The following is a 60,948-nucleotide window of genomic DNA, read 5'->3' as shown; positions in this document are numbered from 1 at the left end:
TGTATACATATGATGCTTTAGATTGATCTCACATGTATGTGATGTCCCCTTATTCATATATTCCAACATTTTAAAGTCATTGATACATTACTCAGTGATCCAAAATCCAGTCTTTTCTTGCTTAAAAACAAGGTGCTGACTGTGCCGTTTCTTTTCTTGTAGTTGTTTTCTTTGTTCGTAGTATGCTGGTTTAGTGTATATGTAACTCTGGTTTTGTAGGTCTTCATTAATCTGCAAATATAGTTTGCCTCAAGTCATTATGAATTGTGAATGGTTGAGCCTCACCAGGCTATTATTGTGTAGACATTGCTTTGTACCTAAGGAGGGCATTTGATCTTTGATTGTTTATAGGAGCAAATTTTCTTCCATTTTGCTTTTTTACTGAATTGTTTACTCATTTTTACCAAAATGCTTTTGTTTTACTGATATCTATCCCTTTTGTGGTTGAAGCACATACTTGTATATTAGAATTAGCATCTTGATAATTAATTGTATTAGAATTAGCATCTCGATAATTAATTGTATTGGTGCTTCTTCTCCATTGAACTTTGGTTATTTCTTTATTTTTCTTGAACTATGTGTTTTTTTTTCTTTTATTCCTTTCAAACTTACCGACTAGCCAAGGCAACACTAGCTATCAACCTACAAGAAGTTTAAGTAGTTATTGATGGATTATATGACTATCAAAATATACTTGTATTACTTAAGTTAGAAGTTATGAGTCCTTTAGTTCCTTATTTTTTGCTTTAAAAGTGATAATGCATTAATTTACTTCACTGGTTAAACTTTAATGTTAACATCATTTGAAATATGTGTAATTTGAGGCATGTGGGTATTTAGAATTGCATATCAATTGATGTATATGAAGGCTATTAGCTTAATTGGTAAAGCACTATGCTATCGTGCATAAGATGTGGGTTCAACTCCTACATAGCCTAGATAAAAATGGTTTGTTAATGATTGATGTTTTTCAGTCATTACTTGTTTTGGTACAATTGAATCTTGTGATGTCTTCACATATCGATAACTTCATTTTTTTATCAAGAAATTGAACGGTATAAACATGTTTCGATTAGGATTGGTTGTGATTGGACTATAACATTTGCTTTTAGAATTCTTACTCCTATCAAATCAAAAAATTAATGTTAGCTTGTTGGAATTTCGTAGCTTTATTAACTTTGTGTAATAATGGAATTGGTGACATGGTCAAATTACATATACTTCTTCTATAAGTGACATTGTTAGAATGGAGATAAACATTTAAAAGACGAAAAAGTATCAATTAAGAAAATATTTGTTGTATTCACATAATCATAAAATTAAAGACCGATGTGGCGAGAAAAGGATTGAAATAGGGGTGCTAATTAATTTGGATAAGGTTGGTTAATTTTTATTTTTATTATTTTTTTTTTTAGAAAAAAAATAATTATAGTTGTAATCCTGTAAAGAAGATGAAAATAGGAATAAGGGGAAGGGTGTAAGAAAGGAAGCTTGATGATCAAGGAGGGAAGGGTAGAGAATGTGCGAAAAAAGTGAGATAGTATGGAATAAAGCTAGAGGAAGAATAATTGGGGAGTACTTTAAGGAACTGCTTTTAAAGTGTTAGAAAATAAGATTAGCAAATTTATAAAAAAGAGAGAACGAGAAGGGGAGGGAGGGGTGAAAACATTTTAAAAGCCATGTCAATAGTGAAATAAGGAAAGAATTATAGAACACTTTAGAAAATCTTATTAAAGAGGGTAATAGATGAAGGGGCTTACTAAAATATTCAAACTATAAAAATTAATAGTAAGGGGAAGGTAAGAAAAAGTACAAGGTGGGAGAAAGGAAGCTAAGGGAAAGATATTAAGGGAAAATAAGATAAAAGAAGGAAAAATATAATAGAGAGGATACACACCATTAAGGAGGGAAGAAAAGATGGAAAATTTTTTAAGATAAGTGATAAAAAGGAGAAGGGGAGAGGAGTAAGTTGGAACAGGCGTTATTATATTAGCAAAACCATTAAAACTAAGTGACAACAGTAAATAATAAAAAAAAACCATATATATATATATATATATATATAATAAAAAAATAATTAAAAAAAAAAAACAAACTTTTAAGACCATTTTTAAAGTAAAATTGAAGAGGATCTATTGACTCTTATTTAAGAAAACATTATTAAAGTAATGGTTGTTTTTTTGACAATCCTAAAAACTCAAGCAAGTAGACAATCTAAGATTATATGAAATATGCAAAACCATAATTAGCAAGTGAAAGAGGGGTGAAGATATAAAGAAAATTGAGGTTAGGGGTGAGAGTACTTGGTATATAATTTAAGGAGAGAGACACTAAATAAAAGGTTGGGTGCTAGGATTTAATAATGGATTTGTAAAAATACAAGAATATTGACAAATGCTTATTCATAATTGTAAAGCAATATAGAGAGGGGATATATATGCAAATATGAATTAAATATAAACTCTACAGAATTAAAGAAACAAGTTTTTACAAAATGTTTAATGCGACCTCAATTAGATGAAGTGTTTATATTTAATTCACATATTTCATTTAGGAGAGTGTATAGTTAATGCTATTGCTAAAATTCAAGGCTAAGTAAAGTATGTACTTCTTATTCTAATAGCTTTTGCTCTCCCATTTTCAAGTTGGTTTCCTAAACCACAAAACCAAGTAATAGAAATTCTAGATATATCATATTCATATATAAAAATTTAAATGATACATTGTTTCTGTTTTATAAACATTGCAACAATTATACTTTTAATACTATATATATATATATATATATATATATATATATATATATATATATATATTTATATTCACAGACTCTTATCATAAGTCTTATGTAACCACACTATGAAAATATAGTCATTTGAGGTTTGTTATCTTTACATCGATATTTGTCCAATAAAAGAAGATGTACTTACCTTATGTTGCAATATACGTAGTAAAAGAAAGGCATGATGTATGTAAACTTAGCTAAATAAAATATAAGAACTAAAAAGTAAAAACATTTCGCATGCATCATTAAAATTTTAATAATCTTAGTCAACATTTAATTTCATAAAGAATATCCATTTTTTGTTATATCAACGTTTAATAAATTTTGGACTTCCATTTTGAAATTTCTAGATCCACCACTGCCTAAATTTCTTAGAAAAAAACATTACGATACGGATTTACCAAATTTTAGAATTTAAATTTTAAAAGTTGTAAACTAACATAAAATTATAGTTATAGTCATTGATGACTAAAATTAACTATAAAATTTAAATTTTTAAAAATGATAAAACCAAATTTAATATTTAACCGAGATTAGACCACACGTCACAAATTTATGATATTTTACAACCTCCTACATAATCTAAACCAGTAATTACTTAACTACATCTATAGCCATTTTTAACACAAAATCAAATAATATCATACTAGCCTTTACCCACACTAACTAAATTAAATTGGTACAACACATTTATTTAGCAATAGTATTAACTACACTCAATTCGTGTTTATTGGGCTATCGCGCGCAATAGCATTAACTTTATTAAGCTTCTATGTTGATGTTGATACTTTTATTAATTATATGGAGTATATAGTTTTACATACACGTACTATATTATTATTGTCTTCTCGATCTATCTCTACTCGATAACTATGATAAATTGACTATTAATTACAGCAGAAAGCCGAGCATAAAGTAATTGATAAATTGAGCCTAATAACACGAACATATATAAATTTAAACCTGATTTGAATTTGACTTGAAACCCAAAAGAGTATTCAATGACATAACCCTAAACGAATATGACCTAACTCAAACTTGAACTCGACTTTAAGGCTAGTCTTGCTAACATAACATGACCTAACATAACTTAACTCGAATTTGACCCGAGAAGTCAAAATTCGACGTGATTTTAACCAAACCCGACCTGACCTGAAAATCCAATTTTACACCTCTACTCAGACAGTTAGACTCATATCAATCATCTTGTCTACCTAAATGAACCATTATATCTACATATACCAATAGGGCAGGTCAAATAAGAAATATTTTTCATCCCATAATCAATGGGGGCAGGGAATCCAGATGAGTCTAGGTTGGGTAGGTGGTTGGAGCTAGGATGGGATGAAAACTAAACCTGCCAAAGATGATTAGATAGAGGTTGATTTATCATTGGCTATGTTCTCTCAACATTGTTATTTAAACATCTTATAAATTATTAGGAAATTTTGTGTAGAACTACCCTAAAGATAGGGTCATTTGTGAACAACTAACCATTTTTTATAATTTGTTTAGAATTACCCGCAAGTTTGGAAACATTTGGGTAGCACTACCCAATAACGTTTTTCATCCAATTAAGACGTTATTAGGGCACATTTTTTCACTTTTTCCACCCAATTAAATCCCCCCAATTTGTTTAATGGTTTTAATTTAACTTAATTAACCTAATTAGGATTTTAATTAGGAATTCACTTTAGGGTTCATGAGTTTAGTATTGTTTGGGGATTTTGATTTGTAGGATTTATGGGTTCAATTGAATTCGGGTTTTTGCTTATTTTGGCATTTTGCGATTGAATTGAATTGCATTGAATTTCAATTACTATTTGGCCATTGTAATTGGCAAAAGTGAAAAATTAGGCCAAAGTAACGTCTTAATTGGACGGAAATGTTAATGGGTAGTGCTATCCAAACGCTTTCAAACTTGCGGGTAGTTCTAAACAAATAAAAAAAATAGGTACTTGTTCACAAATGACCCTATCTTTAGGGTAGCTCTACACAAAATTTTCAAATTATTATAAACTTTTTTCGATCATTCTTTATACTCCCTCCGTTTCAATTTGTTAGTCCCATATATTATTTTGGGCGTTTCAAAAAGATATACCCATATTGAATGTATTCCACTTTTAACTTAGTTTTATTTCCTATTTTATACATATTAAATTTTGATTGGTTAAATTAATTGCTTGGGAATTGATGACATGACTCTAAATAAAGAAATTACTCCCTTAATTTATGCAATTATGACTACTGCTTTTCTAAAAAAATCAAAAAATTTAAATAAGGCAAAACTATTTATGAATTGTTTTTTACTTTAATATTAGATTCCAAATATTCTCCTTTTCTTATTTTATATTATTGATTCCATGTGAGACTATCCTATTGAAACGGAGGGAGTAGTATTTTCAGTTATTATCATTTTTTTTAATTAATTATTTTTTTTTTTTTGCGAGTAAGAAGATTTGAAAAAAAAATAATAAAACCAAAAAAAAAAAAAAGAAAACAAATGGAATACTAAAGATAATTCTATGTAATGATTACATTGGTGTCATATTCAACTATACTATAATCCTTATAAATTAGTCACATAAATACTTATAAATTAATCACATAAATCCTTATATCGGTCTGGATTTAATAGAATTATTATGTGTTTATGTTAATTTTAATCTAGACAAAAAATAATTCTTTTACTTTTGTACACAGATGAATGGTGGTCGATTTAACAGGTAAAATTGTATTATTTTTCATATTGTACTATCTAAACTTAAAGTTATTTCACCTAATTGCATATTATTACACATTGCACATAATTATAATATTAATAATAACCTTACACATTACATATATTAATAATAACATTATACATTGCACATTACCCAAAAATACAAAACAAAATAGTAATAATAATAATAACATTAACATAAAAATAAAATTATGACATTTTTTAATTTACACAATGTATTTATGACGCTTTTAAAAAAACGCCACTATCACACCAAATGACTTAAGAACGAGTTTTCACACATGGGCAATAAGGGTACGAACATGTTTCCAATAATGAATCTAGCATTTTTTATTAGTATGTTCAATTAACATGAAACAGATTATATTAAAATTATTTATTTATTAACAAATTGCATGGAAATATAGGTTATATAGACATCTAATTATAGGTATTTATTAGACATGTAATTATTTTTATCGAAAGAGTAATCATAATTTTCATATCATTTTTCTTATACTCCATTAAATAATTCAATGTTACATTATTTATTTATCTTTTAAATATTTGTAACAAGATTTTTTTAAAATGAGTGGGTTAATTTAAGAAAATTTTGATTTATTCACCTCCACTTTACGGTGATGTTATCTTTCCATTAATTTCTATCCGTATTCAAGATGATTTTTTCACAATCAGAAACATGAAACGGCTGCACATTTTCTTAGTAAAATAAAATTAATAACATTAAAATAAAAATAAAATCTATCACCAAAAAAAATTCTAGATATTAAATAAATACTCTTACGTATTTGTTTGAGTATTTCTGTAATCCGAAAAGAATTTAATGCCATGAGTGGATTAAGTATTAAATGATCAATATCAACACTATAATTCTTGTGCTTTTCAAAAACATCATTATCATGTCATAGAATTTGGGAACGCGTTTCTATACAGGGACAATAAGAGTAGTATGCGCATGTTCCTGAATAATTAAGAAATAATCAGCATTTTTTTTATGAAAATACATTTATACCGTTACAAACAAAAATAAAAATTACCTCCAATCTATTTTCTTCCTTTTAACTCCGATCATAACTCTTTTGTACGAACGAACAAACCATGAAAAATACGAATTCATAAACTTAATATAATTTACCTATACGAAATAACGAAATGATGACTTAGAATGAAAAGATCTCTAGTGAGGGAATTGGGCAAGTCACGGCAACCACATTGCTTCTGGTTGGTCGAGAACATGATAAGGTACAGAACAATCAATCGTATCGAATTATCGATCATATCCTTGAATTGGTTAACAACAAAGTTAGCCCCAAAAGCTTGATGGATTTTCGGCTGCAGGTTGACGCGAATCCCCGATTCGCTTCTTTGTTCGAGAATGCGCAGAGCTTAAAAACTGGTGAAATGTTTTAGCTAGTTTACCCTACATTATCCCCATTTACCTTTTATAATTTCATTTATCTTTAAAAAACTAAACAATATATTTAGGGTTCTAAATGAGGTAGTAGTATCTATATCCTATACTAGAGTGAGATTATTTTTTAGCGGGAATTTTCCCTTCTATTTTTTTTTTTTTGGAAAATCATAAATTATCTACAAATCTATACCTATGATCTATCTTTATTCTATACTAAAGTGAGTTTATTTATTTATTTAGTTATTTATTTTGTTTTTGGGAATTTTCCCTTCTAAACTCTACATTTTTTTTTTTTGAAAAATCATTATTTTATCTTCAAATCTATATATAATTTGTCCATAATTCCTATTCTAAAGGGAAATCTTTATTTCAATTACTAATTTGTATTCATTTATTTTAAATCTGAGCATGGCTCAGATATTATCTAGTTTTTCCAAAATGCAAAATAAGTTAAAATTTTAAAATAGTTTATATTCCAAATTTGTCTTTCTTTTAATTTAAACTAGGTTAGTCTCGTGCGATGCACGATTTAATATTTTTTTTGCTTATTTATTTGTAAGTAATACATATTTAAGAAAAACACTAATGAATCGCGTGCCTTCTTATTAGATAAAATTGAGCTATAACGAAACATATGATGTTAAATATAGAGTATTATAATTATATATTATACTATATGCTTCGTAATTTAAATAAAATTTAAACCTTATTTATAAGATGTAAGCATTAATTTACTGGTTTATCTTTCATTAATTTTTTTTTTATAAGAACTAATAAGGAATGAAAACACCAAAAACAACACTATAAATGTATAAAGTAGGAGGAGATAAAATGTTTCTAGAAAAATGAAATAGTCTAGCCAATAACTTTTAATTTTAATCCATATAAGTTAGTCAATTTTAGCATAAAATGTTTTAGGAAATCTGCAATTAATTTACTAATTCCAAAAAAAAAAAAAATTATCTTGAAAAAAAGAGATAATGTTACCAAAATTTTGGAGGGAAAATTTTGTATGAGAAGTTGATACTTGTAAATGATGATGTCAGCAGTTATTTCTTTAGTTACCTAACTAGATTAACCCTGTGCGATGCACGATTTTAAAATAAGAATTAAATTATAGACTTTTTCTTAACTAATTTCTAATTAAATTTGAATATACAATTCCCGAAAGTGCATAATTTTCATATTAATTAAGAAATTTCAATTAAATTATATTATTAACTATTGTTAACAACTCGTAAATAACTAAATAGCATAATATGTGTAGAAAACCCAAAATTTAAAATTTAAAATTCAAATGGAATATATTTTCAAAGCTATGTTAAATAGGGTAGCTTAAAAAGGAAAAAAAATATGACATCATCCTTGCATTTTGGAGGGAAAAAATTAACTAAAAATGTGACACATAGGCAATGATGACATCAGCGGTTTTTATTTTAGTATATATTAGATAAGCCTCGTGCGATGCACGACATAAAAAATTTCTTTGAATAAATATTTATTTTACATATGTCCCTCGTATGAAATAAATTATAAAAACCTAACCATTAATTGCAATGCTATTTAGATCTAACTAATTTTGAAGAAGAGTATAAATTTAAGTAAATTATGCAATACAAAGTACTCTTTAACCGGGAGTTATTATATTTTGAAGCCAAATAGTAAGTCAAATTCATCATAATATAATATATGGAATATAATATAATATAATAATTGTTTTTTTAAAAAAAAAACTATTGTAATAATTTAAGGTAAAAAACAAAAATAAAAATATGATATCAGCAATTAATTTAGGCGGAAAAATTTTCAATCACAACTTGACATGTGTACAATTTGAAAAATGATGATGTCAACGGTTGTTATTTTAGTTTATTTATAGATAGATATAGATTTGCAATCATATTCAAATATGTCAAAACTTTCATGTCGTTTGATGTTTAATTTTATACAGATTCATGGACAATGATAAATTGGACTACGATAATATTTCAAGTATTTATATTATTGCCATAGGTTTTTTCGAACGTTTTCCTTGAAAATTGTTTAAACAAAAATTTATTCCTACTTTGCATTGGTTTATAAATTAATTCCCAATGGATTGTCCACCTAGGCTTGTTTGTTAGCTTCGTAATTTTCTTATCCTAGTTAAACATACAAGTATTAAGCCGTTGTCAATGATAGCAGTTTCACACTTTACGGATCACAGTTTTACAACTACAAGCCCTATCATGGATTCATGGGTAGCGGTTTTATGTTCAACAAAAAGCGCCGATGTTGTTATCAGTTTCATCATGTACTTCCTGCCATTCGCCGAGAAATGCTGTGGAGGAGAGGACAATGGTGGCCGTCGTTAGTCGAGCGAGAGTGATATGATCGCTGCTCTGCTTTGTGTTTTTTTTAGTACTCCGTACCACTTTTGTTAACAAATCAGAGAATGTGAAAAAGGAGAGTATAAGGGTGTAATTACTAAAAGAACCATAAACTATGTTATTTACTAATTAAATTGCTAATAACGTTAGGATTTTACTGCTTATGAAAATTATAAAAAAAAATTAGTATCTGATCCTAGATGGACAATACTTTGGGAATTATTTTTTAATCCGAATCATATAGGGAATAAGTTTTGATTTAAGCTATTTCTATGGAAATCGTTCGGTTTTTTCTTTTTTCTTTTTTCCAAAAAATCTAATTTATTGATGATCAATTAACGAAACTAAATTTTCAACTTATAATATCACCATGACTAGCTATATAATCAGGGTTGAGGATAATTGCTAGAGTTTATTATCAAATTTTTAGGGGTTCATAAAAGGGTACCATGATATTTTTTCAGGGGCTATTACAGTTTGTTGGGTCATATTTTCAGGGCCTAATACAAGGTACCATATCCAAATTCCAAGGCCTAGTGCAAGGTACCGGTTCAAATTTCTGAACCTTGATACAAGGTACTAGATCAAATTTCGGGGCCTAAAACAAGGTATCGGATTAGATTTTCAAGGCCTAATGCAACATACCGATTCAAATTTCATTCTAGGGCCTAATGCAAGGTACTAGTTCAGATTTTCGGGGCTTGACTATAGCTATCGGATTGAATATTTGGAATTTGTATTTTTAGAGCTTAAATTATTTTGTTTAGCTTTATTTTTTGTACTCTTTATAATTTTCTTATCGGTAAGCATTTTTTTGAATAGTTTTCCTTAAGCCTTAAGAGAATTCTGTGGAATTAAAAGAATTTCGTGGTAATGGAAGAGGTAGATTTGGAGAATTGTTGGGTTTGATTTGTGGAAAATGTTGAAAGTGAATAATATGAATTCTAGTATCATGGTATGTGAGGTGAATGGAATACTGGAATTTTAAAGTTATACTTCGTACTTGTATATGGGTATTTTGGTCTTTTTTTATTATTATTATTGAAGCAAGTATTTTATTATTTTTATATCAATAATAAATTTCTACATATAGGTAATTTTCTATTGAATTTAGTAATTATGTATTTTTTTTTATCTTAGGCATGACGGTCCATACCATATTACTAGGTATTGGACCATAGTCACTCCAAGTTATACAATTTCATCAAACTTTTTTTTTTTTAGTGTCAGTACATGTCATCTTCAACTTATTTCAAATACTTATTTTTTAATAAATTCAGATCACATCAGAGTAGACAAGACAAGAAACGTTCTGATCAAGACGAGATCACAGATAATAAAAATTCATATCAAACCATTTCAGATCTTATAAAAATCAGACCAAATCTCTTTGTTTTAAGTGGCAAGAAGAGGTCCTTAAACCATCAAACTTCTTTATTGATTAATAAAAAATTGAAAATAGAAAGGTGTTAATATGTGATCTGTCACTAAAATCGTCAGCTTTATTCCTTTTACAATTTACATTGTATTGAATAGTATTGAAGATTTATATTGAAAAAATTACAATTTACCCCAATTTCAATTTCTACTGGTATGTAATGCTCCAATTTTCATTTTTCTTCGTCAATCTTTTCTACTGTTTTCTTTACCAGCTTAATCACCAGTTCACCACAACTCCCCAGACCCCAGCAATAATTATATGTAAAAATCCAAGCTTTTGTTCAATTGCTCCTCGTTGGCTGTTAAAATTTCAATTTATGTGCTTTATTATCTAATTCTTGGGATTATTTATCTATTAATTTTATTATCTGGGGTTAAATATGTTGTTAATATTTTAATTTGCACTACTGCCAATGCTATGGTTTCTTTATATGCTTTTCTTTTGATCCTAATGAACCACAAAGGCATTATAAATTACAATTGGGGAAGTGGGGATTCGAATCCGTGTACACAAGCCCTCAGTCTTTGTCACCGAGCCAAGACTTGGTTGGTTGCTATTGTTCAATGTGAATTCCCCACAAAACTGTTAAGATTATAATATCAGACATTTGAAAAAAATGGAGGAGCATTAATTAGAGTGGGATTTGAGTCATTTGACTTGTAATTAAAATTGAGAGGATGATAGTGTCGTTGGGACAATTCCTTGCCTTTTGTGGACGCCCTCTAAAAAACCTAGCAATACATTGGTGTGTAAAATGCACTTCATTGATGTCATTTGTTAATTGGATGTACGGTGAATTGGAACAACCTTTTTGTTATCGTAGGGATAAGATTGCGTACATTTGGACCCATTTGACCCTGTGCAAGGTGGGATTTTCTGTATAGGTGTTGGGATGTTGTTGATAGGTTTTTATTCTTAGGTGAGTTTGGTTGGGTTGGGCAGGGTTTGTGGTGTGTGTGTGTGTGCCATGCACGTGCTTGTTACTTTTATGAATGTTCTAAGAGTTTACAATTCCATCAATATCTTCTTTGGCTTACTTAATCTTGCTTTTCTTTAACCAGGCAAGTATGCCCTATGGACTGGATGCGTTAATTTGTTGAGATGGATTTTTTTTTTGGAACGTAATGAATATGTTTGTGATTTTGTTAGTCTAATTGACTATATATGTGCTGTTAAATGGCTTTCTAACACAAGCATAATATGATTTTTTTACTATCATGAAAGTGGATGATTGAACATTGGTTACTTAACCCATGTTAATTTCAAGTGAACACTGTCTATGTTTTGCAATCTTGATGGCTTAGGGTCTGTCGTAGGTGCACATGACTAGTTTATGTGTATCAATCAGATTGCAGTTTATCTGTGAATATTGTTTGAGTTGGAAGAAACTTGAAGTTTGATGACCTTGGGTTCTTGTTGTGGCTTGTAGGTATCATTGAAATCCAAGGAAAAAGTGTTGTCTGCAGGGTGAAAGCAACATCACTCTCTTTAATCAAGCTTGGATAAGCCCTTGAATTTGAAGAATTAAGAACTGTACAAAAAGCCATCTGTTGAACTGGTGTTATTTTCATGCCTGCCCAAGTTATTGGTTTTATTCATCATCTGGTAAGTTTACTAGCTCACTGTATGTTTTATATGTCAAAATCTGTTCAGTTTTATCAGTTTTAAAGTCTTAAAAACTATTGTCAGGAGTGGCATCTGCACCCTTTGTTTAGTTTTTTCTACCTATGCTTTTGTTTTCTAATGTCTAATGGCTCAATTTATTGCTCAGTTGACTAGATTAGAATGATTTGATATAATATTTCTGTGATTATGTTTGAGTGTTACCTGAATCTTAGTTGATAGCAAGGGTTATATGTTGTGAGTCTTGTGACTTGTGGCTATCATTGTAATATAGATTCTATTACTCAGACAGTCTGACTTGGTTATTAGTGTTGGATTCTATTCCTGTGTGTGTCCTTGTGTCAAACTCGACGAAGTTGTGAAAATTTCGAATGTTTATTCTAAAGTGTCTAGTAATCACATCCATGTCAGAATATCAAGCATTTGACATGAGCTCCTGTGTCCAGTAACGGTCTTATACTCTTATCCTATCAATGTGTGTATCATAAAAACAAACACACAGTTATAAAATACTGACAGAATTCGAATTCAACTTTAAAAAGTGAGATCATACAGATTTGAATAAATATCAATTCCAAAACTGAACTGAATCAATATGAAATACGTTCCATAACAATTGCTTTTTTTACTCAGAAACACTTGTTTTAACACTAAAGCTTCAGCGCATCTATTGTTCTGCGCCCTTGTGCATAGCTCTCAAAGAACATCTGCCTAAACTCATGGATGTTGAACCTTTTATAGTTTTGTTGCTGATGAATACTGACCAATTCACTGAGTGGTCCAATTTCCTTTTCATCTTCTGGAGTGCAAAATGCGGCCACTGATATTCTGTCTTTCGCAGCGTTTGTTACCACCCTATGTATTACGCTCTTAAATTCCCCGTTAGTCATCACCTGCAAAGATAACATTCTTGGACATTATATAATTCTGACATGTTTATCCTTATTTTCTAGACTTATAAAATGATAAAATTATCTGTTTTTGGTTTCATGGGACTATTGTCAATGTGCAAAAGCTAGAATTACCTCTCCTAAGTCACCAAAGTTGACAAATAAGGCTCCTGGAATGACTGGTACCCTATACCAGAGATCGTCTTTCAGGACTTGTAGACCTTCGACCTCCTTATCTGGTAAGAGAAATGTCATTGTTGCACCATCCGAATGTGGTTTTAGCCCAAGAACACGCTCAGGGCATGGGCAACGAGGATACAGGGTGATCCTTCCGGTTATTGGTCCTTGATTCCCTTGATGTTTTAAGAAGCAGTCTTCTTCTAAGTTCAGTGACCTTGCCATTGCCTTGTAAAAACCCTCAGTCATTGCTGCTAGCTTATTTGAGTACTCATCTATCATTCCCCTGCCAAATTCACAACCAAGGTCACAATCTATCAATGTTGATCCTTCAGACAGCATTGCTCAGAATTCCTGTACATTTTGCACAACAAAAGTACAAATTATCTTAAGAATTTACCCAAATTTCTCCGGCTTTGTTGGCCTAAATTGGAGCTTCCGCTTTTTCTCTGGGTAAAGTGTAAGAAATAGCCTGTCATTCCAATTGATAGTTTGAGCCCCTGCAAAAACTGAATCACTTCCATACCCTTGGAAGACGTCATCTGCTGCAGAACACTTGAGCTTCTCTTCTAGAGGAAGCGCGAAAAATTGTTTAGAAACTTCAATCAACTCTTCAAGGAATGAGGTGTCCATCCCATGATTTATGACCTATATATGAATACAAATTTCTAATTTGCATCAACTAATTTGTACCAACTCTTGCAATTTACATAATATTTAATCTTATGATTCAAATAATCATTTGTATACTACTGCATAGATCATGATCATCAGTTATATCAATTTTTATTTTTATTGGTTCAAGAATGAAACTCCTATGAAGTTATTTTGGGTTGTACAAAAGAAATTGAAGTTACATAAAGGTCAACAGCAGAAAGAGCCTATAATTAATCCAGTTCAGATAGGGTCTAGAGAGCTTTAAATGTACTCAATATTGCTCTTAATTTCTCATGCTACATGTAATGATAATTCACCGCGCCCCCCCCCCCCCCCCCCCCACATACAAGAATGACAAAGAGGTTAAAGACAATGTTTTGACTTTTGATTGTTCCTACTTGAATTTAGATCTTTCTCCAGTTGTGATCGTAGCGTACCTGAAAGCAACCCCATTCTGAAAGGGCTGAACGAAGCTTTGCGAGTTCCTGTGCTGAGGAAGAGAGGAGTGAAAAGTCAATGAGCAGATTATCCCTCCACAAATCAGGGGCATCAATGGCTTCAGGGAAACCATCTTTGTGGAGGTATATCTCTGGTATTTCATCACCTTTTTTCGTAATTTCTTGAACTAGCTTTGATGTTAATTCTTCTTTTGTTATGGAAGCTGGTTCTGGCATTGTAGCAGTAGTAGAATTAGTAGTATTACCAATTGAAAAGCGCTTATGGTTGTGGAACTTATTTTCTGGGCTACTCTGTGTTTTTGTGAAATTTGTTATGCAGTATCAGTTTAGTTGGGAAGTCTATTTATCAAGTTAATTAATATCAGCAGGTAAGACAATGACAAAGATGGGGTTGTTTTTATATGAATATATAAGTGCCCCTTGCCATATCCTAGCAGTAGATGAAGCTGGCTTTCCCTTATTTAAAGCGTTAGACTTTTGACTTTGGTTCTCCTTGTAAAGATGAAGTATAATAATATTAATGATTTTATTTTTAGTGGTTTGCTAGTTTTTAAAATCGTAAGTGAAATGTTGCATTAAACATGCTTTCCCTTCTTTAATCTGTGCATGGGTTCGGTTTTGAATACTTATTACCAAAATTTAATTTTATTGGTATTGTGATAATCATTTAGCGGTTGTTTGATTGACATGTAAAAATACAAAAGTTGTACTTTATAAGAAATTGAAAAATGGATTAGTTATGTTGACAATAAGAAATACGATTCATGTATTTTCTGAAAATGTAACATACATAAGACATAACTGTGCTTGGTAAATTAAACTTATTTACTGCCCATAAAAAACAATGTAAAACTTTTATAAGGAATTGTGACTTTAGAAATTGCATCTTTTTTAGAAGTTGAACTTCCTTTATTGAAACAAAATAGTTTCAAACATTTAGATTATTAATTGAGCTAGACAATTAAGTTTGTGGTCCTTTCCTTTTTAACCAAATCTGGAGTGAACTTCAATTTTTCTCAATCAGTTTAGAGTTCCATATTGGGTATAAATTATTTAAAGAGAAACAAGGATAGTACTCCATTGTTCATTTTTTTCCCAAATGAATTTGGCACATTTTTCTCTATGTTTCTTATAGGAAAAGAGGTATTACCTGCCCCAGAAGAATGATCCTACTGTTCAAGTTCTATGTAATATCTAAAAAAATACTAACTATGTAGTAATTTTTTTGTTAATTGTGACCATTTTTATAATTGGAATAATAGTGTAGATCAGGCAAACGAGTCCTCCGAATCAAGTTTGATTGAGCTCAATACTGTTCATGTCATGTTTGGGTGATAAGTATTTTGGCTTACTTTGGGTTGGTTTTAGTTATATTGATCCCATTCATCTTTTCATTGAGCCAACTTTGATTCTAAACAAAACCAGGTCATGTATTTAAGGTATTGTTTAGGTCTAGATCAAGTAATCAGGTACAAGTTAATTTTGTCAAGTGCATTGGTACATTTTTTTTTTGAAACATAAAATAATTGATTTCTATACTAGCTTGAATAAGATTTATCATCACTGTTCACAGCTCACAAGTGACTCACACTCACAAATAACTTTATAAGTAATGCCAGTTTGCTCAAATAAGGAAGTGCCCTGTAGCCAACGAATCAACCATCTTGGTCTGCAAAATTGCCACAATGTTTGATAAATTTACATGTGCATTAATTGTTGCACAAGCCAACACATGTATATCCTTGCTTCTATCTTCTGTCACTGTTATTACTCCTCCATTTTTTTAATATCTGCATTGAAGTTCGAAGTTTGTTTTTGTTTGAAAATTATTTATGCATATACTGATTTTGTATGACTTAGTTTGCACATAATTTTTAGTCTGTCAAGTTTGTTTTGGGTTGAATTTGAGGTAAATTCATTTTCATGTCAGAAAGTTCTGTCCAAGATCCTACCAATTTATTTCATAAATAAAGACCTTACATATATTAGTGGGTTCTTGTTTGGTTTATTTTTAAATGGGCTGAGCATATTTTGAGAATAGGCCTCAATATGTGGCCTCATCCTAGCTTCCCTGATATTCAAGAAGTGATGCAGGCCCAATTAGGTTGGTTACACTTTTGAAAAATAGCCCAAATGCATATATTGGACTCATTTTACTGTGGTTAATGTTACCTTGGTTTTTGCTCTTGGTAGCAAGCTAAACATGGCGCTCTTTCTTAATATGTCATGTAGACATGTAGTACAGTTATTCATCCCTTATACTCCGTAATTTGTTTCCTTTTTTTTTTTTTTCTTTGAAAGAAAGGATTCATAGATTAATTGTTAATGTTTACAAAAGCAGGATCAGCTGGGACATCCCCAGCAAAATTAAAGTTATGGTTTACAGACCCAAGTGTACAATCCTTAGCATAAGCATCAATACAAACAGGAGGGGGGTGGTGCAAAATACAAAGTTTGTTAATTTCCTCCTGATTACGTCTAGCATCCTTTGCTACATTGTCTGCTACTGCATTAGAAGTGCTAGCTTCAAAGCGCAATTCCAGATGGTGGAGCTCCCTTAGCAGGTCCCTGCAAGTTTTAAGGCAAAGTGGGGTATTAGCAACCTAAACATCTTCCAAAACGTCTGGCATCACAGTTGATTTTTAGGTAGTTTGGGGATGGAGGGAGCCAGGCATTTGGGTTGGGATTTTGTCTTTCTGTGCTGCAATTTCTTGAGAAATAGCACTCAGAAGCAGCCCATATGCACTGGTTGATTACTGATTGAAGAGGGGAGTTATATTTAGAGAAGGTCCAAGCATTACGCCTTAGCCATAGATGCCATAAAGCAAAGCAGAAGATAATATTCCAGGGGATGTCATGGATATGACCAGCAGTGAGGTTTAAGTTATCAGAGTGCCATGAATCCCAAGAGTGTGAAGCATTGAAATTGCTTGGAGGGCTTAGGTGATTCCAAAACACTTTTGGTCTCGGGGCAAAGTAAAAATAGGTGTAAGCAGCCCTCATCTTGGCTAGGACAGAAAGGGAAAGAGGGTTAGATGTGAGTGATTCTTTTGTGTAGATTTTTATTATGAGGATTTCGGTCCCAAGCCAATTGCCATAAGAAGAAACGGACCTTAGGATGGATATGCATTTTCCAGATTTTGTCCCAATTGATCAGAGGGGTAGAAAGGGATGGGAAGTCATGAATCAAGGCTTCTTTAGCTTTGGCAGAATCAAACTTTCCTTTGTAAGTCCAATCTGAGAGGGAGGAGTCATCTTTGTTTGAAAAGGTGATGGTTTTGAAGAGTTGGAATAGGTAGTCAGAGATGGGGAAAGAAAGCAGCAACTCAAGCTGGTTTTTGGATTGGAAATGAAGAGATGACAGGGGTAAGGAAGTAAGTTGGAGAGGGATGGGGCCAATAAGAAGTTCACAAAGAGAATTGTTGAGAAGCCATCTATCTCCCCAAAGGTTGATAGAATTCCCATTGCCAACCTCCCAGATTAAGCTTTTCTCAAATAGAGGCCATCCTTTACCAATTCCCTTCCATATGAAAGAACCTTTATTGAAAGGTGTAGGGTTATTCTTGTTATCTATGTATTTCTCTCTAATTAGCTTTGCTGCCCATCCTCTATTATTATAGATTGACCAGCAAAGTTTATCTAGGGAGATTTCATTCAAGCTTTCGTGCTTTGTGAATCCAAGACCCCCCCCCCCCTCTCTCAGATTTTGGTTTACATACTTTTTCCCACGAAATCCAAGTAATCTTTTTTGATTCCCCATCTCCACCCCAAAGAAAATTGGAGCAAATTGAATCAAGTTTAGAGTATATGTGTTTTTGGGGAACAAGATTGCTTCCTATTGTTCCAACGTCATACAATAAAAAATTTACCATTGTTTCCCTATATTATCATTTTAGCTAGTCGTATCCTTCCTGTTAACTCGAATGAACAATACAAGGGGGGGGGGGGGTGAATTGTATTGTAGAGGAACTAGGGTAGTTTTTGCGGTACTAATATAAAGAAACTTAAAGTGCAAAGAGAGGTTTTACGTGGAAAACTTCTTGGCCCTAATCAAGAAGAAAAACTACAACCACAAGGAATTTTAAACTCAACTCTTAATTATAATAGGGAAAACAAACTATTACAATATAAGACTCTAACTCAAGTTCCTCAACGAACTCGAGTCCTCTTCAACTGATCCCTCAACTGGTTGAACTCTCTCAACTCTCTCTTTCTCCTTGCTTCACTCAAAGCAATAAACACTTTAGAGTTTACCCAAACTCTAACCCAATACAACTCAAGATTAAACTCTAATGCTAAGTACTAAGACACTCAAGGACTCAAGTGGATTTTGACTCTTTTCGAAAACTAGAAATATTGCAATGCTAAGTGTATTTTTCCCAACACAAAACTTAGTCTATTTATACAGTGGAGAAGTGGTTGATTGTGCCGTTGCTTAAGCTCCATTATGTCACAACTTCCTTAAGATTAAAAGTGCAAGTCGTGGCATCTTGGGCAGCAAGCATAACGCACTTCTCCTAATAATGTTGAAAGTGTTTTACCGCTTCCTGAATTATCTTAACCGATTTTGACCAAGTAAAAACACACGTATAAAATCCTTTTTCAAAATAAAAGATATTTTAGCTATAAAAGATATTTTCCAAAATATTTCATAAATAAATATCCAAGTAATGAAATGGAAAATAAAACTTTATCATATGAAATAAAATCCACTTGACTCCTATTAATTATCAAAGTACTTAATATGAACATAAGAAGCCTAAAATATATGAAAGATGAATTAAACTTCTCGAACACTCATTAGGAAGCTTCAGTTCCTCACTCAAGGAACTCGACTTCTGATTGTCTTCATTACTCTTCTTGTCCTCATTAGCTGACTTCAAACAATGTTCTATGCTCCTATCTTACTCCAGATCTTCATAGCATACAACTTAGTCTATCCAAGAACCTGTCATCAATCACAGCTAAAATAGAAAGTTAAACTGTTATGACTTTGCTTAGGTTCCTTTGAGTCATTATCAAAACTTAAGGTCAACACTTCCCTTCTCCCACTTCAATACAGTGAGGGTATTTGGAAATTTGACAACATTATATATATTTAGAAAATGTAACAATTTTTCTAAACATCCAAGAATAATACAAGACTGATATTATAGTATTACTTATATGAGTATTAAGTATGCTCCAGACTTCTAGTCTAGGTTTTATTTGGAGATGAAAGCTACAATGCTAAGCAACCTTAGAACCAATCTGAGTCCCTCAATGAGGATTTCTATGAGCAGGATATATCTCTCCTTAGAAAACTCATGAAGGTTTAGTTTGAGTTAGGTTGTAGTTGTAGTCAAAGATGAAATCATCAACATATTAAAGCTTGAATGCATCAAGTGGCCTATGTCCTAGTGCATGGCTCTTGAAGAATGTCCGCTGAAACTCGTAGATGTTAAACTTCTTGTAGAGTTGAGGCTTGTGGACACTGATTAGCTCGCTGACAGGTCCAATTTCCTGATCCTTATCTGGGTGGCAGAATGCAGCCACTGATATTCTCTCACTTAAAGAACTTGTGACCACCCTATGCATGGCACTCTTAAATACCCCATTAGTCATTACCTGCATACATCATAAGTACTATTTAGAAGTTAGTATTATATAAATTCGTTATCATTAAATTGTGGTGAAGAGCGCTGATTTGATCTACTTGATTTTGAGAAACAACATAACCATTCCAATACCAATTTTTTGTGGTGTTACATTCACTTTGTATATATCAATCAATCAATCAATCAATCAAAGCCTTAATCCCAAAAGTGGGGTCGGCTAACATGAACCAAATTTGATTATTCCGTGTAGTCATCAACATAAATCTTTCTCCTCCATCCCTTACGATCCAAAACTTCATCCTCACGTAAATCCATGCACTTCATATCCTTCCTCACTCCTTCCAACCAAGTCATCTTTGGTCTCCCTCTTCCTCGTTTAATCCCTCCATGGTCCCACTCTTCCACTCTTCGCACCGGTGCACCCTCGGGTCTCCGTCTTACATGTCCAAACCAACGCAGACGATTTTCCCTTAATTTATCTACAATGCCCGCCACACCTACTTTCTTGCGAATAACCTCATTTCTGATTCTATCTCTTAAAGTGTTTCCACACATCCACCTTAACATGCGCATTTCCGTAACCTCCATCTTTTTAATATGCTCTTTCTTAGAAGCCCAACATTCTGTACCATAGAGCAACACTGGTCTTATGGCAGTCCTGTAGAATTTTCCCTTCAACTTTAAGGGAATGCTGCGGTCGCATAACACTCCCGTGGCCGCTCTCCATTTAAGCCACCCTGACTTAATCCTGTGGGTCACGTCTTGATCAATGTCACCATTCTTCTGGATGATCGACCCTAGGTACTTAAAACATTCACTCATGGTCAAATCCTTTCCATCCAAACTCACCACTTCATTGCTTGTCCCCCTCTGAGTGCCAAAACGACATACCAAATATTCAGTCTTACTCCGACTTAGCTTAAACCCTCTAGATTCCAACCTTTGCCTCCATTGCTCCAACTTGACATTAACCCCATCCTTAGTCTCATCCACCAAAACGATATCATCTGCGAACAGCATACACCATGGAACCTCATCTTGAATTGGTCTAGTTAATTCATCTAGAACCGTTGCAAAAAGAAAAGGGCTTAATGCAGACCCTTGATGCAATCCGATTGTAATAGGGAAATCTTTTGTCAACCCTCCGCATGTCCTCACATTTGTTGACACATCCCGATACATATCCTTAACTAGGTCTACATACCTTCGTGGGATACCTTTCTTCAACATTGCCCACCAAAGTATCTCTCTTGGCACCTTGTCATATGCCTTCTCTAAATCAATAAAGACCATATGAAGATCTTTCTTCTTTACCCTATAAAACTCCATCATTTGTCTTATCAAATGGATTGCCTCCATAGTAGATCTCCCAGGCATAAAACCAAATTGGTTATCTGAAATGCTTGTGCATGCCCTCAACCTTTGTTCAATCACCCTTTCCCACAACTTCATAGTATGGCTCATAAGCTTAATTCCTCGATAGTTAGAACAATCTTGAGCGTCTCCTTTGTTTTTATAAACCGGGACCAAGGTGCTCTTCCTCCAATCTTGTGGGATCCTTGTAGCCGTCCATATCTTGTTGAAAAGGTTTGTTAACCAATCAATACCAATCTTACCCAAACACCTCCACACCTCTATCGGTACCCCATCAGGGCCAACCGCCTTCTTAGGTTTCATCTTCCTCAGTGCAATCTCCACCTCTACTCTCCTAATCCTTCGCACATACTCCATGTTGATTTCTTCATCACTCATAGAGGTATCTCCTATCACAACTCCATTACTTCCATTAAATAATTCATCGAAGTACCCCTTCCACCTGTCCTTGATGCCCTCCTCTTGCACTAGGACCATTTGGTTCTTATCTTTGACACACTTCACCATGCCAATATCCTTCCTTGCCTCTTGTCTTCTCTTTGCCATCTTATAAATGATCCTTTCTCCCTCCTTGGAATCAAGCTTTTCATAAACCTCCTGATATGCCTTTTCTTTTGCTTGGCGAACAGCTGCCTTTGCCTTACTCTTAGCCTCCTTATACGCTGCAAAGGTTTCATCACTCCTACATTTTCCTAAGGCTTGATAGCATTCCCTTTTTTGCTTAATTACTGCTTTCACCTCTTCATTCCACCACGAAGTATCTCTCTGTACCGAAGTTCTTCCCCTTACTTCCCCTAAGACCTCTTTGGCCACTCTTAGGAAACAGTTCTTCATTCGTAACCAAGTCTTGTCCGGATCCACCTCTCCATCCCAATCCGCTTCTTCAATTACCTTTTCTGTAAAAACCTTAGCTTTTGCATCCCTTAGGGTCCACCATCTTATCCTTGGTTCTTCTTGTCTAACTTTTTTCTTCGCCTTCTCTTTCAGACGAATAGTCATTACCAATAGCCGGTGTTGGGTGACCACACTCTCCCCTGGGATAACCTTACAGTTTATGCAACTTTGTCTATCTATGCTCCTTGTGAGCAGGAAGTCTATTTGAGTTGCATTTGCTCCATTCCGAAAAGTTATCAAGTGTGAATCCCTCTTCTTAAACCAAGTATTAGCCAAAATTAAATCATATGATTGGGCAAAATCCATAATAGCTTCACCACCGGCGTCCCTCTGCCCATACCCAAAGCCTCCATGGACACTCTCATAGCCATCTCGGCTCGCCCCAACGTGCCCATTTAGATCCCCTCCAATATATAACTTCTCTGAGTGGTGGACACCCTGCACCACCTCGTCTAGGTCCTCCCAAAATTGTCGTTTCTCTTCTGCATCTAAACCCACTTGGGGAGCATAAGCACTGATAACATTCACAATCTCCTTGCCACATAGCAACTTCAGCCTTATCAACCTATCGTTCTTCCGATAGACCTCGATCACCTCTTTTGCCAACCTCTCATCGAGAACCACACCAACTCCGTTCCTAGCTCCACCATTCCTTGTTCTGTGGCTCGTTTCTTGCCCAACATAACATACCTTATACCCCAAAACCAAGCCTCGAGCTCCTTCTCCTGTCCATCTTGTCTCTTGGAGGCACATGATGTTCACGCGTCGTCTTTTCATTACTTCTACCAATTCTGCTGATTTTCCCGTAAGAGACCCCACATTCCAAGAACCAATCCGCAAACTAAATTCTTTTCTCCCACGCTCCCTCCTGATCCCAACTCCAAGCCCTTGATTATTTGACACCACAATTGGGCAATATGGCGCGTCGCTTCTGGGCGACGACCTAGCAACCCTTACATACTTATCACTGCACCCGGGTCTGGGAAGTGCAGCGCGTCGCTCAGTAGGGAACGCCCCAATGGCACGCCCTTGCTCATTTGACACCACACTCGGGCAATGTGGCGCGTCGCTTCTGGGCGACGACCTAGCAACCCTTGCATACTTATCACTACACCCGGGTCTAGGAAGTGCAGCGCGTCGCTGAGTAGGGAACGCCCCAACGAAAATATCTGTTTGGCTCATGTCATGGGATGTGACGAAGTTTTATACTGGCTGTCACTGGCCTACCGTAACCCTCCTCCTTTATCCAGGCTTGGGACTGGCAGCGGGAAACCCACTGGCGGAGTTACATTCACTTTGTATAGTGTAATATTAATATTTGTGGTGTATATGACTTTTGATGTTGGATAGTGGTGGTGGAATGGTATTTCTAATGGCTCGCGATCATTTTATTAATCCTAGTAATTGGTATCATGACATCTAGAAGTATATATGTATAAATAATCATATTTTTTTTTCCTACTGTGTGGGTTGATATCATGATATGAATATATCTGAGTGCAAAGAAATTGGGTTTGAAATACCTCTCCTAAATCACCAAGGTAGACAAATAAGGCTCTAGGAGAGGTTGGAACTTTGTGCCAAATATCATCTTTCTGAACTTGGAGGCCTTCAACACCTTTATGTGGTAAGATAATTGACATTGTTGTTCCATCTGTATGTGGTAGGAACCCAAGAACATGTTTAGGGCTTGAGCAGCGGGGGTAGAAGCTGAACTTTCCTATTAAAAGTCCTTTTTTACCCTGAGAGTTTAATAAGCAATCCTCTTCTAAGTTCAAGGATCTCGCCATTGCCCTGTATATAGTCTCCTGTATGCTTACAATTTTTTTCGACTACTTGTCTAACATTCCCCTGCCAAGTTTATAGTCACATTAAATGAAATTGTTTAGGAGTTATAGTTTGCTTAGAATGGGTTGTGATCTTTTTTGAGGGGAAGAGGGGGGGGGGGGGGGGTGTTAAGAGGTTGTGAGTTACCTGAATTTCTCTGGTTTCTGAGGCCGGAATTGAAGCTTTCGGTCTTCTTCAGGGTGAAGTGTAAGAAATAGCCTATCATTCCAGCTGGCTGTTTTCTTAGTATCTCTGTAAATTGAATCATTCCCATAACCTTGGAAGATGTCATCTGATCCAGAGCTCTTGATCTTTTCCTCTAGGGGAAGCGCGAAGAATTGCCTTGAAACTTCAACCAAGCTGTTTAGAAATGAGCTATCTATCCTATGGTTTATGACCTGTAGAAAGAAGTGAAGTTCTAAACTTTTGGCTCTAATTGTTATACAGTAAAAGCTTATATTGTCTTTTGAAAAACACCACCTTTTATGCAAATGGTGTAATATGTTTCTTGGAAAACTGGTTTGAATCACGACACCTATATCAGACGGAGATTTTTAGCATTATCTTTTATGAAATTTTTTTTATTATGTTGGTGTTCTTTGAAGTGTCGAAGAATGATTTAATGATCCCAACAAACATAAAGACATAATGCATCTGTATGACACTCTGGATTTAAAAAACAGACTCACGTGATAAAATAGTTTGTTATGATGATGATATATAGCCACTGATTTTCTTCATCTCTTTTTTGGGTCACTTAGCTCTAACAAACTTGACTTTGGATTATCAGATTGTTTAATCATACCTGAAAACAACCCCATTGAGAGAGAGCTGATTGGATTTTTTCGAGTTATGTTGCTGAGGAGGAAGAGAGAATAGATAAATCAATAAGCAAATTATCTCTCCACAAATCAGGGGCATCAATGGCTTCAGGGAAACCATCTTTGTGGAGGTATTTTTCTGGTATTTCATCACCTTTTTTTGGCTATTTCTTGAACTAGCTTTGCTGCTACTTCTTGCTTGGTTACTGGAGTAGGTTCTGCCATTGTAGTTAAAAGTATAGTTGGTGAATTTTTTACTTCTTGCTTGGTTACTGGAGTAGGTTCTGCCATTGTAGTTAAAAGTATAGTTGGTGAATTTTTTACTTCTTGCTTGGTTACTGGAGTAGGTTCTGCCATTGTAGTTAAAAGTATAGTTGGTGAATTTTTTGCTGACTAAAAGCATGTGCTAGTACTAATATATATACTAAAAGGTTGTCATAACTTTAAGTTGATTTAAAATATTACTCTTCCCATTCTACAATATAGTTTCTATTTTCCTTTTTCAGTGTCCCAAAAAATGGTCTGGTTTGAATCTTTCCTATTTAATTACATTTTGTTTTTAACATCAATTTCCTTTTATTTTACTACATTTATCAGTGCACACTTTTTTTTTTTCTTTATATTTTTAATTTTTAAATTCCTTAAAAACATTAAACTCCCTTGAAAAAAAGATGTCTAGTAGCTAATAAAAACGAGAAAATGCACGACATTTTAAAATATAAGAAAAAATAATTTTAAAATATAAGAAAAAATACGCCTTTTGTCCCAAAATTAGTTAAACATTAATTGTAAATCAAGTAACGACTACAATATTCCACTTTCCTTAGTTCTTGTGAAAAAACAAAACACAAACTATATTATAAGACCTAGTTGATAAAATTATACGAAGTATAATTATTAAATGTTAATATTAAAATGTACATTAAATGATCAAAATATAAACAATATGGTCAGGGTAAGGCATTCATATTGTACAAAAGTCAAGTGGAACAATTACCGAAGAAAAAATAAAATATGCAAGGACTAATTTATGACATTTGTTTGTGTTGCATTTGTTACACATAGCTCTAAGATTTTGATGTTATATTCATTATTAAGATGCAAGTGGTGTTAGTAGGATAATAAATTGTAAGAAGATAGTGGGGTTAATTGTTTATTCAAATGATAAGAGGTAGGAGAGAGAGAGAAATAATAAACAGAAGTAGGAGATAGGACCATGAAAAAAGAGAGATATGACCTTTAAAAGAATCTTGTCTTAAATAGAAGTGTATCGCTTTAAAAAAAACTGCTGGTTTTCAAATCTGATGCACCAATTATCTGAAATTGGTGCGTCAGATTTGAAAACCAATACATTTCGTGGATGAGTTTTATACTGTGGGAGTAACATTCTAGATTTAATAGAGTGTTGATGGCTGTAAGCCTGTAAGTGCAAACAGTGTTCCATTATAGCCGAGTGATTTTTGATCAATACTTGTGGACTAGTTTTGCTTTCTTACAATATAACAATTCACAAATGAAGCTATAGGATAATATATTTGTACTGGACACAAGTGGTATGTTAGACAAATACTTTTATTATATGCACAATAATATGTAAAATGCTTTCAAATTTTTAACAAAACTTCTGTTTAAGGATGGAGAGATCTGAGTATGCTTGCCTTGGCTAGTATTTGGAGAGAACACATACAATTACAAACTATGTTACTCATACTTCATTTCACTTCAAGTGCCATTGTGTATCCTGGATACTCACAGATAGCCACATAGGTATTGTTAGAAATGGGAAGAGTGGAAGTAAGCACGTAGTGGATTGCAAGGTTGAGTATTATTGCATGAAGTGAATTACCTTGAATTACATTACTTTGCATGGCTACACCCACTCCTTTTTATAGTGGGTGTATGTCGGTTCTTTGCCACCGCCATATACTACTCCTCTACTCTAGATTTCTCTAGTTACTTATCTAGGACTTTCTAGGCTTAGATTTTCCCTTAGATATTTTCATAAGCCTTCTAGAACATTACAAAATATCTATTAACTAGTTACTTCAAGATGTTTCTAGATTATCTTTTTTAACACTCCCCCTTAATCAGAAAAATCTTGAACACCGAGTTGTCTTCGAAAACGGAGGAATTTATCTGTTGGTAGTGCCTTGGTAAATATATCTGCAAGCTGCTCTCCCGTCTTGCAGAATTGTACCTCGATCTCCTGTTTCTCAACTAGTTCTCGAATAAAGTGATGTCGTATCTCGATGTGCTTCGTGCGACTGTGAAATACTGGATTCCTTGTCATGGCAATAGCTGACATATTGTCACAGTAGATGGTTGTTGGTTCTTCAGTGTCTTGCCGTAGATCTTGAAGAATTCTCCTTAGCCAGACCGCTTCACATGCTGCACTTGTAGCCGATATGTATTCTGCTTCTGATGATGATAGTGCCACCGTTGCCTGTTTCTTTGATGACCAGGAGATGGACTTTGATCCTATCTGGAACACGTATCCACTCGTACTTTTTCGATCATCGATGCTTCCAGCCCAGTCGCTGTCTGTGTAGCCTGTGAGCCTGTAGTCGTTCTCGGTCTCGTACATTATTCCATGGCTCTTCGTCCCTTTGATGTATCTGAGAATCCTCTTTACTGCTGCAAGATGTGTCTTTCTAGGTTCACTCATGAACCTAGAGACAATGCTGACTGCATGTACTATGTCGGGCCTTGTGTTTGTGAGATAGATGAGAGATCCGACCATGCTACGATAGAGCGATGCATCTACTTTCTCCTTTCCGTCATACTTGGAGAGTTTCTCATTCGTAGCCATTGGTGTCGCCATTAGCTTGCAATCGCTCATGTTGAAATTTTTGAGCATGTCTTCAACATATTTCTCTTGTGAGAGAAAAATTCTTCCTGGACTTTGCTTGACTTGCATGCCAAGGAAGTATTTCATAGCTCCAAGGTCGGTCATCTCATATTCCGACATCATAGCCTTCTTGAAATCTTCGATCATTTTTGAGTTAGTGCCCATGTAAATAAGATCATCTACATAAAGGCACAAGATGAGAAAATCATGTGATTCTTGGGTCTTGATGTAGAGTGATGGCTCACTTGGGCTTTTTGTAAACCCATTTTGAATAAGATAGCCATCAATATTGCTATTCCATGCACGAGGAGCTTGCTTGAGCCCATATAGGGCCTTTCGAAGGCGATACACCTTTTCCTCTTTGCCTTCGTTTACATATCCTTGCGGTTGCTCAACATATACTTCTTCTTTTAGCTCGCCATTAAGAAAAGCAGACTTGACATCTAGTTGAAAAACTTGTAATTTAAGTTGAGCTGCGAGTGCAAGGACTGACCTGATCGTCTCCATTCGAACGACTGGTGCATATGTCTCGTTGAAATCAACTCCGGGTTGTTGTGAATAGCCTTTTGCAACTAGGCGAGCCTTGTATTTTTGAATGGAGCCATCTTCATTGTACTTGATTTTGTAGACCCATTTCAGGCCTATGATTTCTTTGTCTTGTGGCTTGTCAAGCTCCCATGTGCGATTCTTCTCAATCATCTTGATTTCTTCATTCATGGCGTCAATCCATTTTTCTTCTTGCACCGCCTCTTGGAAGCCTTGTGGTTCGCTAGCAATGAGGGCCATGATAGCATGATTACACTGATATTTATCCAAGTAGGCTGGACGACGCCTTGGTCGTTGTGATCGTCGAACTTCTTGTGTTGGACTTGATTCTGGTGTTGAACATGCGCTTGATGGTGACCTTGGGCTGCTCTGTGGTGATCTTGGGCTGCTTGGTGTTGATCTTGGGCTGCTTGGTCCTTCGTCTTGATCTGGACTTGAAAGTGGAATGACTGCTGCTGGAACTTCTAGATCGTGAACATCTAAATTGCTCTCGTTCCACTGCCATTGTCCTCCTTTGTTGAATATAACATCTCTGGAGATTATCAACTCCTTGGATTCGGGCTGATAGAGACGATATCCTTTTGACTCGTCACTGTATCCAATGAAGATACATTTTTCTCCTTTTCCATCTAACTTATCCCGATTCTCCTTCGGGACGTGGGCATATGCAATGCACCCGAAAACTTTGAGGTGCTCAACTCTTGGCTTTCGTTTGTGCCAAGCTTCGTACGGCGTTATGCTTCTTATTGCTTTCGTGGGAGACCTGTTCAGGATGTAAATAGCTGTGCGGACAGCTTCTGCCCAAAAATGTTTAGGCAGATTTTTTCCTTGCATCATACTCCGAGCCATTTCAGCAATTGTCCTGTTTCTCCTTTCTGCAACACCATTTTGTTGTGGTGTGCGTCTGACTGTAAGCTCCTTTTTAATGCCGTGCTCTTTACAGAATTTGTTGAATTCATTGCTTGTGAATTCTCCCCCACGATCGGTTCTTAGAACCTTTATTGAATGCCCACTTTGTTTTTCTGTGAGGGCTTTAAATTGCATGAAGTGGGATAATGCTTCTGATTTCTTCTCCAAGAACTATACCCACATCATGCGTGAAAAATCATCAACAATCAACAGAAAGTACCTTTTTCCGCCAAGAGACGGATTCTTGGTAGGACCCCATATATCAGCATGGACAAGCTCTAATGGAGCTCTAGCCCTCCAAGATGAAGTTGGAAATGATGATCTATGCATTTTGCCATAGATACAACCCTCACAAATTTTCTTTTCATTAGTGATTGGTGGTAGCCCAATCACCATTTCTCTGTTTTTTAACAGTTTTAAACTGTCAAAATTTAAATGCCCGAATCTCAAATGCCACAAGGTGGACTCATCCATTGTTGTGCTTAGGGCAATGTTTGACTCCAATTGCATCTTAAGTGGAAATATTTTATTTGGAGCCATTTTAGTGGTGGTGATTAATTGCCCCTTTTTCTTGTCATATATGTGGCATTGATTATTATCAAATTTCACCATATAGCCCTTTTGGACTAATTGGCCCACACTTAGTAAATTTTGTGCCAGCCCAGGAACATAAAAGACGTCGGGGATGTATTTAGAGGAGCCATTTTTTGTTTTAACAACAATTGTTCCCTTTCCGGAAACTTCTTGATTACTCCCATCACCAAGAGTAATTTGTGATTTTATATTTTCATCAAGAGTTACAAAGAAATTTTTATTTCCGGTCATGTGGTTGGAACAACCACTATCTATATACCATATGTCATTTTGCTCTTCTTGAGCATTTAGACAGGTATAAAATAGTTGATCATTATTTTCAGTGAAGTTGGCCTCTTCTTTTTGCCGGAAATAACAATCTTTTTCAAAATGAGAGTGTCGTGTACATCTTTTGCATTTGTACCGACAATCTCTTGTATTATTGCCAGTTTTCTTGCATAATATGCAAAAAGAGTTATTATCTCGGCTCCCTTGGTTTTTATAATTTCCTCTTCCCCAACCTCGATTATTAAAATTTTTCTTTTTTGGTTGAAAATTATTTTCATGGCCATTTTTATTTTCTCCATTAGAAAATTTTAATTTAGCCTGAAAGGCTTGTTCTACTGGTTGCTCATCAAATCTACGCATTCTTTCTTCATGAGCCAGTAGAGAGCCCATTAGCTCAGTCATGTTGAGCAATTTTAAATCTTTATTAGACTCTTCTATAGCAGCCACTATGTGATCAAATTTTTTGGTGAGAGTGCGTAGTATTTTCCGGATTATTTTAACATCTTCAATTGTGTCTCCGTTAGATCGAATTTGGTTAACAATATTTGAGACTCGATCAACATAAGATTGAATTGATTCATTATCGGCCATTTGTAGACTATCAAATTGACCCCACAAAGATTGGAGTTTAAAGAGTATTACCTTTTCTGAGCCTCTGTATTTTGTCTCCAGGATACTCCACGCCTCCTTTGCCGTTGTAGCGGCCATGATCGTAGGTAGTATTGTTTCATCTACCCCACGATAAATTATGGAAAGGGCATAATGATCCCTTCTTATGTTTTGTTTGTATTGGCCTCTCTTGGAGGCATCCCAAGAAGCCTCTTCATTGGCATCTTTGGGTTTCTCATAACCAACTTCAATAATTTCCCAAATGTCTTGGGTGATGAAGATTGATTTCATTTGCATACTCCATTGATCAAATTTCTCCCCCTTAAATGTAAGTACCCAATTAACTTGGGGATTAAAATTGTTTGTGTTTGTGTTTAAGTTTGTGTTTGGATTTGGAATAGGGGAGGCCATTTTATGTGGAGTTGTTATATTTGAATTAGATGATGAATGTAAAATGGAGGCTTTGGATTAAGTGGCTCTGATACCAAATGTTAGAAATGGGAAGAGTGGAAGTAAGCACGTAGTGGATTGAAGGTTGAGTATTATTGCATGAAGTGAATTACCTTGAATTACATTACTTTGCATGGCTACACCCACTCCTTTTTATAGTGGGTGTATGTCGGTTCTTTGCCACCGCCATATACTACTCCTCTACTCTAGATTTCTCTAGTTACTTATCTAGGACTTTCTAGGCTTAGATTTTCCCTTAGATATTTTCATAAGCCTTATAGAACATTACAAAATATCTATTAACTAGTTACTTCAAGATGTTTCTAGATTATCTTTTTTAACAGGTATAAACATATGACACTTTTATTTGCACCAAGAACATGGAAAGTTTTCATAAATAGCAACTGTCAATTATTGGAACACATACACATTGAGTACCCGAGTTCAAGTAATGTATATATAGTATTAATGAACAATTCTTATCAAACTCAGAAGAAAAGTTCTGTTGGATGCGCCACTCTTTTGAAAAAGTAAATCACCCATGAAATGAAGAGTAGATACTAAACTTGGAATGCATCAAGTGCTCTTATGCCTAGACGAAAACTATCATATATTTTTGGTTTATATTCTTTCATGTTAAACTTCCTGTAAAGTCTTGGCTGATCAGCACGAATCAATTCTTTGAGAGGTTCAACTTCATCGTCATCTGGGTTGAAAAATATGACCGCAGATATCCGATCTTGTGTTGAATTTGCACTCACCCTGTGCACTGCACTCTTAAATACTCCATTAGTAAAAGCCTGCAAAGTGAAAAGATAAAAATCCTTTGGTTTCATTGTATTACCAGTAACTTTTAAGTGGGATAAAATGGTAATTTTTAATTCTTATGGGTTGCTGTGAATGTGAAGTGATCACACTTACCTCTCCTAACTCACCGAAGTTGATAAAAAGTGCACCTGGGATGAACGAGACCTTGTACCATTGACCATCATTCAAAATTTGGAGACCTTCTACCTCTGGCAAGAGATAAGTGACCATTGCATTGTCTGTATGTGCTTTTGTTCCAAGAATACGTTCAGGACATGGGCAACGAGGATAAAGATTGAACCTTGCTATTGCTGGTCCGTGTTTCCCGAACTCTAAGCAGTTTTCTTCTAAGCCAAGTGACCTTGACATTGCTTTGCAGAGAACCTTATTGACCGTCGATACCTTTTTCAAATACTCCTCTATCATTTCCCTGCCAATGTTCGTGATCTTACTCTCAGAGTCTCAGTACTGGTGTTGAAATGACTGTCAGGAATGTAAATTGTGTTACCTGAATTTGTCTGGCTTCTGTGGCCAGCATTCAAGCCTGAGTTTTTCCTTAGGATGGAGAAAAAGAAATAGCCTATCATTCCAATTTCGTGTTTGAGAACCTGAATAAACTGCATCTGTGCCATATCCTTGATATATGTCATCTGCTGCCGAGTACTCAAACTTTTCCTCTAAGGGAAGTGCAAAGAATTGCTTGGTAATTTCAATAACCTCTTCAAGGAATGCGACTTCTATCCCATGATTTATGACCTTTTAATCAACAAAAAATTGGAAGTGTTATATTTTGAATCAAGGTACCATACTCTTGACTTTAAATACTTAAGCGATTTTCACTGTTCATTTAGTGTACTTCTATGATTGGTTTAAATATTCTTTTAACTAACATGCCAAAGATCAATATACTGCTTATGTTTTCTCCTATGCTTGTCAAATTTAGGACGTTTGCGATGAAAACATGCAAAACTGTGAAATTCACTTCTTTTTTGTAGAATGAAAGAATGACAAAGAGAAGTAGGAAGAAAGCAAGCTTACCTGAAAGCAACCCCATTTGGAGAGAGCTGATCGGAGCTTTGCAAGTTCAGGTTCAGAGTACGAAGAGAGGAGGGAAAAATCAATGAGCAAATCACCTGTCCACAAATCAGGGGCATCAATGGCTTCAGGGAAACCATCTTTGCGGAAAAAATCCTCTGGTATTTCATCTCCTTTTTTAGCTATCTCCTGAACTAATTTTGATGCTAGTTCTTTTTTGGTCAAGGGAGCAACTTGTGCCATTGCCAATTTAGTAGACTAATAGTACTACTTATTATGTAGTGATAGTAATATGGCTGTAGTTGTATTAGCTGCTGCCTAAACACATATATATAGAATTAGGTTCATGTGATATGCTTGAAGAATGAATTTTCTGGGCTTTTGTAATCTATGTGATTAGTCTGATTACTCATATCATTTTGATGCAGAATTTATTTAGTTGCCTGTTTCAAATTTTGATACTCCCTTCATTTTATTAGTTGTTTGAATTTGACTTTTGGCCATATTTATTAATTTTGCTTTGACCATATACATAGTATTTCTTTTGTAGTCAAGGGAGTACTTCCGTTTCATATTATTTGCAACTTTAGAGGCCGCATGGTTTCCTAGGTAAAATTTGTTTGTGAGTGTAAAGAAGAGGGAAAGAAATATGAATTCATGTAATGAGGAGATAGATAGAGAGAAATGACAGCGTAAAAAAGAAAGAAAATATTTGTTGCAAATAATGTGTAGCATCTATTTTTGGCAAAAGTTGCAAATAATATGAAATAGGAGTATTACACATATATTATAATGTAAAATGTGGTTGGATTCATCTCAATTTTATTTTTTAAATCTACCTTTAATAAGATGATCATAAAAGATTATTGAAGGCATTTTTAGTAAAAAAATATATGTTGGCAAATTTGCTAGTTACAGTTGAACAACTAAAAATAAGAGAATAAATAATAGTATAATACTCGGTATTAGTAACTTGTGTCCTAGCTGATAAAACAAATCAATTATTGATTACTTTTAATACTAGCTGACAAAGAAAATCAATTACCACTAGCTGATGCAGCAAATCAATTTTTGATTATTTTTAATATTGGTAGGTTAAACAATCAATATTATTCTTTTGTCGTTCACTTGCATTTCAAATACAGATACTATATATGGAAATTCAATCTAACTTGTTGTCTGTGACGATGTTTTCGATGTGTTTATAAAATTGAATGATTATTTTATAAAATCAAGATGGTCGGATTTTTGTGACCATTGGTGATTTTGTCTTCAGTTAGAAGGCTCTGGATCATACATACCAATTTACCATGGACAGAGGATTGAAATTGAAATCAATTATGTGTATGTTTTCTTGGCAGTTTTATAGCTTGAAGTTTCTTTTAAAAAAACAGTTTTTGTGTGATTTAATTTAATTTATTATTGGTTGATTTCAAATGAGCATGTTATTATGAATTTGTTATAAGAAATTTAGAAATTTAAGAATAAAACTTTGTAATTTTTAAATTTGGGTGGTAATTGCATTAGGAAGGACATTGGAGAGGCCGAAGTATATTTTGGAGAGGCCTGATATTTTACCGCATGAGGCCTAATATTTTACTGCATTAGGAAGGTCTAAGTTTTGGAGCCTTGGCCAATAATTGTGATCCAATTATAATGATTTCCCGACAGTATTTCATGCTTTCTTAGAGATAATATTGTCTTTGGTGGTTGTTTAACCTTGTTGATTTTTTATGCAATCATTTCATTTAATTTGTTCGAAACCATATAATAATGTTCATGTGATTCACGTTGTGATTTTTCCCTCTTGGTAGTAGCTAAGACATTGCTAGTATTTTATGATTTGTAGGATTTAGCTTTTTAAGTGTAAAGGTGTACAATGCTAACTGAACTTAGAAACATATTGATTTACTCTACCTGAAGTTCTATTCTACAAAAAACATGCTTGACAATCAAATGCAAAGTAGTTTCACCCTTTAAAATAGAAGATTATATTCACCATTTTGAATGCATCAAGTACTCTACAAGGTCTACACCCTTTTCTAACAATCTGAATGAATAGTCACAATGAGCACCTTATTTATCATTAACAACTATCAAGGAGCACTTTATATAAAAAATTGCAGAATTGCCTGGATTTAATTTTAATAAGGGATTATTGATAAATTGCTCGGAGTTGGTTGCATAACTTGTTAGGCTATCCGACTTTTGGAAATTTGTGACAGATTTTATGACAGATTTGATCTACTGAGTTTGGGTTGCAATGTAGAATGCAAGCATTATTTATGGTTAAGATTAACATAAATTTGAGCAGGGTATTATAAACCACAACTGAGTTTAATTTTTTTTTTGATGGGTTTCCTTCCTAGTTGTGATTGAGAGAATGTACACCTGTCAGTTAAAGAGGGCTGATCAGAGCTCTACGAGTTCAGCTCCAGTGGCAGGTGCTGTGGAAAAAAAGGAGAGTTTCAGCCTTTTCTGTTCTTGAATCATAAGTTAAGGGCATGAACAATGGCTTCATCAAAACCACCTTTGCTCAGGAATTTCTCTAGTATGTCATCACTCATTTTGCCTCCCTCTTGATCCAGTACTTCAGCTTGTATTACAACTAACTCTTGCTTAGATATATGTCTATTTTAGTTATATGCGTGGGTTCCCCTTATAGGTTTCTTGATCCAGCATTTCAACTTGGATTACACCTAACTCATGCTTAGATCAATGACCAAATTCTCTCGCCACAGTTCAGGGGTATCAACGGCTTCAAGAAGACCATCTTTGCAAAGGTATTCCTCTTGTAATTTATCTCCTTTTTAGAAATCTCTTGAACTAGCATTGATTCTAATTCTTGTTTAAGGAAGAACTTCTGTCATTGCTACTGTAGTGATAGACTAGTAGTATATAGTAAAACACATAAGATAATTTTGTGTTAACTTCTAGGCTTTTGTATTTTTTGTGATTATTATGCTGATGCAGAATATCATTAGTTGGTGGCCTGTTTGATTCCAAGTACAATAAGAGTATAATCACTGCTAGTTAAATAATTTGTTTCATACCTTGATGGAGGCTGGATTATTTTGGCCATCAGTATTTTGTCTTTGTAGAAAGGCAGATATCATGTTAGGATTTTCTAGTGCTTCTGCTCAAGTTTTGGCCTTTTGGGCCAAGGCTAATAACCTAATTTGTGAATCTGATTGCTAAATTTCATATGAGTGGAAAGTGTTGTCCCGCATTGGAAAATGGGAGATTGGGAGAGTATTAATCTAAACTTTGGAACCTCATATAACCTAATTTTTGGATGATGAGATTGTATGTGCTTAGACTCTCCTCATTAATGGTTCCTGCCGTGCAGCCCACGCCTATTTAGGACAAACTCTTATATTGTAAATGTAAAGAACAGTTTGAGCACGTACGGATATATGCAAGTATGTTGCTTGCAGTCGTCAGGCCATACTATGTGTATAAACACATGACACTTCAATTTATACCAAGAACATGAAAAGTATTCATGAATTGGTAGCCAATAAGCCAAATTAATAAATTAACACATACACGTGTCTTATATGAGTACCCGAGTTTGAGTAACATAAATTATTTTAATTACACCCAACAGCAAAGTTGTGTAGGATGCACCTCTTTCTAAAAAGCACAAACACCCATGAAACTGGACTTAAACGAGTTTTACATTTATCAGTAGATATTAAACTTGGGATGCATCAATTGCTCTTGGCCCTAGCATAAAGCTTTCATAGAGTTTCTGCCTGTACTCATTCATGTTAAACTTCTTGTACAGTTGAGGCTGATTAGTACTAGTCAATCCGCTTAGGGGTTCTATTTCCTCATCATCCGGGGAGAAGAACATGGCCACGGAGATCCTGTATTTTGCAGAATTCGTGACCACCCTATGCACCACGCTCTTAAACACCCCATTAGTCATTGCCTGCAAAGTGCAAACATTACAATATTTTGGTCCATTGAGCAAAAACATATAAAACAAAAGGAAAAGAATCAAGTTGGTTGTTTTTAATTTTTAATTTTTATCTTATGAGTGCTGTGAATGTGCAGACAGCACACTTACCTCTCCTAATTCACCCAAGTTGATGAACAGTGCGCCTGGGATGACTGAGACCTTGTACCATTGATCACCTTTCAAAATCTGGAGACCATCAACTTCATTATCTGGCAAGAGATATGTGATCGTTGAGCCATCTGAATGAGGTTTGGCCCCAAGAACACGTTCCGGGCATGGCAGCGAGGAATGAAGTTAAACCTTGCTATTTTTGGTCCTTGTTTCCCAGATTTGAAGCTGTTTTCTTCAAGTTAAGTGACTTTGCCATTGCTTTACAAATGACTGTATTCACGGTTGCTATCTTCTTTGCGTACTCTTCTATCATTGCACTGCCAAAGTTCGGCAGCCATACTCACAATCTAGTACTGACGTCGAAATTAAACAAACTTTGATGTGAAATATGAATTTAAGGTTTATTACCTGAATTTCTCAGGCTTCTGTGGCCAGCACTGTAGCCTGAAAGTTTCTGTAGGATAGAAAAAAAGAAGTAGCCTATCATTCCAATTGTGAGTTTGAGTCCCGAAAGTAAGTGAATCACTGGCATAACCTTGAAAGATTTCATCTGCCGCAGAACACTTGAGCTTCTCCTCTAAGGGAAGCATGAAGAATTGCTTAGAAACTTCAATCAGTTCTTCTGAGTAATGAGCTCTCTATTCCATGATTTATGACCTATTGAATTGATTGAAAATTTTCAAGTGTAAAAAAAATGCGAGTAAAATACTTGACATTTTTTATTGCTCTATCTCATTTTACTACTATTTTACTAATATTAGCTTGCTCATATGTGTCTAGTTTATTTGGCAGAATTCTATGTTGAGTCAAAGAGTATGATGATGAAAACAAACGAAAATATATACATCCCAAGTGCATGGCTTGCAAATACTGGACATAAAAACCGTGAGGTTTGAGGTCTAGAAGTGCTTTGTATATTCTAAAATCATACGTTTGAGCTAGGAGAAAAGCGTACCTGAAGGCAACCCCATTGAGAAAGAGCTGATCGGAGCTTTTTGAGTTCTGATGCCGAGGAAGAGGAGAGAAGAGAGAAATCAATGAGAAGATCATCTCTCCATAGATCATCAGTAGCGTCAATGGCATTAGGGAAGCCATCCTTGTAGAAGTACTCTTCTGGTATATCGTGGCCTTTAGTAGCTAGTTCTTGGACTATCTTTGATGCTCTCAAAGGAACATTTTTCGTCATTGTTAAAGTACATGCTAAGCATGTAGTAATTAGTTTTTATAGTAGCAAGCAAGTATAGCCAAGGCAAGAGTTGTGTTTGTGACAAGGATTATTGATAGGATCGGATCGGATCAGATTGTATTGGTTCTAATCATTCAAGGGAGACACTAGAAGCCAAGATTTGTTGAATTTTCTGGATTTTGACTAAATAAAAAGGTTATGGCAACATTTCAATTACTCTATGGTTTGATGGTTTCACGTGTATGTTTTAATATTATTAGAAGTTGTTGGAAATTAGGGAGAGAATTGTCCCCTAAAGATATAATAATGTCATTTTGCACTAAAGTAAAAGTATTATATGAATATGACGATTTAAATAATCAAATGTAATTTCACATAACCTAGCATATTAAATAAAGTTTGACTCACTTGATAAATTGTCTTTTCTTAGATTTTAGAGATTAAGATTCAAATCTTACTAAATGAGATCGAGACTACTTTGAGGTGGGGATTCCTTTACCCTCCGCAGTAGGTGATATAGTGCAACGATATATGACTAATGGAAGTGATGTTAAAGATGTGGAAATCAGAAGGGAAAACAAATAATCACATTGATAACAAAAGATGTACTGTAATTCTATAACAGAATTTAGCATCATATATTGTCCAAAGAATATTGTTTGAATAATTGCATACATTCTAAACTCATTGTATCAAATATGGTAGATTGGTAGGTATATTGCATCAATATATTTTCCGACATCTATTTCTTAATTCCTACTTAAGGAAAAAATTCGAACCTAATCGAATCCAGGCCACAGGAGCCGAAGCAATTTAGGTAGTGAACGGTAAATTAAAATTCTGGCCTTTACATACGAAGCTTTCATTAACATCATGTAAATAGATTAATTGTGAGTTAGCTCGTGAATTTTGGAAGCTGGATGATGGATGAGTATTCGAAAAATAAATTAGTACTCCGTATTACACATTTACACTATTACTTTTACTAACAATAACAACGATCAAGCTTACTAATAAGACCTAAGAAAATCATACGCAAAAATAAACAATGCAACAATTAAATTTAACTCTCAATTTGGATACAACGATTGATCACCCAATACTCGACGCAATATTAATTAATTAATGGAGCTATTTTGGTATCAAATCGCGTTTAAATTCACCTAGATGATATGCCATGTTACATTATATCATCCAATTACAAATAATTGTCTCTTTCAATTTTAATTTATGATGACTTGATGAAATCTTAATTATACATATTAAGAAACTTAACACAAAATTATTTCATGTAATTATATGTAAATAGCTTAGTATGACTAAAATCATAATTAGATAAAAAAAATTAAAATTGCATGCTCTATACTATCTAGGAGTTAAGCCAAGGGTGAACGTCTAGGATTACTCTTACGACGTCGTCTAGTAGGAACAACGACCTTAGGGGCGGCATTGGTTGTCCTAGGCTTGCTGGTGACATCTCCAATAGCAATAACCACCTCACGGCCGCCAGCTCGGGAAGTGGATTCTTCAGCTTGAGTAGTATCAGCAACAAATGCAGCAGCAGCATCTTGATCAATATCATCCAAAGTCCTAACCTTTTTATCTTCATCAATAATAACACCACTATTATTAATATTTTTCTTGCTCATTATTATTGTATTAAATTTCTTTGGTCTACCTCTCCTTCTTTGTAACTCACTATTGATATTTTTTTCTTGATCAGCTATTTGTTGTTCCATAATTTAATAAGATTATTGGACTATATATTATATGAACTCTCATTATATATATCTTATTATATACGGAGTAGAATAATTTAATGAAGTTTATTTAATTTTAAAGTTAAAAATAGCAAGTAAAAACTTGCAGTATACCCAACTATCATATACTCAAAATGGTTAAAAAGAGGGTTTTTAGTGGTTAGATGATGACTACCTACATCAATCAATCAATCAATCAATCAAAGCCTTAATCCCAAAAGTGGGGTCGGCTAACATGAACCAAATATGATTATTCCGTGTAGTCATCAACATAAATCTTTCTCCTCCATCCCTTACGATCCAAAACTTCATCCTCACGTAAATCCATGCACTTCATATCCTTCCTCACTCCTTCCAACCAAGTCATTTTTGGTCTCCCTCTTCCTCGTTTAATCCCTCCATGATCCCACTCTTCCACTCTTCGCACCGGTGCACCCACGGGTCTCCGTCTTACATGTCCAAACCAACGCAGACGATTTTCCCTTAATTTATCTGCAATGTCTGCCACACCTACTTTCTTGCGAATAACCTCATTTCTGATTCTATCTCTTAAAGTGTTTCCACACATCCACCTTAACATGCGCATTTCCGTAACCTCCATCTTTTTAATATGCTCTTTCTTAGAAGCCCAACATTCTGTACCATAGAGCAACACTGGTCTTATGGCAGTCCTGTAGAATTTTCCCTTCAACTGTAGGGGAATGCTGCGGTCGCATAACACTCCCGTGGCCGCTCTCCATTTAAGCCACCCTGACTTAATTCTGTGGGTTACGTCTTGATCAATGTCACCATTCTTCTGGATGATCGACCCAAGATACTTAAAACATTCACTCATGGTCAAATCCTTTCCATCCAAACTCACCACTTCATTGCTTGTCCCCCTCTGAGTGCCAAAACGACATACCAAATATTCAGTCTTACTCCGACTTAGCTTAAACCCTCTAGATTCCAACCTTTGCCTCCATTGCTCCAACTTAACATTAACCCCGTCCTTAGTCTCATCCACCAAAACGATATCATCCGCGAACAACATACACCATGGAACCTCATCTTGAAATGGTCTAGTTAATTCATCTAGAACCGTTGCAAAAAGAAAAGGGCTTAATGCAGACCCTTGATGCAATCCGATTGTAATAGGGAAATCTTTTGTCAACCCTCCGCATGTCCTCACATTTGTTGACACATCCCGATACATATCCTTAACTAGGTCTACATACCTTCGTGGGATACCTTTCTTCAACATTGCCCACCAAAGTATCTCTCTTGGCACCTTGTCATATGCCTTCTCTAAATCAATAAAGACCATATGAAGATCTTTCTTCTTTACCCTATAAAACTCCATCATTTGTCTTATCAAATGGATTGCCTCCATAGTAGATCTCCCAGACATAAAACCAAATTGGTTATCTGAAATGCTTGTGTATGCCCTCAACCTTTGTTCAATCACCCTTTCCCACAGCTTCATAGTGTGGCTCATAAGCTTAATTCCTCGGTAGTTAGAACAATCTTGAGCGTCTCCTTTGTTTTTATAAACCGGGACCAAGGTGCTCTTCCTCCAATCTTGTGGGATCCTTGTAGCCGTCCATATCTTGTTGAAAAGGTTTGTTAACCAATCAATACCAATCTTACCCAAACACCTCCACACCTCTATCGGTACCCCATCAGGGCCAACCGCCTTCTTAGGTTTCAACTTCCTCAGTGCAATCTCCACCTCTACTCTCCTAATCCTTCGCACATACTCCATGTTGATTTCTTCATCACTCACAGAGGTATCTCCTATCACAACTCCATTACTTCCATTAAATAATTCATCGAAGTACCCCTTCCACCTGTCCTTGATGTCCTCCTCTTGCACTAGGACCATTTGGTTCTTATCTTTGACACACTTCACCATGCCAATATCCTTCCTTGCCTCTTGTCTTCTCTTTGCCATCTTATAAATGATGACTACCTACATGTTTATGTTATATTGGGTAAATTAAATTAAGCTTTTTTGACTTGGACTATAGAAATTGAATGATTATTGAGTTAAGTTAAGAATAAGAAAGGAATAAAGTTATTACTATTATAAGAATATGTACCATTTATATTGTGTAAATACTTGACTATGTAAAACAAATTTAGATATGAAAGCACATGGAGTAGAATACAACACATCAAATAATTTTCATCTTGAAACATTAATGTGAATCAATTTGCTACACTCCGCTTGTATGTACGAAGTATATTGTTATTGTGTTCAGCTTAAAAAGAATTAGCTTCTCATCTTTATTCATCGCGAGGAATTGTTTGAAAGTACGAGTTATCTGATTTTAAGTTATGTTCATATTGATGATTATACACATACAGATAGATGTCTTAATTTGTAATTAAGACATTGTTTGTAATGGACAAAAGAACCTTGAGGAAATTTGCATATAGGTTTTGTCATGGGCTCCATAATTGCTAGAAGAAATTTGAAACATCTTTCACTTTTGAATTAACGTGCTTAATTGCAATTAGGTGAATACTAAGATATTAATAGTAATTTAGCTCCTGCAGAAGACCCAACTACTATATGCTATGAATGGATAAAAGAAACATGAATAATTGAATACTGATTCAAATTATGTAGGTGAATAATAATGTGATTGTATGTTATATTCCTAATTATTATATTCCTAAAAATCTCTAATTCACTTTTCACATACTGCATTAGACATCTCAAAAATCACATGAATTCCAAACTCGAAAAAAGACGAGTTATTAATACGAAATTAAAATAAAATTATCATTGACAACCGAAGGGAAATTAAATTTAATTAAAAAAACAAACAACGATAATTAAACCGTAAAAGCCAAATATACGAAGAAAAAAAAATATATTCTTAATATATGATCAAGGAACTAGCTTAAGGTCAAAGTCTACTTGGTGATACTCATCATTTGGTCTCGTAATAAAAATAAGGGAAATCATAGAACTAGGTCGTACTAAATAGAGGAAAAATAAAATTAAAAAACAGCTTGATTAATCTAAAAGACTTGATAAATCCTCATCAGACTCTCCATCTTCGGATTCGGATTCATGAAAGGTTGTACTTGTCATGTTAGGCACGTCTTCTTCATCATCTTCATTAAGGTCGTCTTTGTTAAGAGGATTAAAAATCGCTCCTAGGAAAAATATGGTGTCACATACGTCTTCTTTTATCACAAATATGAAGGGATGATTAACAATGAAGTTGATAATTGGCCGAGTAAAAATACTAAAACCCGCATCAGTGTCTGAATCTTCAGTGCAACATATTACTTCTGTACCACTCTCATTGCATTCAATTTGTGTACGTTGAAGGATCTTTGAAACGTTTCTTTTAATACCCCCTTCAACTATACCAGTGAAATCATCGCTAAAAGGCAATGTTAGCCCTAATTCTTTCATTTCTTCTGAAGGAGTAAAATCATACATGAATTTAAATTTTGGAATCCATAACCGAGCTATTTCCTCTTGCTTTAAAACCAATTGTCTTCGCGACAAAAGATTAGGATTTTCTCGGAATTTTTGGGCCAAATTCGGTAGCCCTAATCTTTCTTTTGGAAGAATGATGATCATTGAGAATCTCCTCGAGCTTTCATAATTGTTAACCTTATACGGAACCTTAAGAACATCATATTCATCAAATGTACCATAAAAACACGACCTTTCATAATCCTTCATAAAGGGCACTTTAACCACTTTATTATCGTCGAGAAGGTAAAACTTCTCTCTTTTCGTGTTTGATTCCAAAAATTCGTCTTCCCATTTTCCATTGAAATATAGGGCATTGGCATGGATAACCATACTTGATTCGTTCTTCTTATCAAAGGCTCCATCAAGAAAGAACTTTTCTATATAGCCGTTTGTCTCTTGTTTTATCCATTCATTCACCTCAACTACTGCCTCATTCTTCAAGAAAATAAGAAAATCAAAAGATCAGATTCCATTAAGTACTTAATTATAAAAGTAGGACTTGATTTAGAATAATAATTAAACCAATGCAAATAAATTATTATTATTAATTAATACGGAAAATTTTTATAAGATTTGTAGCTTTAGGTTTTAATTCTTGCGAAATTGGATCAATAATATGTACAATAGAGAACTAACGTGTTAAATTAGAATTTAACTAATACTTTTTGTATTTTGATATAACAAATTACATTACAGTTTTGAGTTTTCCTTAGAGTATACTCCATCATACAATAAATCAAAAACCTAAATAAAAATAAAGAAATAAAAGTTTAGGTTAGATTATTACCTTACGAAGAAAATCCACGTGCTTTAGTTTAGCCTTGAATACGTTCTCAAGATAATCCTGGTGATTTTTATTGAGCGAAATTGATTTCTTCACCAAAACAGCATTGAAATTGCAAATGACAAGATTTTCATTATGTTTCGAGGATTTGCCAATTTGCATAAGTTGATTAGCTTGAGAAACCAAATCATCAGAACTTTGAAGCTTGAGAAATTGGAGAAGCTGTTGTAAGGTATCTCCTTTAGCCCCATTAGTAATTATGTTCAATATTACACAGATTCCGAAAGGCGAAATTGCAATGTTTTCTTTATTAGAGTTACCATATGATTTTGCCTTCTCTTGTAATTTGTGAAGACAAACATCTAAACAAAACTCCATTATTTTGTATCTCTTTCTAAGAAATTTTGACGAATATTGTTGATAAAGGATTGGAGTTATAAATTATGAATTGGAAATAATATAAAGTATATATATACTATAAAATAATAAGAAAAGATAAGATGAATTTCTTGAAACTCATATAATTTGAAGGAAGTGGGAGATGTACTTTAACCCTACTTACACCAAATCACCAATAACGTACGTACTACCCCCTAATCCGTACTCCGATTTTATTTTAGGAATAAAAAAAATATACAAATATAATGAAAAATTAATTTCATCGCATTATACATATCTAAAACTGACCCGACTAACTTACCTCAATCCAACTCAAAAAAAACCTAATTTAAATTTCAACTAACCTACCTCAATCCAACTCGAAAAAAAAAAACCTAATTTAAATTTCAACTTGCATTGAATTTTTTTTTTTTTTTTTTTTTTTTTTTTTTTTTTGAGGAAAACCGAGCGAATGCATTAATTTAGGGACATAAAGTCCGCGAGTACATAAGGAGAGATCTCCGGAGGGCAATGATTCACCCACACTTGTTCAACCCCAAACGACACTAGCTTAGCAAGGTGATGTGCAACAAAATTGTCATCCCTCTTTACATGAGACCAACTAAAAACTTGAAATTACAGCTCAAAAACAAAATATCCTCTAAAACATTATCAAAATCAGTGAAGAAAAAAGAAGCTTTCGAGAGACGATGCACAAGGACCTGACAATTCGAAAAAAATAAAATAAAATAAAAACCTAATTTAAATTTCAACTTGCATTGAAATCTTGATTTAGCATAACTCAAGCAAAAAGGAGATAATTTTTAAATATAGATCTCTTATGTCATATGACTTCTTATTTATGAATTTATCTTTATTTAAAAAAAGAAATTACTTAACATACTTCGATTTTATAATACAAATTCCACACAAATTTTATCCGACCCAATCTCACCAAATGTAAATTGACAGGTCGAGGAGGACGAGGACATGACTACATGAGTGGAAATTGGCCCTTCCCACTTTTTATTTAGACTGTATACGGTATAAGTAATAATGTACGGAGTAATAGATTAATCCAACATGAATATTCATAAATCAGAATCAGAGGACTAGAAACCAAAAACGTTAAGGTCAAATGAATAAAATCATAAAATATTCTCCTTTGACTAATCTATATTTCCTTTGACTAATTGAACAAACATGGATTCATCTTCTCCATTTCAGAGCTTCAATTCAACAAAATCAAAATCATACAGAAATTAATTGCAATCCGGAACAAAAATCATCATGTTCCAAGAAAAGCCAGTACAAGAAATTGCTCGAAGCTGTAACAATGGTGAAATCCCAGAAAAGTTTGTCCAAAAAAATGGATACCCACAATCAAAAATTGACTCTGTTTCCTATATGGATGATTTTGTCATTGATTTCTCTCTCCTCTTTTCACCTTCATCTTCTGAAGCTAAAGATGAGCTGGGCAAGCTTCGATTAGCTCTCACTCAATGGGGTTGTTTTCAGGTTTGAATTTAATTTTTGGGTATCTTTTTTACTTGATTGAAGTATTTTGAGTGCTAATTTTATTGTTTCATAGTTGATATTTGGTATTATATTCGTTATTTCATTCGAAAGGATGATTGTTTAGTTGTAAAGACTTTGGCTTTTTATTTGATTTGATTAAGAGGAAAAAAAATGTGGGTTTAGTGTTGTATTCAGGTGTATGCTTTAATTTGTGAAGAACATTGATGTTGGGTTTGATTGATTTTCATAAAGATGAAGATTGATTATCATGTCAACTTGTTCTGTTCTAGCTGAGAATTTAAAGTGACAAAATCTAAGGCCTAAAATTGATAAAGATTTTGATTTCAAATTAATGGTTTCACTAATTAGTAAATTGGAACAAAGTAAAATGTAAATTTTATAATGTTTGCTTCTTCAATCAATAACATTGTGAATTATTTATATGTTTATAAGAGTACATGATTAGACATTTCAGATTTTCAGTGTATCAATTTTAATGTTTACTATCCCTTAATGTGTAGCTTGAGACAATTTGTGGGAAATGTGAGTAAAGAAAGCAATTGCATTACCTCCTCTTGTTCCTTCTTTAATGGTGGTCTAACAAAAAAAGTCGAAAGTAGCTACAACTTTCAGGGATTGAGGGAGTATATACTGGTTCATTTAACGACCATGTAGGTGTTTTTCTATGTGTTTGTATGACGGTTTATAAGAAATTTAGAACAAAGTAATGTGAATTTTTTGCTGTAAAAAAATGCTAAGAGTAATGTTTGAATGTTACATATGTTGTCTCAGGCCATAAATCATGGCATGACTAGCGAATTCCTTGACAAAGTACGTGAAGTTACCAAGAATTTTTTTGCATTACCTCTGGAAGAGAAACAGAAGTACTCTAGGGAGATCAATGACTGGGATGGATATGGAAATGACACGGTTGTATCAGAGAAGCAGACTCTTGATTGGACTGACCGGCTTTATCTTACTGTATACCCTGAAGATCAGCGCAAGCTGAAGTATTGGCCTGAGAAGCCGCTTTCCTTTAGGTACACCTCTAATCTTAACATCGAGATGATTTGATATATTTCTTAAGTTTCTGAGTTTCATGTATGTGAACTTTGGCAGGGAGGTTATACATGAATACATCTTGAAGCTTAGAGCAATATTTGAACTTCTCATGAAGGCAATGGCCCGTTCCTTGAATTTGGAGGAAAATTCCTTCCTGAAAGAGCATGGAGATTTAGTAATAATGGCCTCAAGATTCAATTTCTATCCACCTTGTCCGGACCCTGAAAGTGTTCTTGGTGTCAAACCACACGCGGATGGAACAGCAGTAACATTGCTTCTGCAAGACAAGGAAGTTGAAGGCCTTCAAGTGCTAAATGATGATCAGTGGTTCAAAGTTCCCATCGTTCCAGATGCTTTATTTATCAATGTTGGTGATTTATTAGAGGTAATTACTTCCTTGAAGCTGTGATTGCCTTAAATATAATCCTGTTAGGCTGAAATTTTACAGGGGAGTTGCAGACTCGTATTGAATATGTCATTTAATACTTGAATTCTAAGGGGGATCATTATCTTTTATATAGAGTTTATTAACTTCTTCTTAAAAATTGATGATCTGCCTATATTTGTGCTAAAAAAAGTAGATATAAGATTGCTGATTTTACACCAAATATTTTCAAGGTCGAATTCAACCCTATAAATACAGGCCTAATAATATTCTTATCAATCAATCTATTTGGAACAGATAATGAGTAACGGAATACTGAAAAGTCCCATGCATAGGGTGGTCACAAACTTGGAAAGTGAGAGAATCTCGGTGGCAGTGTTCAGTTTCTCAGACCCTGATAGGGAGGTTGGGCCGTTAGCAGGACTAGTCACAGATGACAGACCTCAGATGTACAAAAGAGTGAAGCATTACGAAAACATATTCTTCGAGAACTATCAGTTGGGGAAGAGACCGCTGCATGCTGTTAGAATCTAATACCGTGTAGCTAAATGTGTGTATCTTGGTTGATCTCTTGAGTCTTGAGATTTTATCACGTACTCTGTATGTTTTTGCTGAGAACCTTGCTTTGTGATTTCTATGCTTGAATTTTTTTTTTTTTTTTTTTTTTTCCCCTTCCTAATTGAGCCTTTGAGGAGACAGTTTAGTATTTGCTTGTCGATTTTTATTGTGATTGCAAACACTCTCACAAGGGTCGAAAGAGGGTCTCTAACCATTAAACATCCACGATTCTAATTATACTGTGTATATAAAAATCCCTTCTTGAATATTCTTCATATTACATAATATATTCTTAACAAAAGATAAATGGAGCAGATTAGGAGCCAATATTTTAAATTAGTGTTTTTAGCATATCAATCAATTAAGCCTTAATCAATATGTGGGGTCGGCTATATGAACTGAAAGTGATTTTTCAATATGTAAACTTTTTAAAAATCTTATTAATAAAATATTTGTATTAAAAATATTAGTGGTCAAAAGTACATCTTAACGAGCATCATTATCGAAAAGATTGCTCTGTGACAAAAAATAGACTCAGTGCAATAATAAAATAATCTGCTACAATTGGAGTACTTTATTCATTTTGACTAACAAAGATCGGTTGATCTTATCCTCTATGAAAGTTTCTGCTAAAGATAATTCAAGCAGAAGATTGCAGGTCACAGCATAAACATAACTATGGAGGAAGTGTTGCAATCAAAGCCGGTTCAAGAAATAGCTCTAAGCTGTAATGGTGAAATCCCAGAACATTTTATTCATAAAGATGGATTCCCACAATCGAAAGTTGACTCTGTTTCATACATGGATGATTTTGTCATCGATTTTTCTCTCGTTTTTTCTCCTCCTTCTCCTGAATCTGATCATGAATTAGGAAAGCTTCGATCAGCTCTCAGTCAATGGGGTTGTTTCCAGGTATGATTTTTCTTAATTAGTTTTGTCTGTTACATGTTAGATTTATTTTGGTGCTTATTATTGAAGCTGATATAGATGTAGAGTGTAAACCATACTCAAGTTGATTTGGACATGTGAAGGGTATAAGTTTATATTTCTCACAATTATTTTGGTTTCTTTTCTATTGTGAATAAAAAAATCTAATAGAATGATTTCAAAAAGAAAAAAAATGCTATGTGAAGAAGTGATAATTGTTTTCTCAGGCCGTAAATCATGGCATGACCAATGATTTCCTTGACAAAATCCGTGGAGTTGGCAAGCAATTTTTTGCACTTCCTCTTGAGGAGAAACAAAAGTATTCTAGAGGTATTGATGATTGGGATGGGTATGGAAATGATGCAGTTGTATCGAAGCAGCAGACTCTCGATTGGATGGATCGACTTTACCTTACAGTTAACCCTGAAGATCAAAGAAAGCTAAAATATTGGCCTGAGAAGCCGATTGCATTTAGGTACATCTTTAATATCTATACTCGTATTTTTCCTCTAGGTAAGGTGAATGATTTAAGTAGACTTGACCTCTACTCGTAAGTTGACTTTGTCTAGCCTTTGAGTTTCATTTTGTGTGAACTTTGGCAGGGAGATGATACATGAATATACATTGAAGCTTAGAGTGATATTTGACCTTCTTATGAAGGCTATGGCACGATCCTTGAATTTGGATGACAACTGCTTCTTGAAAGAGCATGGAGACTTGGTGACAATGTTCGCAAGGTTCAATTTCTATCCACCATGTCCGACACCTGAAAGTGTTCTCGGTGTCAAACCACATGCTGATGGAGTAACTTTCACAGTTCTTTTGCAAGACAAGGAGGTGGAAGGCCTTCAAGTTCTGAAAGATGATCAGTGGTTCAAAGTTCCAATTGTTCCTGATGCTTTATTTATTAATGTTGGTGATATGTTAGAGGTAAAATGTTCTTCCTTCGACTTGCATATGTCATAGAAGAATCTTGTTTCAAACCGGGAAGTTTAGATTAGAGGTAAATAGAAGTATATTATTAGTCGATTTTATAAAATGTGACTAGTATAGGACTGTGCAACCCGTGGACATGGACATGTTGGTGTCATAAGTTTATTGTCTTAATTATGATTATGTTAAAATGCTGATATGTTATTTTTTGAATTGGCACAGATAATGAGTAATGGTATACTGAAAAGTCCAGTGCACCGGGTGGTCACGAACTCAGAAAAAGAAAAAATATCAGTAATCGTGTTCTGCTTCTCAGACTTTGATAGGGAAATTGGACCGATTGCTGAACTAATTACACAGGACAGGCCCCAAATGTATAAGAGAGTGCGACATTATGAAAAGATCTTCTTTGAGAACTACCAAAATGGAAAGAGACCGCTACATGCTGTAAGAATGTAATATTGTACAACTAGAATGAGTGTTTCTAATCTGAATTGGATGATCATCTGAAAGTCTGTTTTCGGTTTCTTTTTGTTTTTTTAAATCTTTGTAATAATTGCCTCTATTTTTTAAGGTGCAATGATAAATTTGAGTTTGCTAAATCAATTTTGATATTCACCAATTTTATCTTTTAAAGGGGATCATTATCTTTTAAATAGAATGTATTAACTTCTTCTCAAAAATTGATGATCTGCCTATACTTGTGCTAAAAAAGTAGATATAAGATTGCTCATTTACACCAAATATTTCAAGGTTGAATTCAACCCTATAAATAGAGGCCTTATAATGGAATACTGAAAAGTCCCGTGTTCAGTTAGCAGGACTAGTTAGCAGGACTAGTCACAGATGAAAGGCCTCAGATGTACAAAAGAGTGAAGCATTACGAAAACATATTCTTCGAGAACTATCAGTTAGGGAAGAGACCGCTGCATGCTGTTAGAATCTGAAACCGTGTAGCTAAATGTGTGTATCTTGGTTGATCTCTTGAGATTTTATCACGTACTCTGTATGATTTTTTGCAGAAAACCTTGCTTTGTGATTTCTGTGCTTGAAAATTTTGCCTTTTTCTTCTTGATTGGGGCTTTGGGGGAGACATTTTAGTATTTGCTTATCGATTTTTATTGTGACTGCAAACACTCTCACAACTCACAAGGGCCTTCAACCATTAACCAACCTCGATTCTAATTATATTGTGTATAGAAAAATCCCGGGAATATTCTTCCTGCTCCCTCCGTGTTTTAATAAGTGTTATAGTTTGACTTTTTTTAACTATTCACATAGTAGTTTTGACTTGATTGATTCACTTAAATATATAAAAAAAAAATGATATTGTATAATACATGGTTGTATTCGTTATAATGTATACATTCATTATATGAATTTTCCTATAATTTTATTAACATATGATTAAATAAATTAATGGTCAAAGTCGTGTCTCGGCATGCGATCAAATTGTAACACTTATTAAAACACGGAGGGATTATTACATGATTATGTCCTTAACAAAAGATAAATGGAGCAGATAAGGCGCCAATATTTTGAATTAGTCTTTTTCAACATATCAACTTTTTAAAAATCCTATTAATAGAAAACTTGTATTAAATATATTAATGGTCAAAAGTATATCTTAACGAGCATCATTATCGAAAATATCCCTCTATGACAGGGAATACCAAAACAGCACAACATCTGCTAATATTGGAGTACCAAAACATTATTTAAGCAGAAGATTGCAGATCATAGCATAAACATATAACTATGGAGGGAGTGTTGCAATCAAAGCCTGTTCAAGAAATAGCTCTAAGCTGTAATGGTGAAATCCCAGAACAGTTTATTCATAAAGATGGATTCCCACAATCGAAAGTTGACTCTGTTTCATACATGGATGATTTTGTGATTGATTTTTCTCTGGTGTTTTCTCCTTCATCTCCTGAATCTGATCATGAATTAGGAAAGCTTCGATCAGCTCTCAGTCAATGGGGTTGTTTCCAGGTATGAATTTTCGTAATTAATTTTAACTGTTAAGGAAATACTCTGAAGTATTCAAGAGAAAAGAGTAAACTTTTAGGTATATATGTTAGCTTTATGTTGGTGCTTAGGGCTGTTAAGCGTGTCGTGTCGGGTTCGTGTTCGTGTCGATGTTAAACGGGTTGAAAAACTCTTAACCCAAACCTAACCCATTTATTAAACGGGTTGAAAACCCTTGACCCAAACGTAACCCGCTTAATAAACGGATTACGCGGGTAACCTTTTATCCACATAGTATGTATAAACTAATTAATATTCAATTCAAAAATAAAAAGACAAACATCATTAGTTCATTAAAGATACTACAATAGTTTAAAGTTAGTAATTTTAGCAAAATACCACAAGGATTTAAAGTTAGTAGGTTTAACAAAACAACCATACATAAGAATTGTCTCAAATTAACCGCCAAATTAAATTTTAATTTACAAAAGATGAAAATTATAATTTTGTAGCGAATTAATCGTAAAAAAATTACCAAAATGTATATATGGTGTCAAGGTGATTACAAAATTACAAGTTTTGAATAAAAAATTCAATTTTTTTTCCTACTTAATTAATAGATTAAGCGTGTCGAGTTCAGGCTGATGGGTTGTCGTTCAACCTATTTATATGATCGGGTTATGCGTGTTGGTTTTGGGTTGAAAATTCCAACCCAAACCTAACCCGTTTAATTTCGTGTCGTGTTTGTGTCGACCTAATTATGTAAACGGGTCGAGAATTGTTTACCCAAACCCGCTTATTTCGTGTCGGGTTATTGTGCCGTGTCAGTTTTTGACAACCCTATTGGTGCTTTATTATTGAAGCATGTAAACCATAACCAAGCTGATGTAGAGTGCTTTATTGTTTCTCACAGATTACTTTGGTTTCTTTTCTATTTTGAATATAAAAAAAAGAATGATTTCAAAAAGGAAAAAAATGCTACTCCTTATGTTAAGAAGTGATAATTGTTCTCTCAGGCCATAAATCATGGCATGACAAATGAATTCCTTGACAAAATCCGTGAAGTTGGCAAACAATTTTTTGCACTTCCTCTTGAGGAGAAACAAAAATACTCTAGAGATATCGATGATTGGGATGGGTATGGAAATGATGCAGTTGTATCGAAGCAGCAGACTCTCGATTGGATGGATCGACTTTACCTTACAGTTAACCCTGAAGATCAACAAAAGCTAAAATTTTGGCCTGAGAAGCCGCTTGCATTTAGGTACATCTTTGATATAATATATATCTATAGTATTTTTCCTCTAGGTAAGGTGAATGATCCAAGTAGAGTACTTGACCTCTTTGTCTAGCCTTTGAGTTTCATTTGTGTGAACATTGGCAGAGAGATTATACATGAATATACGTTGAAACTTAGGGTGATATTTGACCTTCTTATGAAGGCTATGGCACGATCCTTGAATTTGGATGACAACTGCTTCTTGAAAGAGCATGGAGACTTGGTGACAATGTTCGCAAGGTTCAATTTCTATCCACCATGTCCGACACCTGAAAGTGTTCTCGCTGTCAAACCACATGCTGATGGAGCAACTTTCACAGTTCTTCTGCAAGACAAGGAGGTGGAAGGTCTTCAAGTTCTGAAAGATGATCACTGGTTTAAAGTTCCAATCGTTCCTGATGCTTTATTTATCAATGTTGGTGATATGTTAGAGGTAAAGTGTTCTTCCTTGGACTTGAATATGTTTTATGCCATAAGTTTATTGCCTTAACTCTTATTATGTTAAAATGATGATATGTTATCTTTTGAATTGGCACAGATAATGAGTAATGGTATACTGAAAAGTCCAGTGCACCGGGTGGTCACCAACCCAGAAAAAGAAAAATTATCAGTAGTCATGTTCTGCTTCTCGGACGTTGAAAGGGAAATTGGACCGATTGCTGAACTAATTACACAGGACAGGCCCCAAGTTTATAAGAGAGTGCGACATTATGAAAAGATATTCTTTGAGAACTACCAAAATGGAAAGAGACCGCTACATGCTGTAAGAATGTAATATTGTACACCAAAAAAAAATGTAATATTGCACTTTGCACCAAAAAAAAGAATGTAATGTTGTACTACTAAAATAAGTGTTTCTAATCAGAATTATATTGGACGATCATCTGAAAGTATGTTTTCGGTATCTTTTTGTTTTTTAAATCTTTGTAATGCCTATGTGTGGAGAAAGTATTTGCATTGCCTCTATTTTTTAAGGTGCATTGACAATTTTGAGTTTGCTGAATCAATTTTAATATTCACCTAGTTTATTTGGTAAAGGCCTAAAGGGCGGAGGTAGTACCTCTAGGTGCAATGACAATGATGTTGGATGATGACTACCTAGTTACCTATTGTTTTGAATTGTCTGGATTAAGGACACAATTATAATGGGATAATATATTCCCCTCAAATTAGGGGAAATTGTTTCTCTGACTCCCCATTGTTTCGGGGTTTTTTGTGATCCCCTAGGATACTGGTCGCGCTCTTTTGGCAACGAGACTGAGACACCTGCAAAACAACGAATATTCCTTTACCAGAATATTCGCCTCCAACGATCAAGTTAGAGACCGGGAAACAGAAAGTTTAGAGAGAGAAAGTAGAGAAAAATTGGAGCTCTTTAATGCTCTTTTTAAGGTTATGTCATCATCCACCCCTCCCATCATAAATGATTAGGGTATTTATAGGGGTGGGAGTATGTGCCCCTGTAGGGTTTGTACCCTAAAATTTCGTGACATGATTGGCTGCGCAATCATAGAGTGCCACGTGTCACATAGGGGCGCCGCTTTGCGGCTTTCAATAACTTTCCTCGGGATTTGGGCCCTGATGTATTAAGGGTCCTTTCCCTTGCTGATTTCAGGTGCTCTTTAGGGCATCTGACATGCGTCATCTTCCCATAGGGACACGTGTTGCCCTTTGACTGGGCCACGTGTCACTACGGGATTGGACCACGTTTTCGGGGTTATTTTTACCCTAAACATTTGCCCCTCAGAGGGGGTGGCTCGCACGCTTACAGGCCGCCTTCTCTGATCCTCTACTCGTCTTAATGCGTCCGAGTATGCGGAGATTTGAGCTTGTATGTAGGGGCGGACAGATCATGTCCGCCAATTGAAGGGGCGGACGCTTTTTAGACCAAAAGTTGTGTCTTGTCCGCATGGAATTTTTCCCAGACTGATAAGGTCTGGAAATTAGGCGGCCGGATCTTGCCACTTGGGCTTTTGGAAGAAGGTGCGGACGCTAGGTCTTTTGAGATGGAAATTTTCATTCCGTTGATTCGGCCGTCTATTTGGACGCGCTGTTAGTCATCTGTCTCTTTTTTTTCATTCAAATTGACGGATCCCTCATACCGACTTTTTGAATTCTAGGTTAGTTTTTTCAAAAAATAACCGTTCAAACTCTTGAGCAGGAAAGATGATTTTACCAATTTGCCCCCATAAATTTGGTCTATAAATATGAGGGGTTTGACTTCATTTTGGCACTTTACAATCTTGAGAATTCTAGAGAGAAGTCAGAGCATTTCTAGAGAGAGAAAGTGATTTCCCCTGAATCTTCAAGAGCTCCGCCGCGTAGTTTGAGTTTTCCGGACATTTTTTGGGTTTTCCGGTCAATGTTCAAGACCTTCAAGAACTTGTCAAGTTTTTAACACGTACAGAGGTAGGCCGTCTGTTTTCTTTCACTTTTTACTTGTATTATTTTCTTGCTTTTCATTTTTTAAATTTGGCTCAACACTCGACTTCGTCCGTTTCTCCTCATGAGGCCGGCCGTTCGCATGAGACTGAGGAGTCTAGAGTGGACGGAGACGAGTTGTCTCCTTCAGGGAGTGGGTCCATTTCTAGTGCGTACCTACTCACCTCCACCTATTCTTCTTTGTCCCTGCAGTCGGACATGGCAAGGACAAGGCAAACATATGATCTTCATGCGGCCAGAAATCCAGACGGCAGTCTGGTGAATCCTAGGGTCCCTTATGACCCAAATAGCGCTGACATTAAGACCGGGTCTACTACCCGGACAACCACCTCCACGGGCACTCATCATTCGGCCGTGGAGGTTACCTCTTCTTTCGAGGAACGCCAAAGAGCTCAAGGCGTTTTTTCTGTGGTGGGAACGTCCGGGCGGACTCCGGAACTAAGGTTCCCCCAGTATGCCAACTCGGTCATGGATGAGGCCGAGTTGCTATCTCGTGAAGGACCTCCTTCCTCTTCTCGGGCGGACGCTGATCCGTCCGTCCCAACTCTTTCTCAACTCCATCTCCAACATAGCAGGTCGGATAGGCCAAGAGTTGGGATATCTATCAACGAACCGTCCGACCTGTCCCCTCGCAGTGGCCCTACTTCGGAAACCAGGGCGGCCAGTGCTAAAGACAAGGGTAAAAGTCCCTTAGTTTCTGAAAAGCCTCCTTCAGCTGGGGGCGGCCATGTCTCTAGAAGCCGTAGCTCGGCCGAGGCAGCTGACTTGGACAGAGTACTGTCCTCCGAATTTGGCACTTCCCCTCACCAAGAGGGTGAGAAGGTAGAAGATGAGGCCGAGGCCGAAGGTGAGGCGGCCGAAGGGGAGGAAGCGGCCGAAGATGCGGTCACCAATGTAGACAACTTCAAAGATCCGTACGCCTGTACAGTGGGTAGCACAGCATTGGGCTACCTCAATGATGGATTCGAGAAGTACAAGGCGTTTCTCCAGACGGGAGAAGGATTTGAAATTAAGGCCCCAAGAAGGTCTCTTTTGGTGGCCGCCTGGGAGGATGAGCAGCTGTGCCGCAGATCATTCAGCGTCTACCGAGTTGCTTTGGATGTTGGACTTCGTTTCCCCCTTCACCCCTTCATTTGTACAGTACTGGACGAGTACGATATTGCCTTCTTTCAGCTGGTGCCAAACAGCTGGTTGAACATATTTGGGTACTTGGTGACGTGCATCCGTAAGGGCTTCAAGCCGGACTTCCCGGTTTTCTGCGAGATGCACGCAATGATCTGCCTCGAGAAGCACACGGACGGATGGTTCATACTTAGCACCACAAAGGATTATATGGTGGTGATGGACCGTGTGTCGAAGTGGCGTGATTGGAAGAATCGGTTCTACCGCATCAAAAGCAAGGATACAGAGTTCAATTTGCGGATGAATCGGTTTAATGCCAAGCCGATCCAATTCGGCCGAGGGGACCATAGACCATACAAACCACCCCTCCACCCAAACCAGGCTCACCAACTTGAATATTTTAAAGTCAAGAAGGTTAGACGGGATGGAAAGTTGGTGGTCGTGCCCCAGAACTGGATCCCCTTGGCCAGATGGCTCAGGGACCCAATTTTTATATCCGTATGTGTCCTGTACATAAACATTCCCCAATGTGGGACTTTAGCTCTCTCTGGCGTCCGAACGCATTTCATGTTGGAAATTATTCTAACTGTTGGTTAAATTTTGTTTTTGCAGAGGAAGCGTATGCCATGCTGGACAAGGAGCAGAAGGGGGAGATTGACATGGCCGAGATTAACTTGGCCAGATACAAGGCTCGTCAGAAGATATACGAGCAAACCAAGGAGGTATAAAACCTTTCAAGGTCTAGCGTTCATGTTGCTACGTTGGAAGAAGGCTTCATCCAGAGCCTGCACGAACGCTGTTCTGAATTTTTTTTTTTTTTTTGTCCGAGTTGGTATGTTGGAAGCAGGGTCCCAGCTTTATCTACACGATCGTTAACAAAGTTTTATTGAGTTAAACTTTTGCTTGCTCTTTGCAGCTGTCAACTCCGATCCCAAGGGCTAAACGAAAGCAGCCGTCCTCGGCTACTAAAAATGACAAGGACGAGGGGGCATCCAAGCAAAGGAAGACGGTCACAACTAAGACCAGTTCCACCACCGCGGCAAAGACTACGTCGCGGACTGCTTCTAAGTAGTCCAAAGGAGAACAACCCCGGCTGGGTGATAGCGGGGCCTCCAAGTCCGTGGATCTGGCCGCCACGCCGGTCCACGATAAGTCCGAGAAATCGGATGATAGGGGTAAGTCGACCCCGGAAAAACCAACCGGGTCAAACGTGACTCTGCCCATCCAAAGAGTCCAAGAATCTGACTGGCTTGAAGCCTCTCAGTCGGCCGGTGATTAACCTAGCCGCTCAGGTGAGGAAGGCGACGAGCCTGCACCGCCTCCTCCATTCACCTTCTACCCTGTTTCTCCTCCGAGCTTCTCACACGGTTAGATTTAACAACTTTGCACACTTTCCTTTTAAATCTACTTGCTTAAGCTAAACTCTATTACGCCCGTGTGCAGATATTACAGAGTAGTTGAATATGAAGCTGCCCGGCCAGTCTCTTAATAGGGCGGACAGGAAGGCCATGAGGGAAGCCATGGCCAGGGTCGTCCCCGCTGAGCAGCGAGACAAGATGCGAGGAATTCATGAGGGCTTCCTCGGCCCAATGATCAACTGCAGTGCTGAGGTAGCTTTCTCAGCTCGCATACTTAGCCAATTTTTTCATTCTTATTTTGCTAACTCGTTTCCTCTTGTACGCAGCTTTTCCTGCGGGTGACTGCCTTCCTCGAATGGAAGGACAAGGAGAATGAGAAGTTGAAGCATGCTTGGGATAAGGTTTAAAAGGCCCAGGATGCCGTTATTGGGACGGCCGCCATCCAGAGGATTCACTTGGAGACCCAGATCAACGCGCTGTCCAACAAGGCGGCGCGGCAAGCTGAAGATCTGGTCAGGCTGGGCAAGGCTCTCGAACAAGAGACCTTGGCCAGGGAGACCATGAGACAAGAAAGGGATCAGGCTGTCCTGTACGGCCAACGCTGGAAGGAAGGGTTTGAGGCCTCTGAAAAGCTTAAGAGTGATATGGCTTAGCCCAAAAGAACTTGAAGGAGGCCTTGGACGAGGCGGACGCTCTCCGGGCCGAGGTGGAAACTTTAAAGAAGTCCGTTGAGTACTTAACCCAACGGCTGAAGGCACCTCGGCTCCCTAGCGCAGACGAGGTGGTCCGCATTGAGCAGAGTGCTGAGGACAGGCTGAAGAGCCAATTCTTCGAGGCGTTCGAGCTCATGGTGGACGAGGGTGAGGCAGCCTTTTATCAGGAACGCTTCACCAAACGCCTCAACTTCATCTGCCTCAGGGAAGAGGCTAAGAAGGTCGGGCAGCCTTCTCCTGAGCTGGACGTCACGCCAACTACCTCGGAAGATGAGGAGAATGAAGAGGTGGCGGACGGAGCTGAAGACGAGGAGGAAAGCAAAGAAACGCCTGCTAATGATGCGTCCCTTCCTGCCTCCGAAGAGCCCGCCCAAGGCCAAGACCCAGCTACCTAGAGGCCAGGCCGCCCCATGATTTCAGCTTTTCATTTTTCTGCCCTTGTTAAACAATTTTTGATTTTATTTAAATGCTGCCTTTTTCGAGCGGTTTTTGTAAGATATTTTTCCGCCATTTGAGCGGTTTTTTAATTAATGCTGATTTTGCCGCCTTTTGAGCGGTGTTTATATCTGTTTCATACTTAGCAAATTCTTGCAATTTTTCATATTTTATAGCTTTCGTACGAGCCTAGGGGTATGCCCCTTTATTCGGCGTTCGCCTAGTCCATATTCTGATTGGTTTGATTGACTTGGTAGTATGTATGCCTTAAAGGGTATGACTACTAGCAAGTTAATCAAATCATAGTAATGATTGCCCTTGGACTAGGTGATACGCCGAATCAACAGATTATTCGGCCGTTTAATTGGTTTTATGTGAGTCGTCTGTTGAAATTATCGCTCGGACATACTCAAGAAATTTTAAGTATTATCTCAACTTAAAATTTCTAAGTTTGGCTGGGCTAGGATGCCTAGGTATGCCCTTGCCCCATTAAAGGGGGTAATTGCGTTGGGCTAATTTGGGATACCTTGCCTTTACCGTCCGTCCAAATGAGGGACAGATGTATATCTGTGACTTAAAGTCAGTCAGTTTTTCTCTTCTTTGTTTTTTTTTATTGCCTTAGCGACCGGGTTGCTATGTTTCAAGCAACCTCGTAACCTTTCTCACTTCAGCAATCTTGTTTAGCTTTTATAGGCCGAGTTGCTCTGTTGCAAGTAACCTAGTAACAGGTTTCACTCGGCATTTCAGCTTAAACCATGAAATTGCAAATAAGCATAAGTAGAATAGCAAAATAAGATAACAATGTTTGACTTTTCATTAATTTGTCAAAATTACATTGCTCGGTCGATAGACCTAGCTGTATATACAGCTTTTTGGCTAAATACTGAGAAAAGACTTAAACATAATATTTTTTCAGATTATCAGTGTTCCACGTTTGTGGGATCTGGCGGCCATCTATGGCTTCAAGACGGTACGTGCCACCTCTAACTTCTTCCCTGATTCGATACAGCCCTTCCCAGTTTGGGGTTAATTTGCCATCCTCATTGGCTCGGCCAACAGCTTCCATTTTTCTGAGTACAAGATCCCCTATCTTCAGCAGACGCTTAGACACTCGGCGATTATATGCCCTTGTCATCCTTACACGATAAATTTCGTGTATGAGCGCCGCATTGACCCTGGCTTCTAGAAGAAAGTCCACGGCGGTCTTCATGGCCTCCCAATTGGCCGACTCATCGTATAACATTACCCTCAGAGTGGGCATGTACATCTCAATTGGGAGAACTGCTTCCGCCCCATAGACCAAAAAGAATGGAGTCTCTCCTGTGGAACTTTTTGCTATTGTCCGTATGGACCATAATACATTGACCAACTCATCGGACCATAGGTCGCCCGCTTTTTCAAGCTTGCGCTTGATTCCGTTTGAGATCAACTTGTTGTAGGCCT

General features: G+C 35.7%; 6 protein-coding genes, 1 long non-coding RNA gene and 2 pseudogenes across 7 annotated transcripts; 4 read left to right on the top strand and 5 right to left on the bottom strand.

Moving 5' to 3' along the window:
• The first annotated feature begins 12,216 nt into the window (after nucleotides 1-12,216).
• On the top strand, nucleotides 12,217-33,290 carry LOC145578456 (uncharacterized). Its single transcript, XR_014098867.1, has 4 exons — nucleotides 12,217-12,357; nucleotides 14,508-14,680; nucleotides 25,040-25,201; nucleotides 33,096-33,290. It is a non-coding gene; the product is annotated as an uncharacterized LOC145578456 (long non-coding RNA).
• Nucleotides 12,995-14,870, bottom strand: LOC145578455 (protein LATERAL BRANCHING OXIDOREDUCTASE 1-like). The gene is made up of 4 exons (XM_081635767.1): nucleotides 14,537-14,870; nucleotides 13,843-14,090; nucleotides 13,401-13,728; nucleotides 12,995-13,268 (listed from the first exon to the last, which is right to left on the bottom strand). Exons 1-4 carry the CDS (start codon nucleotides 14,771-14,773, stop codon nucleotides 13,026-13,028), a joined length of 1,056 nt encoding a protein of 351 aa, XP_081491893.1. The 5' UTR covers nucleotides 14,774-14,870; the 3' UTR covers nucleotides 12,995-13,025.
• On the bottom strand, nucleotides 19,894-25,295 carry LOC145578452 (jasmonate-induced oxygenase 4-like; annotated as a pseudogene).
• LOC145578453 (protein LATERAL BRANCHING OXIDOREDUCTASE 1-like) lies at nucleotides 31,854-33,378 on the bottom strand. Its single transcript, XM_081635766.1, has 4 exons — nucleotides 33,139-33,378; nucleotides 32,609-32,856; nucleotides 32,215-32,530; nucleotides 31,854-32,093 (listed from the first exon to the last, which is right to left on the bottom strand). Exons 1-4 carry the CDS (start codon nucleotides 33,376-33,378, stop codon nucleotides 31,854-31,856), a joined length of 1,044 nt encoding a protein of 347 aa, XP_081491892.1.
• Nucleotides 33,379-36,832: 3,454 nt separating this feature from the next.
• LOC145578451 (protein LATERAL BRANCHING OXIDOREDUCTASE 1-like) lies at nucleotides 36,833-38,599 on the bottom strand (annotated as a pseudogene).
• A 4,567-nt stretch (nucleotides 38,600-43,166) lies between these two features.
• Nucleotides 43,167-44,805, bottom strand: LOC145579668 (serpin-Z10-like). The gene is made up of 2 exons (XM_081636904.1): nucleotides 44,431-44,805; nucleotides 43,167-44,078 (listed from the first exon to the last, which is right to left on the bottom strand). The coding sequence occupies exons 1-2, from the start codon at nucleotides 44,803-44,805 to the stop codon at nucleotides 43,167-43,169; spliced, it is 1,287 nt and encodes a 428-aa protein (XP_081493030.1).
• A 1,090-nt stretch (nucleotides 44,806-45,895) lies between these two features.
• LOC145579755 (codeine O-demethylase-like) lies at nucleotides 45,896-48,425 on the top strand. The gene is made up of 4 exons (XM_081636995.1): nucleotides 45,896-46,323; nucleotides 47,116-47,363; nucleotides 47,443-47,770; nucleotides 48,068-48,425. The coding sequence occupies exons 1-4, from the start codon at nucleotides 46,096-46,098 to the stop codon at nucleotides 48,302-48,304; spliced, it is 1,041 nt and encodes a 346-aa protein (XP_081493121.1). The 5' UTR covers nucleotides 45,896-46,095; the 3' UTR covers nucleotides 48,305-48,425.
• A 384-nt stretch (nucleotides 48,426-48,809) lies between these two features.
• LOC145579753 (codeine O-demethylase-like) lies at nucleotides 48,810-50,790 on the top strand. The gene is made up of 4 exons (XM_081636994.1): nucleotides 48,810-49,240; nucleotides 49,483-49,730; nucleotides 49,858-50,185; nucleotides 50,411-50,790. The coding sequence occupies exons 1-4, from the start codon at nucleotides 49,007-49,009 to the stop codon at nucleotides 50,645-50,647; spliced, it is 1,047 nt and encodes a 348-aa protein (XP_081493120.1). The 5' UTR covers nucleotides 48,810-49,006; the 3' UTR covers nucleotides 50,648-50,790.
• A 1,156-nt stretch (nucleotides 50,791-51,946) lies between these two features.
• Nucleotides 51,947-54,210, top strand: LOC145579667 (codeine O-demethylase-like). The gene is made up of 4 exons (XM_081636903.1): nucleotides 51,947-52,180; nucleotides 53,173-53,420; nucleotides 53,541-53,868; nucleotides 53,974-54,210. The coding sequence occupies exons 1-4, from the start codon at nucleotides 51,947-51,949 to the stop codon at nucleotides 54,208-54,210; spliced, it is 1,047 nt and encodes a 348-aa protein (XP_081493029.1).
• The last annotated feature ends 6,738 nt before the right edge of the window (nucleotides 54,211-60,948 follow it).

Source organism: Chenopodium album, chromosome 14, assembly GCF_948465745.1.
Source record: "Chenopodium album chromosome 14, dcCheAlbu1.1, whole genome shotgun sequence".
Taxonomy (NCBI): Eukaryota; Viridiplantae; Streptophyta; class Magnoliopsida; order Caryophyllales; family Amaranthaceae; genus Chenopodium; species Chenopodium album.
The sequence above is the reverse complement of the archived record's forward strand: the minus strand, read 5'-3'. Positions and strand labels throughout refer to the sequence as shown.

What these genes read in the sequence shown, in the direction of transcription:
- LOC145578455 (XM_081635767.1), bottom strand. Translation starts at nt 14,773, where the DNA reads ATGCCAGAACCAGCTTCCATAACAAAAGAAGAATTAACATCAAAGCTA. An exon ending in CAGAATGGGGTTGCTTTCAG is followed by an intron (nt 14,091 to 14,536) that starts GTACGCTACGAT and finishes ATTCATATATAG; the next exon opens with GTCATAAATCATGGGATGGA. An exon ending in ACAAAGCCGGAGAAATTTGG is followed by an intron (nt 13,729 to 13,842) that starts GTAAATTCTTAA and finishes TGAATTTGGCAG; the next exon opens with GGGAATGATAGATGAGTACT.
- LOC145578453 (XM_081635766.1), bottom strand. Translation starts at nt 33,378, where the DNA reads ATGGCACAAGTTGCTCCCTTGACCAAAAAAGAACTAGCATCAAAATTA. An exon ending in CAGAAGCCAGACAAATTCAG is followed by an intron (nt 32,531 to 32,608) that starts GTAACACAATTT and finishes GAACATTGGCAG; the next exon opens with GGAAATGATAGAGGAGTATT. An exon ending in ACTTCGGTGAGTTAGGAGAG is followed by an intron (nt 32,094 to 32,214) that starts GTAAGTGTGATC and finishes TTCACTTTGCAG; the next exon opens with GCTTTTACTAATGGAGTATT.
- LOC145579668 (XM_081636904.1), bottom strand. Translation starts at nt 44,805, where the DNA reads ATGGAGTTTTGTTTAGATGTTTGTCTTCACAAATTACAAGAGAAGGCA. An exon ending in ACGTGGATTTTCTTCGTAAG is followed by an intron (nt 44,079 to 44,430) that starts GTAATAATCTAA and finishes ATTTTCTTGAAG; the next exon opens with AATGAGGCAGTAGTTGAGGT.
- LOC145579753 (XM_081636994.1), top strand. Translation starts at nt 49,007, where the DNA reads ATGGAGGAAGTGTTGCAATCAAAGCCGGTTCAAGAAATAGCTCTAAGC. An exon ending in GAGAAGCCGATTGCATTTAG is followed by an intron (nt 49,731 to 49,857) that starts GTACATCTTTAA and finishes GAACTTTGGCAG; the next exon opens with GGAGATGATACATGAATATA. An exon ending in ATGTTGGTGATATGTTAGAG is followed by an intron (nt 50,186 to 50,410) that starts GTAAAATGTTCT and finishes GAATTGGCACAG; the next exon opens with ATAATGAGTAATGGTATACT.
- LOC145579667 (XM_081636903.1), top strand. Translation starts at nt 51,947, where the DNA reads ATGGAGGGAGTGTTGCAATCAAAGCCTGTTCAAGAAATAGCTCTAAGC. An exon ending in GTCAATGGGGTTGTTTCCAG is followed by an intron (nt 52,181 to 53,172) that starts GTATGAATTTTC and finishes TTGTTCTCTCAG; the next exon opens with GCCATAAATCATGGCATGAC. An exon ending in ATGTTGGTGATATGTTAGAG is followed by an intron (nt 53,869 to 53,973) that starts GTAAAGTGTTCT and finishes GAATTGGCACAG; the next exon opens with ATAATGAGTAATGGTATACT.
- LOC145579755 (XM_081636995.1), top strand. Translation starts at nt 46,096, where the DNA reads ATGTTCCAAGAAAAGCCAGTACAAGAAATTGCTCGAAGCTGTAACAAT. An exon ending in CTCAATGGGGTTGTTTTCAG is followed by an intron (nt 46,324 to 47,115) that starts GTTTGAATTTAA and finishes ATGTTGTCTCAG; the next exon opens with GCCATAAATCATGGCATGAC. An exon ending in GAGAAGCCGCTTTCCTTTAG is followed by an intron (nt 47,364 to 47,442) that starts GTACACCTCTAA and finishes GAACTTTGGCAG; the next exon opens with GGAGGTTATACATGAATACA.